Raw genomic sequence first — 53442 nt, 5'->3', positions numbered from 1 at the left:
GGCTTCCATCTAAAGTATAATTCATGTTCTGCAGGCAGGCTGTTTCAAGCTTTGTTTACACTATACACAATTCATACATATATGCTGCTACGAAACTACATTGTATTGTGTATTGATGCACATTGACAATACATAATATATCTATCTAAAATCAGCTTTGCAGCATTGCAAAAATACTATATTACAGGTCAGGGTTAGACCCTTTTTTGAATCCCATTTAAATTAAGTTGTTCAGCAAAATATATCAAATTAAAAATAAGGAACTTTCTGTATCAAAGTAAAAGTAAATGTTCTGCAGAATAGATATTTACCTTCATGTGTGAAGCAGTGAAGCATATCATGAAAAGAATACCTCCAAATTATACTCAAGCACAGCACTGGAATAAATGTGACTGGACATGAAGCCAAAGTAAAGCCTCCATAATAATTATTATAAATTCGACACAGGCTAATCTGAATAATTCAATTCAACATAAAAATAAAAGGATCTCTTAGAAATTACTCTGAAAGTTTTTCAATCTAAAGTAGAAAATTCAATTGAGTGTTTTTAAAAAAAATATTTTTTTAAACTCACTGCTAATCTTTTATAGTTATTAGATGAAGTAGGCCACAGATTTGGGTCACTGTGGATTGGGCGATGCTACTACTCATGACTGATGGTCAAACAAGCAGAATACTCTCCTGCTGTTTACCTGTTTATTTCATTAACCTCATTACATCCACTGTGTGGTCTGAGCCACCGTCCTCCTGGCTCTCCTTGAGGACTTCCTGTTATGCTCGGATTCAATCAGTGTATGCTGCACTGTTTGATCTCATCACCGGAGGGAGAGATCGGATGAAGCAGGAAAGGCAGATACCCAGTCAAAACAACAGATAGCCTTCATTTTTAAGAAGGCAGATTGTACACTTGCTCCTGATCAGATAAGTCAACACTCAAAAGCCAATTAGTTTATGAATTAAAATGACATGCTACAGTAGTAACCTCTTCCCTGTGAAGCACAACCTATCTCCTTGTGCTGCATTCACACCAAATATTATTAGCTGTGAAGAATAGAATTCCAGATTTGTAGTTTGATGCTTCCCTGGTCTATTGTTCTTCAGCTCCATCATATTGAGCTTTTCCAGCAAGCTGTAAAGACATTGACAAAGGTTGTAGTTAACACACTAACCAGACACAACAGGCTCATGGTGGCACCTATGAAATAATTGTGGAGGAAAATTCAACTGACTAGGTGTCTCACTGCTGTGGCCTTGGCAAACAGGGAGTTTGCTACAGCGGACGGACAGAGCAGATAGACACAGAGGAGGATTTCATATCTTTTTTTTATAATACGTTTTATGAAGCACCTCTTTGTATTAGTTCTGGCATGTCTTATTTTTTTCATATTGTCTTGTGAAACGCCTCTTTGTTTAAGTCCTTGCTTTTTTGAACTTGCAGCCAGTGGTTCCATTTTGAGCACCCATGCTTTGCAGAGCTTATTATTATAAAGACTCAAAAGCAACTCCGGTTTGAGAATTTCATTATTTCAAATCTCAAGATGAATTTCCATCACACAATGTCAATCAGTTCCTAGAGACTGGAGGCTGACGAGCTAAACACAGGAGGTATCAATCTGAACTAATAACAACAGTATAGACTAGGAAACCTATTTAAATTACACTGCTCAAAAAACTTGATATCAATCTGTCCATTTAGAGTGTGAATACATTTCAATCAAAATCAAGACAACCCCCCAAGAAGGTGATGGTTTTTACATGTGCTGGCCACAGCTCTCTCCTCCTCCTTCCTGACTGATTCTTCCATAGTTTTGTATTCTGCTAGTGTCCTTGTCACTTCTAGTAGCATGAGGCGGTACCTGCAGCCCAATCAGGTTGCACAGGTAGTCCAGCTCCTGCAGGATGCACATCCACACGTGCGGTCACAACAAGGTTTGCTGTGTCTCCCAGCACAGTCTCAAGAGAATGGAGGAGATACCAGGAGACAGGCAGTTACACAAGGAGACAGGGCTGTAGAAGGGCATCAACCCAGCAGCAGGACCGATATCTGGAACAGGAGGAACGCTGCCAGAGCCTTACAAACTGACCTCCAGCAGGCTACTGGTGTGCATGTTTCTGTCCAAACTGTCAGAAACAGACTCCATGAGGGCCAGATGAGAGCAGGCTCCCACAGAGCACATGTGACAGGCGTGAAAGGGATGTTGCACAGTCCTTCATGTCATAGCCACGGTGCCCTGATTGCTGTAAGGTACCGGGATGAAATCCTCAGAGCGAATGCCAGACCTCACACTGCTGCAGTGGGCCCCGGGTTCCTCCTGGTGCAGGACAATGCCTGGCCTCATGTGGCCACAGTGTTTAGGCAGTTCCTGGATGATGAATTTAGCACCTATGGGTTAGTGTGTTTTGTATTCGACGATTCCAAGTACCACCACAGACTGTCCAGGTGACCTTCATTTTGTTGAGCAGTGTAAGTCCTCTAAGTCAGTGGTCCCCAACCCCCGGCCCGTGGACCGGTACTGGGCCGTGGGTCATTTGGTACCGGGCTGCACAGAAAGAATAAATAACTTACATTATATCTGTTTTATTTATTATCTGATTCTTAACAGTTCTTTATTTTGAAAAATTACCGGATCCTCTTTGTTATGACTAATGCTTTACGCATGTCAAGACGTATTTGGTATTTGTCGAACCCATTTGTCAACAAACCAGGTGAATCCAGCATGTCTGTGCAAGAAGAAGTTCAGTTGCTGGAGATCCCAAATGATGGCGGCCTTAAAAGTATGTTCGAGAAAACAACTCTGCCAGTGTTGTGGATTTAAGTCACAGCAGAATACCCTGAAATCGCCACAAAAGCACTAACAACTCTGTTGCCATTTCCGACATCATATCTGTGCGAAGCTAGGTTTTCTGCTGTGACGGCAACCAAAACGAAATTACGGAGTAGACTGGACATCAGAAACACACTTCGGGCTTCATTGTCACTATAAGCCCTAGATGGGACTGCCTTGTTGCAGAGAAACAGGCTCAGGGCTCCCACTGATTCAGGGTTGTGGTTAGTTATATGTTTTATGCACTTATTTGTGATTTATTCATTGTTACTCACTGATGTGTTGTTGGTGCCATGTTACGAGGACGCTGCTAAGTAAGTTGCATAAGAATACACATCAGTTTCACATTTATTATTATTATATTTAGAAAATACCCCAGTTTTTATGCTAGTTGTATATCATTTAATTTTGTCATATTTATCCGCCACATACGGAGCCCCTCTAGTGACATCGGTGGAATTTTTTTAATTAACGAATACATTTTTAACTTTAAATGTGCGTAATGGAGCTTTGGTATCTGTCCTTCTCCCTCTTACTGGTAACTTACCACGCAACAATTAATTTGAGGCTGCGTATTAACAATTCGTAAATTTCGTTATATAAAAAAATATCTACCGATGTCACCAGAGGCCTACCAGAGGGCCTCCGTAGTGAGGCTCCGTAGCCACATCTTAAAGACCGGTCCGTGGAAATATTGTCTGACATCCAACCGGTCCGTAGCGCAAAGAAGGTTGGAGACCGCTGCTCTAAATAATCCTGACTGTTTTCATCAGTCTCACAATTTTAAAGACAGTGATATAAACAGGCTCCTGGCTCCGCCCCTTTATCAGGATTCATGCCAAAATTTGATGAGTTTGTGGAAAAATCTGTTTTTAGTTTTCTGGTGTAATTCTGCTGAAAAACAAAAAACAATAAGATAAGGAGTAAAAACAATAGACCAAAAACATTTTATTTAAGAAAAATTCAAAACATCACGATACATAATAATTCATTATCTATGTAATAACCACATTAATATCATGTATAAGACACGAGTCACGTGGTGTTACCACAGCCTCAAAGGCTCATTACCAAGACGTCCAACAAAGTTCAGAGGGTAACAGCAAAAAGAAAATATATTTATCGCAGAAAAGACAACAACTTCAACAACAGGCCGGCAAAATGGACAAAAGAAGGAAAATCCAAGACACCAACCCACAAAGGGTCGTAGGATCTGAGAATCTTCCTTCAACCTCAACCCACATCAGAACTAAAGCTCACAGAAATCTAGCTGAGAAAATTGGACGACTGGACCCATCAGAAAAGAAAAAGAAAATAAACAACACAACAATACTCTTGCTCAAAAGGTCATGCTGTACAAACTGATGCTGCTGCAACCAGGAATGGAAAGAGAGAGACTTCCTGTTCCCTCCTAAATACTTTCAACACAATCACAGTGCACCTGAGGAGAAAAGAAAACAGGAAACCATGAGTAGAAAGGAAATACGGGTGTTTTCCTCTTTGTTCAAAAGCGTGGTCTTTTAGTTTGAGAGCTGGACTTGCACGTTCAGATCTCGTGGTGATTTTACTCAAAACCCTGCGCTTGCACTCACACAGCTCCTGCTGGTGCTTAGATTTGCACTGCTTGTGCTCAAACTCTGCGCTTGCACTCAGATTCCCTGTATTTAACACACTATGGTTTCTGTAAAACTCGCTTGTACGGATGTGCTCTGAAGTCGTCCATCTTGGTTCTGTTTGTCCCAGTGGCTCTGACCTGATGCTTCACACCAGGTCTTCCTGCTCCTCTGTGTCTTCTGTCTGTGCTGCAGCAGCGACATTCTCATAATCAGGACAGTTGTGTGACTGATGGGGGAGAGATGAGAAAATATTAATCCTCACTGGACTTTATTCATGAAACCTGCATATAATCACAGTTCATTCAAAACAGTCTGAACGTAGTTGCGCCCCCTGTCCATTCGTTTGTTTGTTCATAAGCAGGAGTACATAAAAACTGATGTCCACAAAACTTGGTGGGAGGACGGGACATGGGCCAAGACAGAAGTGTCAACGTGACGTCACCCATTGGTTTGTGAGCTGCCATTTTGAAGCCTCCATTTTTGACATGTTGTCCAGCGCCATCTTGGTTTTTTCAAACCATAAGTAACCATATTTGTAGGAAAGTGGGTGGAGCCTGACTCAGGGCCCAAGGACACTTCCCGCCCACATTAACCTGTGACCTGCACCCAGTACTAGCTGTCAATCACACGGTATCCATGACCCAATGCCTGCAATGCTTTATGGTCTATTTGACTCTTAATGAATCGTTCACTTCACTTTCTAGACCCAGAGTCTACGTCCATTTTAATATATGGTCAATGGAAATAACCTTTCACATTTTGGGGCAGATTCAGACAAAGTAGCTGATCCGAGAAATGTTTTCCCTCTTTCTATAACATGTTGAGATGAAAACAGTGACATGGAGTCTTTCTTTTGGCCTCACTGTCTCTCACCTCTATCATCTCCACAGCTTCATTCACTTCAGATTTCAGGCTCAGAGTTTTCTTCATCCTGGATCGAAAACAACAAACACAACATTTGACAAAATAAACTTCAAAACACTGAAACATGTGTTTGAAGACAGTAAAAGAGCAGAGGGTGAACTGCTGGATTTGCATTATTTTACCTCGTCCACAGAGTCCAGACAAGCACTGGAACCAGCACGGCCACCAGAGTGTACCTGACGGTATTTATGATTATCACTGACTTCCCTAGACAACAGACAGGAGACATTAGCAGTGTGGTTAGACGAATGATTCAGTTTGCCAGGTGATGCTGTTGTTCGGTAAGTGTTGTTCATGTGCAATATGATGGGCTTGATATATAGCTGTGACACATCTGAAAATCCTGAGAATTGATGGTTTAAGGTTCTGGTGCAATGAAAAGGAGAAGGGGGATGTAGGCTGTAAAAGTCAGAGTGCTAAAATCACCTGCTCCAACAGTCAGATGTAAGGTGGTGTAACTACGTCCTTGTGTGTTCTGGGCCTCACACTGATACTTTCCACCGTGTGGAAGCTATGATATCAATGATGGTCAAAGCTTTATGGATGTTTCAACTGATGCTGGGTCGATTCCTCTTTGTGCTGCTGATGGTCTGACTGTTAATACTTATGGGGAAGAAGTCAAACGACTCATATCTGCACATTTAAAATGTAAAGGACAAAGAATGTGACAGATTAAATATCTCTTCACTTAATAACCTGTGTTTCACTCACATGTCACAGTAATAAAGATGTTTGCTGAACTCCTTCCCAGCTCATTCTCAGCTGTGCAGTAATACTCTCCAGAGTCTGACCACCGGATGGAGCTGAGGACAAATTGTGTCTCTTCACTGAGAGGTTGAACTTGTTTATTTCTACTTCTCTTGTACCAGGTGTATTTAGCTGCTGGGTTAGCATCACTGCTGCAGGTCAGAGTCACCGAGCTGCCCTCCATGATCTCACCAGAGGGACTCACTGACACAGTGGGAGGCTTTGGAGCATCTGAAGGATAGTCTATATTAACACACAGAAGGAAAATACAAAACACTGTCTGTATTATTTGTTTATAAGTATAATTTAAATTATTTCCACATTATTGTAGCTTCATGAGGAGACGTAAACTCACACAATGTAGGAGAAGGGAAACGCTCCTGTCCTTCTATAGAACAGTGATAGCTGTCTTCAGCATCAAAGTGTCGGAGGTGAAAGTATTTTTTTCGTCCAACAGGTTTATTGTTATTGTACCAAACGTAGGAAAGATGATCAGGGATCCAACACCTGCTGTGACAGGTCAGCTCTGTCCAGGTAGAAGATGGATTGGCTGTTGATCTCCTCACATGTACCTGGAGCTGAGGGTCTGTGAACAAACATGTGATTTTATTTCAACATACACACTAACATTTCAAACAGACTCTAATTTAAATGTTACCTGTGACAGACAGAGTGACTCCAGGTGAACCAGTTAAACTCCTATTACGTTGGTTTGTTGTGAACCTGAACTTGTACACAGCTGAGTCGCTCTCTCTCAGGTTAGAGATTCTCAGAGTGCCCGTGTTGTTTTCAAAGAGATACTCCACACGACCTGAATACTCCGGATCAGTCCTTAGATCAACGTAAATCCCATTACTCTCTTGAATGAACCAGAAAGTTTCCTGAACTGTAGTATCAAGGTTATTAAATGTGGATGGGTATGTGTAGGTACAGGTAATGTCCACTGTTGATCCTCTGAAGTCACAGATCTCAGTAGAAGTGTAATTCACACTCCAGCCATTATGTCTCAATACCCCTGTAACACAGAGCACATCAGAAAATCTGATGATGAAGTTATACATTTATAAAACTAACTCCATGTATTTTCTCTCGTGAAGCACCAGTCGGCAGGTTTTCGTTTTAAGATGATGACGATGCCAAGATGAGGAAAATTTCAGATCACATAAAACACAGTGAAGTTCCCTTTAGACTTCAGAGTGAGGGAGAAACACACTGTTGGAGGTGAGGATCATGAGGGACCTTGTATGAGTTGCTCTTATAATGGAGCAAACTGGCCAATGTGGAGGAAATGATCTGTATCTTTTATGCAGAGTCGACCAAAGATTGACGACACGTCTCCATTTCCTCTCACTCTCCAGAAATTAAGCCAAAATATCCTGGATACCAACGCTGCCATCTTTCACATTTGGAACCACAGTCTGCACAGTTGTGATCTGGTGATGGAGCCACACAGTATCAAGGTCCCGCCCATACATGAGCTCGACACATCCTGAGTCAACCTCAGCTGTCAATCATGAAGTTTGATCTAATTTTCATTTCATCAAATAACAAATTAAAACCAAACTCATGAGAAACATGAACAATAGAGTGTGATAAGAACAACCTAAAATGACACAAACCATCTTTGAGAAAAATGAATTTGACGTTTTAGATTGGTCCATGTCCTTCCCAATATTTACATAAGCAAAATACTAGTACTAGTACTACACTAGTTTCTCAGTACTGACAGTAGTATCTCAAGAGTTCAATGTGCCCATGCAGAGAAAAAAGTATTTAAAGACACATGCAGTTATGATACAATGCATTATCTCAAATACTCCAGCAGATGGTGCTGTTAGTGAAATACTGTAGATTAAACTCACAGATTGACGGAGAGCGGAAATCCTCGTGTCCTTCAACAGCACAGGAAACTCTGTCTCTATAATGAAAATGACGTGAATAAGATGCTCCTTCCTCCTCCTTCCGTTGATTATTGTACCAGATGTAGTTCAGGGGCCGGTTTTTCAAAAGAAATCTGATCGGATTACAGCTATCGGATTGGATCAAATCTTGAAAAGGGGTATTTCAAAAGGAAAAAAGGATTCAGAAATTGGATTGGATCACGTAATCCAATCTTCTTTTTGATCCGGATCAAACCTTGAGTTTGGGTTTTTCAAAACTTTTTGGTAGGATTGGGATCATTGTGATCCAAAAAAACAGGATTAAACTGATCCCAGCAGGAGGGTGGATTCATGGTGGATATCAGTAATAAAACTAGGTAACTAAAATTGGTTAGTTAAATAATACAACATTTATATCATGCCTATAAGGTACTTCTGCAAAAAGAGACAGAAAGGGCAGAAGTACAGATCCATCTAGCAGAGGAACAGCTCATTCTTGCCCGACTGCACCAAACCAAGGCCAGACTTGAGATCCGCCTCCTTAAGGCCAAGCTTGGACAAGCTGGTCTCTCCACAGCAGATGATGATGATGAAGAAGAAGGAGAACTCATAAGAAGAACTACTTATAACAAGAAATAAAAAGTAATTTATTTTACTTACTAAAAATTTTTATTTTTAGTAAGTAAGCCCCTTTTTATCCAGTTCAATTCAATAAATCTTTGTTTGAAACCTGTTCGAAACATCCATAATGTATTTGTGAGTAAAGTATGTATTTATTTATTTATTTGTTGTAGGTCTCAGATGAGTGGACTGCCTGTTTCCAAGAAATGGACAATGGAGGGGGGATGTTTATATTGTTTGTTTGCTGTTCCGTTCAGTCCTATTTTCTGTTCAAATAAAGCATTATTGGAGTGACCCCAAACTATTCTACCTGTTGTTCTTTTCATAGCTACATTGTGATAGTCCCATTTAGACCACAGGTAATCCAGATTTGGTAATCCTGAAAAGTTTGAATCCGGATCAGAGTAATCCAATCCCACATAGCTTTGAAAAACCAGCATACAAATAGAATGGATTACGTGATCCTGGATAGCAGAAAAAGGGATTTCCAAATCTGGATCAGTTTGATCCAGATTAAAACTTTTGAAAAACCGGCCCCAGATGATCAGGAAGACGACAACTGCTCAGACACGTGAGCTCTGCCTGGTTATAACGGAATAACTTCTCTGATCTGCTCACCTGCACATGCAAATCTGTGTGTGAGAATAAGGAATTCATTTTAGTCCAAACTGACAACACACACTTGAATATAAAAGTGCACAGACACACCCAAGTGAACCAAACAAGAAGTAGGAAAAAAATGAATGAGTCTTCAAATGTAAATGATACCTGTGACAGACAGAGTGACTCCAGCTGAACCAGTTAAACTCCAATTAGGTTGGTTTGTTGTGAACCTGACCTTGTACACAGCTGAGTCGCTCTCTCTCAGGTTAGAGATTCTCAGAGTGCCCGTGTTGTTTCCACAGAGATACTCCACACGACCTGAATACTAAAGATCAGTCCTTAGATCGACCTGAATCCCATTGCTCTCTTGAATGAACCAGAAAGTTTCCTGAACTGTAGTATCAAGGTTATTAAATGTGGATGGGTTTGTGTAGGTACAGGTAATGTCCACTGTTGATCCTCTGATGGCACAGATCTCAGTAGAAGTGTAACTCACATCCCAGCCATTCTCACACTGTACCACTGTAACACAGAGAATCAGATTCATAACGACACCAGATAACACTTAGTTTACTTTTTACTTCCTGTAGAAAAGAAACACATTTCCATGAGTAGCATTCCATAGCATTTCAACTATTGACACACACTGATGACAATTCTTATATATTAATATTAATAACATGTTTCAGCCTCTGTAATATTTTGAGCTCTAGATGATAGAAACTTCTAAGCAAAGAGACAAAATAATACTGGTAATAATTCCTTCATCTATTTTCTTTCTGCATCACTTTACAGGTGGTGATCTGAAAATGAATGAATGGTTCATTTATATTTTTACTTTCTTTCTCAAACTCACTTCAGGTGAATCAGAAGTCCGAGTGTAAAATAGCGTGACAACATGAATGTAGACGTACAGTACCTGTCACAGTGAGAAGAAGGACAACAAATCCACTCACTGCTGCAGTTACTCTCATAGTAGCTGCTGCTCTGGTCTGTGACTTCATACAAGAAAAACGTGTACAAGATAAAACTCAGTCACATCACAGACACGTCTACCTACAACAAAGAAGAGTCTGAGAATAAAGACCGATTCTGTAAGAGAAAGATAAATTTAAACTGTTAAACACAACCACCTTCCTTCCTCTTTACATGTACATGCATACTGAGCCCGATGGTGTAAGATTCAACCTAAAACAAAGAAGTAACATGTGGTTTGTTCTTCATTTTACAGAGTGTGAGAAAGGACTTTAGTGTCTCTTCACACTAAACCTGAATCCTCCAGTTGAGGATTGAGGAGGACAGCCAGTGTGGACGCAAGATTTTTTTTTCCCGTGATGAATAACAGCTTACGATTGTCCAAATGGTAATTGGCTCGGACTCAAACATAGAAGAGTGGCTGGGAGTAGACAGAAAGTATCAGATGTCTGTAGCCCCCTCTCTTGGTCCAGCTGCTGATCACACTGCTCTACTGGGGCCGGTTTTTCAAAAGTTTTAATCTGGATCAAACTGATCCAGATTTGGAAATCTCTTTTTCTGCTATCCAGGATCACGTAATCCATTTTATTTTTATGCTGGTTTTTCAAAGCAATGTGGGATTGGATTACTCTGATCCGGATTCAAACTTTTCAGGATTACCAAATCTGGATTACCTGTGGTCTAAATGGGACTATCACAATGTAGCTATGTAAAGAACAACAGGTAGAATAGTATGGGGTCACTCCAATATGCTTTATTTGAACAGAAAATAGGACTGAACGGAACAGCAAACAAACAATATAAACATCCCCCTCCATTGTCCATTTCTTGGAAACAGGCAGTCCACTCATCTGAGACCTACAACAAATAAATAAATAAATACATACTTTACTCACAAATACATTATGGATGTTTCGAACAGGTTTCAAACAAAGATTTATTGAATTGAAATGGATAAAAAAAGGCTTAAATGTCCAATACTTAACAAAATAAATTACTTCTTAGTTCTTGTTATGAGTAGTTCTTCTTATGAGTTCTCCTTCTTCTTTATCATCATCATCTGCTTCGTCGGGCAAGAATAAGCTGTTCCTCTGCTAGATGGATCTGTACTTCTGCCCTTTCAGTCTCTTTTTGCAGAAGTACCTTATAGGCGTCATCTTTCTTTGGGTGCTTTGAGCCTCTCTCTGGGGGTCCTGTGGGAACTAGGCCTTCTGGCTCCACCTGTGATTGACCTTCTCCCTCGATTACAGGGCTGAGATTAAGAATAAATGTTTCTGAAGAAGGCTCACTTTCTGCTGTCATCACAGGCTCACCATCCTCTGCAACATATTGGATCCCATGCAGAGCTTCCGACTTTTCACCTCCAATAATATCAAGGACTATGTCTGTGTATTCACCCCTCTTATATGGGTTGTTGCCTGTTTGGCTGTTCTTGGCTTCAGCTTGGTCTTTTGTTGCCCTACATAGCCTACCTACTTTATGTACTTCCTGTTGAACAATTCAAGTGAAATTGATGAATAAATATAAATACTGTAAAATGCATGATATAAATGTTGTATTATTTAACTAACCAATTTTAGTTACCTAGTTTTATTACTGATATCCACCATGAATCCACCCTCCTGCTGGGATCAGTTTAATCCTGATTTTTGGGATCACAATGATCCTATCAGATTACTTTTGAAAAACCGGCCCCAGGACACAGCGTGCAATCCCCTTTTTTCAGTCCGTCATCATCATCCCTCAAGTCATGCTAGCAGATCATATCAGGGGCCGGTTTTTCAAAAGTAATCTGATCGGATTACAGCTATCGGATTGGATCAAATCTTGAAAATGGGTATTTCAAATGAAAAAAAGGATTCAGAAATTGGATTGGATCACGTAATCTAATCTTGTTGTTGATCCGGATCAAGCCTTGAGTTTGGGTTTTTCAAAACTTTTTGGTAGGATTGGGATCATTGTGATCCCAAAAATCAGGATTAAACTGATTCCAGCATGAGGGTGGATTCATGGTGGATGTTAATAATAAAACTAGGTAACTAAAATTGGTAAATTAAATAATACAACATTTATATCATGCATTTTACAGTATATATATATTCATTCATCAATTTCACTTGAATTGTTCAACAGGAAGTACATAAAGTAGGTAGGCTATATAGGGCAACAAAAGACCACGCTGAAGCCAAGAACAGCCAAACAGGCAACAACCCATATAAGAGGGGTGAATACACATTCAATACATACAATACAAATGTTGGAGGAAGTGAAAATAGAGTTGAATGATATGTTTTCTTCCTCTTTACTCAAGAGCAGGGTCTAGATAAACTCAGTGCTGCTGTCCATTCTCTGCCAGGTGGTCAGTTCACCACAGTGCTACACACACTAAGGCCGACTTGTCTGTATTCTTTGATTCTTGGAGTCCTGCTGAGTAATTGTGTGGTTTTACTTTGTTCCTCTGTGTTTTCAAGTTCTACTCACCTGCAGCCACTACTGCCTGCCCCAAAACTCACCTGCCTCAAGAAACTCCCCTTTCTTTGCTCACCTCTCCACCTTCACTCTGTTGGACTCTCGAGATTCTCTTTGGTCAATTATAGTAAATCTGTTTAACATTCAATGTGGTCTGTGCCTGGGTCCAAATTCAAACACCATGACAGATATTACTTGGACAGATGTCCTGTGTTTCAGCTTCAGCTCTTCTCGTGCTCAAGCTGCTTCTGTGTACGCATGAAACGTCTGCTCTCCGAGATGTAAATCTACAGCACTCACAACAATGAGGGCAACATTTATTTTGCCAACATGACAGCTGAGATTCTGTTGTTTTGAGAATTTGTCAGACTTGTAGCACAAAAACTCCAAAATAATCTGTGGAGGAATCTGAAAGCAGATGTTTTGTGTGCACACAACAGCAGCGTGAAGATAAATATAGGATGAATATAGCTCAAGCGTTTTTTCTCTGATGACCAGGTGAGTTTCTAATGGGGTTTAGCCCTCCCAGTTTTTCTGTTAATCTTTTAGAATAATTATTGGCCACGATGACGGGACAGTCTTTACATTTTTAATGGCCCTATTTACTTTTAATGGCCCCATTTAAAGGTGTATAGCAATTCTCCCGCAGTCATTACTGGTGTTATTTCCCTTCAGTACATTTCTCCCTGTCCCAGCTGTGCCACAAGATTAAGAGATATGCGTCAAACATGTCAGATATTAAATGTCACTGTGCAACAACACACTTTGAGTCTGGCCAAGGGTGAAGGGTGTGGGGGTGTTTGTGAAAACATCTCAGGAGAAATCAGCAGGGACATCAATCCGGCCCGATATCACAACACACAGGGACTTTGTTGATTTTGTTGCTGTGACATAGATATAAATCCAGCCACAAGCGGCCTATCAGGAGAAGCTTTCAAATAATCAGCGTCATTATCAAGTCCTCCACTCTGCCTCAGGCTTTAACTGCCTCCTGCGACGTGAGCTCAAAGAGTGGAAGCTCACTGCCGATGCAAGGCTATCATCGGCAGAGGAAGCATACGTACAAAGTTCCACTAGCCAGCCACCCAGCAGGGGCTGTCTTTTTAGCCACCACAGCAGCTCTCTGGACAATGTAACACTGCTTTCACATGATAATGTCTCATTTGGGGGTAAACAACCTTTCATGAGAAAGAAACCCATGAATGACAATGTTGTTCATATTTTACAACATTGAATTTACGGAATTTCCTACATGTAACACTCCCCATGGCAGACATTAGCTATGAAATAGTTCTTGGAAGCTACTGAAGATTGCTTCTAAAAATAAGACTTGCTTTCACAGGAAGAAATATCACACAAACAGAAACGACTGAATCAGCATTTGTGGTTTATTGTGCAGAGGCAAAAAATACTCACGTTTAACTTATTTATTTTTCAATTGCTAAAACGAATGACGTTATTATGTGTAACTTCACCTCTAAATAACCACTGTTCTATGACCAGTTATATAACTGTTCTTTTGATCAAACTTGGCTGTAGCACAGGAAATACCAATCCTCAGTTGTAACCCTATATGCACAAAAGACATACATACATACAGGGACGCACACAAAGTAGGCTCGACAATGAGAAAGTCCCTCACATACACACTAATGAGCAGTTACAGGAAATGTGGCATTCATTCGCACACGTCAGAACTTGCAGCGTTATTGATTATCAAATAGTATAAAAGCTGTAGCACGTTCTAATAAACAAATCCTTCAGAATACGTGTTTTTCATTAAAACTCCCTTCAACATATGGTGCCCAACGTGGGTCTGGTAAAGGGACGCCTGCAGACTGCATCCTGGGCTGGGTCAACACTGGAAAGCGACCGGAAAAAGGTTAGATAATTGATTATTACATTTACAGTCTCCCCCAGACCCAGGAGCAGTGAGTTGCGTCTAAACCTTTCCAGAAAATAACCTAAATATTTTGTTTAATAAATAATAAATAAATATTTGATAACGAATCGATGATAGTTGAGAGAGGCTTGCACTCACACAAAATGGTCCCCAAACAGTGAAAATAATAAACATAAAAAAACAGGCGAATCTATTTTGCGTGTTTTAGCATATTTGAGGCAGGAGTCAAAATAAAAAATAAAAAGGTTAGCACGTAGGAGAAAATGTTAGAAACCCTACAAATAATTAAGGGTAAAATAATGATCAAGGTTTTTTGGGGGGGACTTTCTCTACCTCTAGTTTGTTCAACATTTTATTTAAGTCCAATATACCAGGGAGAGGAGGTGTCAACGTTATCCCCATCACATTTGATGGTCTGTCACCTCATATGCCATAATTAAAAGTAATAATTAGCAGCCAGCCTCTTGATTTATTTTGGGTCGAAAAGATAGCAGTTTCTTCTGCTGGCTAACTTTAGTTTTATACAAGTTTATAGTCAAGTTTATATAGGGAAAGGCAACATGTTAACATGCAGAAAGTCACTGTACATTGCAGATATCATTTATTGAATCCCTTTTTTTACTCGTAACCCAGTCCATGTCGACTGAAGCGGCAAAAGACAGGGATGGTGATACACAGACAGATAAACTGTGAATAAAGAAAAATATAGTTTAGTGTCAAACAGCAAAAATACTAAAGACAACAATATATTAAAGATAATAAGACAAACAGAGAAAGAATATAATGTACATTTTTCTAGGGGTAGAGTACAAGTAATCAAACAGTTATACTAATTTACAGAACAGAATTAGTCACTGGGCAAAGAAAAAACTCTTCAGTTGTACTGTTGTAACTTTGATGAACTCAGTCTTGAGGGTTTTTCTGGATCTAGATTAAATATGTGCCTAGAAACATTGCTCCAAATTAATTCTAATTTCTCAAATGTTAACAAGTTGCCACAGTGTTTATAAATATGGATGAAGTGTGAAGAGGCCAAAGGCTTAATCAATACTTTTACTTTGAAAACCGCATGGTCAAACTAAAACACTGTGTCAACACTGGGCATTCACATGCATGACCGCATGTCACAGGTTGCTCAAATAAAAGCTTGTCTCCTACACATGTAATCAGTTGTGTCATTGTAAAATGCAGAATTGAACAGAAGAACAGCTGGACAGTACCTTCTGGGACAGCTTGTACTGGGATGTATGAAATATAAAGTGCAGTACGTCTCAAAGTTTAAATCAGGTCTTATAATGAGGAGAAGAATGTATGGCTGAATGAACTGTACCTGTATGATAAACAAAGTGACAACACCAGCGGCTGTGTTCAGATAGGTTCTTGCAAACCAGTCCTTCAATTTGTGGAGACAACCCTGAAAGACAAAATTCGCACAGTTCTTCTTTATTTATATAGCTTTAAAAAAGGTTTGCCATTCGGCTGGAATCCCTTGGTTCAGAAAAGATGCACAGTCCGTGGATGTCAATGTGAGAGTGAATATTTGTTTGTCTCTATATGTTGGCCCTGTAGTACAATGGTGACCCGTCCAGGGTGTACCTTGCCTCTGGAGGACAACTTAGAGACCGGAGTCAGAAAAATCCAACTTCGTGTTGTGGAAGTGACCACATGAGGTAATGCCAAAGAATAGAATATGCAATATTCAGTATACTATAGAGAGATATGCGGTATATTTCATGCTCTGCAAAGTCTGGTGTGGGTCTCCTGTATCTATGGCCTACAGCACCACAAGAACATCTATGGGGAGTTAATGGCTAGAGAACAGGAAGCTGGAGGGGGCTTCATGCACACACCCTCAGTGATCATTCTCAAACAGATAGCACTAGCAGCAAATAGTGTGTTGAAGGCTGAACATATGTTATTTTGGCTAAGTTAGAAGCAGCCACCAGAAGGAAAAGGTGTTTTTTTCTCTCTTTTCTAATAGCAGTTGTAAATGTATTTCTCAAATAACTTAGTATAGCCTGGCTCAAAGCTCATACTCAAAGAGCTCATACTCAAGTTTGTCGGTCCTGGCGTTAGACAGGGTGTGGGTTACCTCTTGCCAGTTGGTTTGGATGGGGCTGCTGCAGGGGTCCTTGACACAACACGAGGATGGGATATTCCCCTTCCAGTCAGACACACCATGAACTCCACAGCAACTAAACTGTACATACAACACACCTCAATGTAATGAAGATATTTTATTTTGACAGGGCAAAGTGAATGACTAAAACTCCTAATGACTAAAAGACCATGACAGAGATGTGGTGCATCATTTACCAGGTCCTGCAAAGCGTCAAAATCCTCTTTAATGGTCATGTTTGCCTCTGGACTGGACTCTCTGTAGATCTCCAGGCTTTGCATCAGGTCTTTCTCAAAGTATGAGTCAATCTGCAGAACAGAGACAGGATATACGTTATTACCTGTGATGTGCTGCTGCCTGATGGACTTCTGAGACAATGGCCTCCGGGTTTGACAGCAGCATGTGCTGGCAGAGAGGCCAGCGGCAGTGTGTGCGTAGGCCTCTGTCATGAAGCTGAAGATATATCCTTTGAGATCTAGCACTGACTGATCGGGATAAAACAGGAAGTGCAGGGAAGGCATCGCCACTCTGATGCTATTCACTGATTGAATGTACAGAGTCATTGATGAAAAATTAACAGCCATGATTGTCAGTAGAAGCCTTTCTGGAAATTACTCCAGTGGTTTTGTCAGGTTGTGTCAATGAATCCCATCCCCAGAGCCATGTCGCTGGCTGGTTACCAACTCTCATGTGACGATATACAGTCGACCACACTGTTTTAGGTCGTATTTTTGACATTATATATGTCTATATAAACCTATATAAATGTATTTTTCTATAGGCTGTATGTACATGACATGCCTCCTACCTCTCTGCTATAGACGAAGAACACACAGGCCATGGCCAGCTCCACCAGCAGCAGAAGAAACAGCAGGAAGAAAAACTGAAATCAAATCAGGTTCAAACGTGAGTGAGTTTGAATAATCTGTGCTGTCGTTTAGTATTTAAACTTGAGTTTGGCAACGCAGACGTTATATCTCTATTTTCATGTTTAATCCTTATTTCTTTTGCCATTGCAGGACTAGCTGAGTTTTCATGCCTTCTTTTACTCTGCATATGACAAGAACCTGGAGTCTTAAGTAACATTAAGTCTTATTTATAATAATCAGGCAATCATCCTTTTGATGCAATAAAGTAAAAAGCTTACTTATAGACACATTGATGAGCTAATGACTTGTTTCATACTCACACTGATGAGCATGCAGCGGTTCTCCTTCATGCCTCCCAGCACGCCTAAATAACACACACAGGTAACGATGGTGCCAGTGACCACCAGAGTGTTGGCGGGGTAGATGGGCCAGAAGGTGGTGATAAGGGAGGCGAACCTGGAGTTCATCATCTGGTATTCTCCGAAAGCCACCACGAAGGCACCGCACAGCTCCAGCACAGAGGAGAGAGAAGTAACCTCACACCATCATTCTGGATTTACATACACACACTATGATCCTACACTAGAGGCCAGGATGACCACGAATCCTTACCATTGAGGGTTTCAATTCTCATCCGGATTCATTTAATTTCCACAAGACAACATCTTTTAACCATTCAGCCAGGATATCATGCCCGTTGCTGCTTTTACTCAAGAGTCCCCAATTTAAAGGAGGCAATATACTTAATTGCAGAAATCTCCTTTCAAAGTGTGCAAGATCTTTACCTGTGACACCAAAGTTCTCTTCAACATTAAAGGTAATTGAGTAATTAAGTTTATAATAGCAGAAGAGAAATCAGAATATAATATTTTATAGATAATACACAAGTATCCTTATTGGGATATTATAAAAAAACCTGAAAAAAATATCCGATTTGACACCTCACATTAAGGACTTTACATCCTTTGCTTTAAGGAGGCATGACAGCAGTCAGTGTTCTGGCTCCTCACCCACCTACCCAGCAGAGAAAGTGGAGAGTGACCAACAGAGTTTTCAGGCAGTTTACACAGGAGCGATTCATCTTCCCTGATGATCCTCCACTGTCAGAGGAGATTTGGAATCTGAAAGAGAAGAGAAGTGGACGTGATGTTTATTAAAACACAGTGTAGAGCACGTGGCAGTGAGGCTGATAGACTTGTTAAAGACCAGGGGGACTGCTGCTCCTCTTGGTGGCAGTGTTTACAGGACACCACTGTTTGATATGAAAACACTCAGCCATGAGGCACAATGGACACTGGTGACCTATTCCGACTCCAGTTAATCATTATTACCCTGCTCTTATCTCCACATGGACCATTTTACAAGTTTGGACCTGAATATCCAAGAATGTTTCATTTAAGCAGCTTGTCATTAACAGTTTACATATTCTGCAGTCATCTTAAATATTCAATTCATTTTCTAGTTTGATTTAATGTCAGTTGTTAGTTTGAGAATCTATATTTCTATAATTTTATAATAAACTCATACAGCTCATTTAAAACATAAAGAAGCCTGAATGCATTATTGATATTGCATAACACATTTGAAGTCAAGCCGAACTGATTTCTTTTTCTTTGTTTTTCTGTGTTGATCTTCACAAATACAGCCGGTGTTTACACTTTTATACAGACATTTATAAATTCTTACTGTCTTTACAGTGAGGAACTCCTGAAACCCATTTACCCATGATATAGAAAAAATGTTTGGAATAGCCTGAGGACTTACCTTAACCACACCGGATCTTGCAATACTTCAGTGACAGATGCTGTGCGCAGTATATTGGTGCTGTCCCCACCATTCCCAATGTTCAGTGACGACAGACAGGTATGAGGAGGAAGAGAAATAAAAGGGAGGAGGAAAGACAACTGAGAGCTCCGTCTATCAACAGTGAAGAGGAGGGGCGTCCACTCCTGGCAATAGCCGAGTCAGTGTCAGGAACCAAATATCAACATGAACTTCTCACATCAGTTCGTCCAACTCCTTCCCTTCCTCTGGTTGAACACTCAAGCATGTTTAACACATTACTCAACTAAAAGTTCCAAAAACACATGTTGAGCATGAGTGAATGAGTGTAGACTGATGGAGAAAATAGCCATTCGAAGCATTTACAATTAAATCTGCAACTGAATGAAGTGAGGGCTCTAAATCTGACTCCGCTGTACACATACAGTACAAAATCAGTCTACAGCTTTTGAAACAAATCTAGTCCTGCTGTAAATCCTCCTTTATGAAGGTTATAATGTTCAGTTTGTGTTTAAACAGTTTTACATTCAACTGTATGGCCTTTTGAAGAATGCATAGCTTTCTCTGCTGTTGTGTAGCTGCACTGCAGCGCACACACACAGGTTTAAAAGCTTTATTTTACCCTTATACCTGAACCATGACGAGGGCCTAATCCTAACCTTAACCAGGACCTCAGGAATGACGTTTTGCCTCATTAGGACCAGGCTTTGGTCCCAATGTGGTCAACTGGTCCTGAGAATATCAATGTTTAAGTTGCATGTACGTGCACACACTCTTTGTGAGGACACTGATTGACATCCCCTTTCTCCTTAGCCTAAGCATCATAACTAAATACCTACACCCCATTTAACAAAGTAAAACTTTATCTTAAGTCTAACCTAGACTTAATTCTGGCTTAAACACTGGAAACAACTCAAGATGTTCCGACAGGGAACTGGCAACAATGTCCTCAGATTCAAAGTGATCACATCTGAGACACATCAAGATGATGTGTCTGTACTTGTTAACATCTAAAGCATGTATAAATACATGAGATATTTTCTGCGGAAAAAGAAAAATAAGGAAACATTACAACATGAGATAAATCCCAGAAACTTTTACTGAAAAACATTCAAACACAGGAGCAAAAACAACAAATGATCTTCACTTACAGTTTGTCTAAAACAAGTGTTTTGATTTTACAAATTAGGATTTGCTGAACATTACTATATAAATAATTAGAGCCGTTTGCCACAATGTTGGCTCATGAATTAAATCATTGCGACAAACAGCTTGACTTTCATAAGACAATTAAAAAAACCTACACAGACAATTTGAGGAAACGTGAAATAACAGTCTGAAGAGCTTCAAGAGGCAGGTAGTGGAGCTTTAACTCCGAGCATGAACATGACATTAGCTACTGATTGATATGCTTTCAAACAGCAGGAACCAAAATGACATATGCAAGAACAAATAATACAACAAACAAGATCCCAGAGGTGTTGCTGGATGTTGAATAAAGCAAAATGTCACAGAGGAAAAAAAGGCTCTGCATTCTTCAAGCACATAGACTGTCAGACCAGCATGTATCAATTCTTCATCAGGGTCCCTGAAGAATGAATAATCATTTTAATAGAAAAAATAGATTAATAACAAAAAATTCACCTGAAGATGGAGTGCCTTCATTTCTTTCCACACGATTATCTACAATATTCATTAATCAGCCGGACCTGAGGGATCTTGTTTTTTGTGCTTCTACCTGCCTCAATAAAGATAAGCTGTTCGCTCAGCTGGAGTTCTGCAGCACCTCCTCCCTTCTTTTCTACACAAGCACATGGAAATCTCCCTACATGTTAACACTCTTACAAACATGTTGCTGTAAATAAGAAGCAGCGCTATTCATCTGCCTCCTTGTATCTGCATCATGTGCTAATGTCAGTCAGTGACATTAGTGACTGTTGTGCTGGTGCTGTTTTAACCTGTTGAGTGAACTTTAGATTTATAAGTGCATTTGCAATTCCAGGGAGATTTTCACACGCGACAGTAGTTTTGCACTTTCTTCTTCAGTTTTTTTTTATCCTCCTCTAAGTGAACATGATCATTTTGTTTAGAAGAATCGCACAAAACGGATGGAGAAGTGTTGATGTATCTTTAAGCTTAAAACACAGGAGCTGTTACCGGACTCGGTTTGCCTTAAAGTAAAGTCTGCATCATCCTGTGACTCAGCCATGACTAACACCACAACTACTCATATACAAAAATGAAAACCACTAAAGCTGATGTTCAAGTCATTCTGCAGCAGGGAGGAAATTTGAAATATGCAGATGTAAAGGAGACATATTGTTCTCATGTTCAGGTTCATGATTTTGATTTGAAAAGGTTTACATGCTCTAAAGTTCACTTTACTCCTACTGTCAGTTACTGCAGGTCCTCTTTTCAGATTCTGTTTGGGGTTAGCACCTGACTCCTAAGGCCCCCCCCCCCCAGGTAAACACACAAAATGTCTCCTTTAACACATTACAATGAATTGCCTCAAGCGATTTAAGTGACAGTTGAGCTTGAAGGCTCCAGGTCTGTAAATTAATCGAAGTTTGTGGAGTCAGACAGAAGTGAGCTAAGACCTTTGCAGCCCACACGTCATCTCTGACTGAGGCTCCAGGTCTGAAGTGACTCCAGGCTCCGACTGTACACAGGCTGTTTTCATGACAGACACTTCGACATGTCATAGCAAGAAAGCTAAATGAATGATGCCTGAATTCCATTTAGCTGCTTCAGTGTCAGGGCCCTGGTATTGTGCATGTTGCCTCAGTGTCACACTGTCATGCTTTTAACAGAGCCGCTGTCTGTTCAGTAACTGCTCACCTTTACCTGCTGTCAGTTAAAATGGCTGCTGTGAAAAAGGCCTGTTTGGAACCTGACCAGTGGATGTGGCTCTGTCACCTCTCTGCATGTCCACACACAACGTTACAAGTGCTGGTTTGGGCTTTTGTTCAAATCAACACATTGCTGCCTGTTAATGACACAAATATTTATAATTATTTTGCCTTTACTTCACTAATTGTGATGACTTTAGGTAGCACCCTGTCCCTTCTCTAGATCTCCAGGGAAACTTCCAGATGATATTGTCCAATAGTTTGACTTCAGTCGGATTTTCAATGGATGTATAAATGTGTGGACACGCTGATCTGTAAATATGTGTCCTCTTACGTGGCTGCTCCACTGTCACTTTGCCTGTCTGCAGTTGACCTGATGCTCCGCCCTGATTACAGAAACAAAGCTCCTCATTTACACAGCAGTGAAGAAACAGATCACAGTAACCAGTTCCCTTATTTGCCTGTACAGCAGTGGTGAGGGAGCTCCAGCCACTGGACACCAAGTGTAAGGCACGAGCTTGTATTGCATAATTTGAACAAATAAATCACAGGTTACACTCCTAAACAATAAACAGCATTCATATATACTTTACTCTAACGCAACAACATAATCCTGCATATGGCTATCAAATTCACAGTGCATTCCAGATTTAAATTCTAAAGCAACATAATGAATGAATTAGTTCATAACATATTGAAATAGTTAGATGAGACGTTGATACAATTCAGTGCCACAGAGAATGTTAGGGATTTTTTAAAAGACAGTGGTGACAAGTATTTCTTAGCGCAAGCTACAACAGCAGCTAAGAAGTGTAAGTAACTTTAGAGAGTGACTGAAGCCAAATCCTCTGAGATGAAATTAAGGGGGAACTAAAAACTCCAGAAAGAGCTGGAATATAAAGTAAGACCTTGTGTTTATTGGTCCGAGCTAGGCACTTAAACAGCACTGGTAACTCCGATAGCTCTATTAATGTACAACATATTATGAGGTGTCATTGGTCGTACATTTAAAAAACAGCCGGGTTAAACCCAATTGTCACACGAGCTGATCATAGTGCTTCGCTGGCTTTTATAAGGTGCTCTCTATGCATGGAGGAGCTTCTATGGTGCAGCAAGAATCTGCAGTGATCCACTGGTTGACTGGTCTGCACAGCAGCTAAGAGTCAGATCAAAGCTGCACGCTGGCAGCACCAAGTGGCAGTAAGAGGTAACTAGACTTCTGTACCAAAAAAACCTGTGAAATGGTGACAGTAAACACAGCATCTGATTTTGTAGAGGATTTACACATTTTTGTTCGGCTGAAATCTACAGTATGTCAGGAAGTGCGATGGGATTCTTCAACCCACTGTGCTTTAAGTTGAGATGAACATATTTGAACTTGTTTTTACAAGGGCAGCTTTATCTTGTCCGTCTCCCACTACATTAAAGTTGTTTTCAGACATGATTTCAGGGAGAACTCCGGAGTATTGGGTGTGGACATTCTCCAGAGGATACCTTTCAATTGCACAACACAGCAAGAGATTCTCTGCTCAGAAACTTTCGCAGCAGCAACAAATTTATGCAGGATTCAGGTGAGGGGTGGAGCAGCAGACAGAGGCAGGAAGTTTTTGTTAACAGCACGTAAACATCGGCTATGATCACAAAATCTCTCTTGACATGTGTCTTCTACGACTACGACGGACAATCGCCTTCACACATTCACCTCCTCCGGAGAAATTTCAGAGAATCTCCAGAGTTCACTACACGTCTGAAAGCAGCTTTAAAGAATATTCTACAGCTGGCTTACCTGTTCATGATCTCTTCACCTGTACATCTCGGCTAATTTCTGTTTCTGTTTCTGGGCTTCAGACCCACGAGGTTTTTCACTCATTGTTCATTTGATTGTATAGTTTCAGTAAAGCTGTGGCAAGTCTTGTCATTGTTGTCATGTCTGTTGATAAAGCAACAAACATTCTGAAAACCTACACGGATCATTGCTTCCTGATCAGTAGAAGCGTTTACGCCTCTTTTCTGTCCAGCGTCCGTAAAGCACCAGCCCTATCACTGCCAGCACACCCAGGCCCATGATGGAGAAGAGGAGGGTGAAGAAGATCTGGACTTTGCTCATCCCTTCCTCCTGGATAACAACTGCAAAGACAGAGGATGACAGACTGATTATCAAACAGACCGCACCAGGTGTCATGCTCAGCTCGTACAACCACTTCATGATGAGGAGTTTCTAACAGTTTGCAGGTTTGTTTTGTCACTTTAGTTTTTTTTCAATATTGACTGTTTAACATTTACCGCTGCAAGTTTTATATCATTGAAAAATACCTTTATACAAGGTTGTCCAAAATATTTTTATATATTTGAGAGTTATGACTTTTTTTCTTGTTATTACCAGTTTTGTTATAAGAAACCTCTCTTGTCATATTAAACTATATTTATTTATGTACCTTTTCACAAAATCCACATACCTCATTAAAACAAATTTGCCTTGTTATAACCCAAGTTGCTATGTTTTCTAAAAACAAATTAAAAATTTGCTATAATGAGAAAAATAACCAATCAGTGCCGAAAACAGAAATATTGTAATCAACAACAGCAAGGAAATGTTATACCTGATCATCAAAATGATCCTGTCATTATTGGGACGAGACATCAAAATCCCAATCCCTAAACTGTAGTAGCCCATCAGCTGCTGTTTTCTAGGTCTAAAGTGAACATTGAAATACAAAGCTCCTTAAAGAGCATCGAAAAGACATGGAAACTGAAATATCTTTAATTCTGTGGCTAAACTCCATCTGCTGATGATTGTGTTACATATAGTGAAGAAATTGTTAGTATTTTTTTTTTTTATTCAAGGTATAGTCGGACGACCTGCTCGCTTATCAGTCTCTTCTCTCCTCTTTTTCTGCCTCTATTTCTGCAGCCAAAAGCACTTTTTACCAAACTGCAATTCAATCCTCATTTTCGAACCCCAAAAACCTCTTCTCTATCTTTTCCAACCTCCTTGACCCCCCCAGTCCCACTCCTCCTTCCTCACTTCTACCAAGCCACTTTGTCAACTACTTTACAAAAAAAATAAATGACATACGCTCTTCATTTTCTGATCCTCCTTCTATAACTACATTTCCATCATCTTCATCCCCTTCGCTTTCCTCTTTCACCTCCCTGTCTCCCATCAAGTTCTTACCTTGGTAACCTCCGCCCGCCCGACCACCTGCCCCCTTGACCCCATCCTCTCTCACATTCTCCAGTCTATCGCTCTTCACCTTCTTCCTTTTCTCACCCATCTTATCAACACTTCCCTGTCAACTGGCTGTTTCGCTAATTCTGAAGGAGGCAGGAGTAAATCCTCTCCTGAAGAAACCCACCCTTGACCCGTCTGCAGTAAATAACTACAGACCTGTCTCTCTTCTTCCCTTTGTTTCCAAAACACTCGAGCGAGCTATCTTTAATCAACTCTCCTCCTATCTGAACCACAATAACCTTCTTGACCCTCATCAGTCTGGTTTCAAGGCAGGTCACTCAACTGAGACTGCCCTCCTTGCTGTCTCTGAGCAACTTCACACTGCTAGAGCAGCCTCTCTCTCCTCTGTCCTTATCCTTCTAGACCTCTCTGCTGCACTTGACACAGTGAACCACCAGATCCTTATTTCCTCCCTTCAGGACCTGGATGTCTCAGGCTCTTTTTACCAGGGTAAAAAGTGCTTTTGGCTTCAGAAATAGAGGCAGAAAAAGAGGAGAGAACAGAATGATAAGCAAGCAGGTTGTCCGACTATGCCTTGAATAAAAAATTAAAAAAATTAAAAACATAAAAAAAACTAAAAAATACTAACAATTTAGTAGCACTTAAATGGCACACATTTATAGTACTTTGTAGTTTTGCGTTATTTTTGAAGAAATTGTACTTTCTTGATTCTTGTTGTTCTTGGTTTGTACCCTCGGGGTTGAATGCACTTATCGTAAGTCGCTTTGGATAAAAGTGTAAGACATACAGAGCCCAAAACACTCATCTTTCCAGTATGTGGATTATCACTAAACAAATATAAAATAACCAACCATCAAGTCACCCATAATATGTGAGAGCTGAGGCAAGGTAGTGTGTCTACCTTGAAACTGTTCCATGTTGTCAACTCTGGGAATGATGACCTCCTCCTCCAGCTCCTTCTCCTCCTCTGGAGTCCTCTCTACTGTCAGCTGGTACAGCTTCATGGAGATGAGGTCATGGTTATCTACAGCAACACAGGTCAGCACAGTTTCAGTTATAAACACTTGAAGAAAGCCTTCACACAAAAGTGCAGGTGTGTGTGTGTGTGTGTGTGTGTGTGCCCGTCTCTATAGCTCACAAAAACTGACAATCACATGTATATAGTTATTAATCAATGATGTTGGATCACAAATTCGAATCTATCAGCTCACAAAATAATTTGTATAGTCTGGGTAACTTAACTGTGCAACATCTTATAATGTGCAAGGAAGTATAGCGTCTGAAGTCACAAGATGCCGAAGGCAGCTTGTTACAGTTTCAGATTATATTATTGACTATATCTATTAGAAAGTTAAAAAAACAAACATTTCTCTACACAGAAGACTCATTTAACACAATGACTGACGTTAACTTTATGTACATTTCAAATGTTGCCCCTTTTTTCACAGTGATCTTCTTTCTGCATGTTCTGCAGACACGGTGAACATTTTGGTTCTGAGCTCTTATAAAACCATAATATGACCACACTTACTCAAAGTGGTCTTATCAGAAGACTGAAAAACCTCAGTTACACAATCTGCTTTACGCTGCTTTCCATCATGTTTTCACTGACACAAAACAAACCCAAGTTGTATACTGCATCTGGGAGACTGTTGCTAATGCTGATTAATGCTGGAGTTTTTCAAAGCACAGTTTTAATAATAAATCCAATTTGAACTGTTGGGAAATTTATTGTGGTAATTGTTTCATCCCTACTTGCGATGAATCTTCATACCTGATAAGTCTCCAGTGGCAGAGGAGGCTCCAAAGAAGTATCCTGTAGGTAGCCGCAATCCTGTGATGTCAGCACAGTTTGTCCATTCCTGCTTACCTTCTGCATCCACCATGAGCTGGAGGGACAAGGAAGAGTCAGCATGAAACACTGATGAACACTGATGCTAGGAATGGTCTTTAGTGACTTTCATAGATTTTTCTTCATTATCAGTGTTACTGTTGTAGATTATAACATGACTACGTAATATTTAACGACAAATACCCCGTAGCTCAGACTGTTTAAAACCCCACAGAACATTTGTATAGAGCCTGAGGATACAACTCACAGACACTTTGCATACAATCTGAGAGTTTGAGATATAAAAGGAGGACTGAAGCTGCCTTCAGACACTTCACCAGAGGAGGTGTATGTGTTAAAGCTAATGTCAGAGTGAGAGCCTCCAGAGTTACATTGGACTTTCTCCGCCTGGCACCCACTAATAAAGTCCGTAGAAAGTCCTGAGGAGCCGATGTGAGAACACAGTAGGAGATCCTCTGCAGGATTTCCAATGAGCAAGTGGGGGGTCAATAAAGTTTCGAACACGTGACAGACAAAAGAAAACTCTTTCTCAAGATGAAGAAGCAGTGCCATACATGAAGAAGAAACAGACAAAGATGCCAAGATAGTTTGTGGTGGTAACAGCTGATGCCGTTGTTGATGTGCTGTAAACACAGCAGAATAAATAGGTTACATCCTGCCTCTGCACCAACGCTCATCGGAAATCTGCAGAGAACTTGAGGATGTTGTAAACTGAGCTGAGAATCTCCTGCTGCGTTGTGCATGTGTGAAAGAACTGCAGAGAAAATCCAGACCTAACTCCCTGGAGTTGGTCTGAAGGACAGGTCTGAAAACAGCTGGAGATAAACTGCACAAGTCCAGCTGTATAAAGCTTGTAGGGTCTCAACCAAGGAGACTCAAAGCTGTAACTGTTCCCACAGGGACTTTACACAGTTTAAGAGATTGAACATTTTTCTTAATGAGACATTTTGGTTAAAAAATAAAAAAAATATTTTCACTCTGTCGATGTGAGGTATTAAGTGTAGACTGTTGGATAACTGGTATTGTGATGGAAATCTGAAAATAAAAGAGGGTGAACACCAAATTTGTCTAGTTTAATAGGGCCTTTATGCAGAAATGATCAACACAGAGAGGGATCTCACAGGGATCTCAGAGTGAAGATGGAGAACAGGCAAATGCAAGGATCTTATATGAGAACTAAGGCTGTTTGTCTGAGCCGGTTCAGACTGGCTCTGTAGGCGCAGTTTGAGACAGGAATTAAGACACAGGAAACTGATTTGCATACGTTGCCTTTGAAGATAAAGCAGACGGAAATGAAGTTCTTTGACAGTCAATAAGTAATAGAAAGGTCATAAAGGTTTCAGGTCACAAGCAGTTCAGGTCATAAAAGCCTAAGACAGGTATGCAGGTATGGTTTTGAACTACAAAATAGTTTTTTTCCACTACAGTATCCATTAAATATTACATCTTCAACACAATAAGGTGTGCAAATAGTGGATTCTGACTGAAGCCAAGGTAAACTGTGTAATTTACACTTTAAAGTTTCGTACCGTCAGTCTGTTTTTGGAGTATCTGATGAGGACGAATGTGTCGAAGATCGCATTGCGCACCAAGGATGTGCACCCTCCAAGTTCAGTGCGGCGTCCATCTTGTTCGTGTTGATATGACAAGGTCCCATTCCCCAGCATCACTGATACATATGGGAAAGTCCTCTGAGAGGAAGAAAGGGGAGACAGTCGTCTTTATATGAAGATTCAGAAACGCACACAATCAATCTGTTATTTCGGTTATAATAACACAACAACACCAACAGCATAGACGAATCAAAGCAGATGGATGGAATGAAACGGTGAAGATGGATGGACATTCAGCAGCTCAGAATAAACAGCGGTGTCTGATGCTACCTGAGTTCCAGGTTGTGTCTTCCTCACATTCAAAAAGGGAAGCAGGGAAAGAAATATGACACATTTCTGACATCAGCATAAATAATCTAAATAAAGAGGCAGAGCAAGACTGGCAGGCTGTTGACTGGTATTGTTTAAAACTGTGTTACCCAAGTCAGATTAGGCTGGATGACTCCAGCTGTCACTTACATCGTGGGTCTTGTCCGCATTGAGGTAAGTGTCCATAAATATACCAAGTCCAGTGAACTGGTTCATGTTACCAAATACAGGACCTGCAAAGAAACAGAAATGTACATTAGAGGTCTGAAATACAAAGCAAGTTCAACATACCCATGACATGTAATTATCATCCAGCTTCACTGAGCCCAACAACAGTCGTCTGTATCAGCTCGATAAATCAACCCAGGGTTTACAGAGCATGGTCACATTAAAGTGGGGCCATTTGCAGCATACGACCAATCACAACCCGGAGTCTACAGGCAGCAGAGCAGCACAAACTATAATGTGAAATAAATAGGAGGAACTTAGACGGGAAGTCTTTGCTGCAGATGCAAAATGACAAGCGGGGACTGGGGAAACACTGTGAATGTGTAAGTTTATAAGTTAATAACATCACTGCAAGATCATTACAGCACCAGTAAATATGACTGTAATTACATTTGTGTATTCCATTAAATTATAGCCTTTATTTACAGCCCTGGCAGGGTCAACATGTTCATTGACGGTACTATGACGATTTACCCCAAACCACCATCGTAACGTCAAAAGATCAGAGTTAAACCTAGTGTTACGACGCTAATCACATATTCTGCTTCAAAGTACAGGCCTCAGAGCTCTTCTCACAAAGGTCTGAGCTCATTTTAAGCTCAGCTTAAATTTGACAGCTGAGGCTGATCATAGAGCCAACTGTCGATCAGTCGATTAATTTGTCAACATTGAATAATGCCTCAACACTTTCAATAGCATATTAATCATTGAAATAACTGTGAGTAAAACTTGCCGTTGGTGGTAATACTGGAATCCCTCCACATGGGGCATTAGATAAAAAGCTTTACTGTATGAGATTCACAGAATTTGTAGTTCCGGAGGCTGTCTTATGAACACAAGTTATGTGTACAGAAAATTTAGATATTGTGGTTTTACAAGCTGTTAATGTTAAAGCTGAGAGTGCACAAATGGAGCCATGGCTTGATATCCTACATATGTCTGTACAGGAGATACTGAGATGAAATGAGGAATATAGTATATCTGACTGTGACTGTATAAGGAACCGGCACTGTCTCTTCATACCATTCTGCATGCGATCTCTTGTTAACCAGATGGCCATTCCGTCCCCATTCATATTCTTCCTTCCCAGGCCGTGGATTTTAAAGTGCACCTTTAGCTCCCAATCCCGCAAGAGCAAAGGCTAGAAAGCAAAAGACATAAAGACAAACTGGTTAGTTTTGATGTATGCTATGTGTGATATGCATCCGCCAACATACTAGTAATTTATATAGGCTGAATTAGTCTTATTATATTCTTAGTAAATGAAGACTGCATTATTTTTGTAAAATGCTTACATAATGAGCAATCTTCATTTTAAAGTCATGGTACTAACTGCTGACAATTTTACATTAACAGTGAGGTAGGATATGAGAAGTGTTAACAGCAGGTAGACTGAGCATGTGTGTGAGTTTAGTAGACCTCAGGAGTTGTACACGTGTACACAGGCAACTGGATTGGTTGTGTTTCTTGAAGACGTTTAACCTCTAATCAAAGAGGCTTCTTCAGTTTCATCAGCGGAGCCCAGACCCACTAGCTGATGAAGGTTCAACGACCTGCCTATTTAACATAGCAACTCTCAAATAAGTTGCATTTAGACATGCACATGAACATAATCTCTGCACATTTTCCAGAGGGCTGGATGTAGGGCTGCAACTCACGACTATTCTGATAGTCGATTAGTCACCGATTATTGAAACGATTAATCGACTAATCGGATTATGAATGACACAAATTCTCAATTGCTCTTATTTAGCAAACAGCTTTGAAATTTTGCTTGAGGTTGTTCGAGGCATGTGATGACTGAAAAAACAGGCAATAAAGATTGTTACTTCATTAAAAAAAATGTCTTTTAATAAACTTTGCTGCATATAAGGGTACTGTGACACAAAAGCAAAGACAAATCAAGTTTTTGACCATTTAAAACCAAGGACAGGCAAAGTTCTAATAAAAAAGATAAATTAAAAATCAAGTATCCATTTTTCCTGTTAACAAAAATAACAGGGAAAGTAACAGCAATAAAAACATCAACAAACGAAACTACAGTCTTCTTCTGACCAAATAATTGTGATTAAAAAAAGACGTTTGTCAGGCAATAGGATAACTTTTCGCTTTTAAACTCGTTAATAAAAAGTTTAAACCATATTTTTGTAATGGATGCTAGAATCCTGCGCGCAGGTATATACGTTTATATATAACATCTGACAGAGGCGAGTCCGCATCGTCTCCGTTACGACGTCACACGTGCCTCCTCCTAACATGCGCGTGACCTGCTTCCATGGAGAACAGGTCCGCTGTGCAGATACTGCAGGTAGTTTTTTTCGGGCTGTTACGGGTGAAGTTCTCCCGAACTTTTTACTTTCTGGTGCGCGATGCTGCTCCAGCGGAAGCCGGCAATGCTCCGTGTTTTGACGCTATTGCACATGCGCGACTTTCAGAGATAGGAAGGAAGCGAGATGGCTCACTCCTCAGCTGCTGTCATCAGCACCTCCGGTAAAACGCCGTTTAGTTCCGCTGCGCGGCACGAAAAACACGTGCTGTGACGTAACCAACGAATCATCGACGAGTAAATTCGTCAGCGACTATTCTTGTCATCGATTTTTGTCGACGACGTCGACTAATCGTTGCACCCCTAGCTGGATGTGAGAACGCAAATGTCCAAGTGAGAGGCTTCAGATGATCTCAGGAGTTTCTGCAGCCATTCCAGCCTGCCTCTGTGTGCTGTGCCACCCCTCACCTGAGAGCTCCAGAGATTTCTGTGTTGTGAATGTGTTCCAAGTGAGTGGAAAATCTCCCGTTGCATGTGTGGAAGGAAAACTCCAGAGAAAGTCTGGATCCAGTTGTGAGGACATTCTCCACAGTTCATGTCTGAAAATAGCTATAGAAGATTAGTTACTGAAGAAGCATGTTGGATGAGAGGTGAAAGGACGTCAAGCAATGCAAGCACGTCCAGTTGCCTACCTACATTACTATTGAAGATATGATGACCTGCATGAATTAGAATCTTCACAGGTGGATTTAGTAGACTTACAATTCGACTCCACACGGCTCCCTGCCTGCTCTGCAGGTCGGGGGTCAGCCTCACATGGTCAGGCGTCACCATGGCAGTGCCCATCAGATCCCACTGTGCGGAACTAGAGAAGCCCAACCCTGCAAAACAGTAAAACACTTGTAAACGGTTGAATAGTTCACAGGAAAACCCTCCACACCCACTCGTCTCTGACGGATGACAAAGCAACAGAACAGGTTTCTTCTTCTTGATGTCATAACTGCCTTCATAAATCTCTCTATTTAACTGTATTTTGACATATCAACCATTAATATGAACATTAACAACAATTCCAACTGCAGTTATTATGGTAAAGTCTAGCATTGAACTGCTTGGTGGTGGTAAAGAATCAGAGTTATTACAGTAACTACTATTGTCTGGTGAACAGGGTGTGATCCATGAAACCAGCTGATCTACAACACTTTCAACACAATGATGAGAGAAGTCTCCCACACTGAAGAAAACACTTTGTTCTAGGTACGAGGACAGACCTCATTTAACCGGTTAATGTTAACGAGTTCTTTAATAATATTACTCACTGTGTAATTATAGCTGCTATCCGTTCCTGTATTGTGACATTATGACAGCTCCTTTTAGTTGATGAGTACCTTCAGCAGTTTTAAGAGTACTGATCTAAAGTGAACAGGGATTAGCAGCTAGCCTTGGCTAATGTCCCTGGGTGTAGCGGTGTTACAGCAGCTAATGTGTAGCTGACATTTGGACCTACCACGGTAAGGTTTGGTCAGAGAATACTCCCGCTTCAGAAAGTCCTCCATGAACTCCTGCTCGTCCGCCAGCGACGGGCTCGTCCACACACACACGGCAACAAACAAACATGTTAGTGCTCGGATATTTTTTAAATTAAACATTGGAAATAAAAACCAGCAGCTTCTCATTCGAGTCGGACTGGACTTCTTTAAAGCCGCGACCATCTTTACACACTTCTTCTTCTTCGTCTATTGCTCAATCACTGCTTGTTCCTCTGGGGCTAGTTGGCGGTTAGGTGCATTACCGCCACCTTCTGGACTGGAGTGTGGAGCAGCAGATTGGCAACAAACTGAACAAACCAAAATATAATTATTTTCATTTGGTCATTTGTTACACTATATCCAGAGATGGGCAAAAATACATCAAAATGTATTTTACATCAAAATGTATTTTGATACAAAATACAAAATACCCCTCAAATAAACGTATCAAAATAAAATACAAAATACTGGTGCCAGAAAATCTAACAAAATACAATACATGTATTTTGTATTTAAAATATAAGAAATACTTTTTCTGGATTTTCCATTTTTCTCACAATTTGGTATAGCAGAGCATTCAGGTTTGGGCTATATATAACACAAAGCTCTGGTGAACCCCACAAAAAGGAACAACAGTCACAGAATGTCAGTGTAACTAAGCAAAGCTAAAGACAACAACTTGATTGATTATGTATATACACTACCGTTCAAAAGTTTGGGGTCACCCAGATAATTTCGTGTTTTCCATGAAAACTCACACTTTTTTTTTATCAAATGAGTTGCAAAATGAATAGAAAATATAGTCAAGACATTGAAGGTTAGAAATAATGATTTTAATATGAAATATTAATTTTGTTCTTCAAACTTTTCTTTCGTCCAAGAATGCTCCATTTGCAGCAATTACAGCATTGCAGACCTTTGGCACTGTAGCTATATCGATACATGAGTGATAGTTTCCGGTTGTTTGCTGAGTCCAGTTGGTGCTTGCCTATTTTATGAAGTGTATAATTTAATCCTGTGTGACCTATTCTCAGACGGGTGATGACATGTTTTTTAATTCTGTACAAATGTCTTCCTGTGTCAATTGAATCCCAGTATTCTGTCTATGTTTTGTGAGGGTATTTGTTAAAGATAGATTTGATTCCTGCTTTGCTAAATGGTTCTCGTATCTCCACTGACAATCGTTTTAATGACTGTTTTGCTCATATATCTGCCTTCTCGTTGCCTTCTACTCCCATGTGAGCAGGAACCCGTAGGAAAGAGATATTCAACCCTCTCTGATGTAATCTGAGGAACACATGAAAAATTCTTTAGACAATATCTTGTCTGCATGAGGATTTGATTGATTTAATACTGGTAATTGCTGTCAGATTCAATGAGAATCTCTTTGGCCCGGCCACCTTCCTCCGTCCACTGCAATGCATACAGAATACCCAGTATTCCATCTGTATAACCTGACAGGTGGTCGGAGACTCGTCTTTTTACTGCTGTGTCAAACTGCAGAATGAAGAATGAAGCACACGTCGCCTTTTATTTGAATATTAATAAAAACAAAGAGGATCATCCCAAACTGGCATAAAGACACCCTTTTCCCAATTTTCTTTGTTTGTTTGTGTTTTTAGTGCCCTCAGTGAACATATTTATACAAGTACACAAGCTCCATAACTCTCATATTAAACAGGGTTCAAATAATCCTGCAAATTGATCTCTCTTTCTGGTTTAATGTGATAAATAAAAATTGATTAATGGTTGCGGCAGCAACAATGGTGGGACAGCTAACTATAAATCAGCTTTAAATGTTGTTCTAATTATTGATTCCTAATTCCTTAGTGATATCTGAACTGACAACATAAAAACAGTCCTTTCTTTTACTGTATTACTTTCCCAACACTTACTGTATTTATGGCCGGTTTCACAAGATGTGAATCATTCTGGCTCTGCAGATTTGCCCAATAATTGGCCATTAGTTTAATTGTTTCCTTTTTAGGTGAAGGGGCATTTCTCCACTTTCTACTCTAAGTGCTGACAGTAGCTTTGACTTCACAGCCTCACAACATGTCAATGCTTAAGCCTGACTGTCTGTCTATGACCAGTTAAATTTGTTTATTGCAAGACCAGTGTAAAATAAAAATAGAAGTACCAAAAATGAATTATCATAATTATCGAGTTATAGTAAAAGGTATTTACTTTATAGTTTTATATGTATTATTGTAAATTACATTACTAGCTAATTATAACTTGGGCCAAATCAATAAATTCAAGTCATTATAACACTGTTGCTGTTGGAAGTGGAGCTAAATTTAACTATGGTTGTACAACTTGTAGTTTATTCTCAGGCAAAATATAAATTATGCTATACCTATGTTGTAGAGTAAATTACTTTGTTCAAATTTTAAAACTTTCACTCTTTCTTAAAACATGCTGTAGAGTCATCAATGTTGAGTGGATTCTGTACCATCAATTTAAATACCATATCATTGGCTGAAAATATGTCAAATATGTGTAGTACTGTTGTTCTGGTGTGCTAGCTGATATGGAAAGTGTTTGGACTTTTGTTAAAACATATTATACTTACAGAGATCAGATTAGACATTTTAAACTGGATTAATGGACAGAGCAAATCAGGGTGACCGACCTCTGTTAAAATTTGTGATGTGTCCTTCAGGGTTGAGGGTTCGAAGCATGTGTCGAGTAATCCAGGAAGATTTTTGTGAAGCGCGTATCGAGGTTTGTGTTGATGACGTATGTGGTGACTTTCAAAGCCAAACTACGTTCATGATGATCATTGATTCTCAGAGAAGGTGTTTTGGATTTTTTGTAAATCAAACTGACCACTCACTTAAATATGAAGAAATAGATAGTGCACATGTAGTAAAATTAAAGTGTGCCATGTCCTCAAGAAATCAGCAACTGTTACACACACCACCACCAGCTGTGCTGTTGTCTGCAGATATGTGGAGCATTCGGGGGCAGCGGTCCCCAGCCGGTGTCATACTATGTTCTGCTTATGTCTGCATGGGTTTTCTGTGGGTACTCCAGCTTCCTCCCACAGCCCAAAGACATAGAGATTGGGTTAGTTTAATAGGAGACTCTAAATTCACCATGTGTGTGAATGTGAATGGTTTTTTGTCCCAGTGATCTGGTGGCGGTCTGTCTGGGGTGTACCCCGCCTCTCGCACAATGTCAACTGGGATTAGCTCTTGCTCCCCCTGGATAATCTCCCTCACCCTTCTTCCTCTGGATGGCTGGATGGATGGAGCCTCTGGATTAAACTGCTTTATTGTAAAAAACTGAATCCTCATATTAGAAAAAAGAGTAGAGTATGGTCTGATTGGAAATCTAACAGAAGAAATTAAACTGAAAATGTTCTTCAAAAGGAACACTGATGATACTAATGATGTTCCAAGTGGTTGATGAATCGTCAAACCTGGAATTTATGTATATTTTTCTCTCTTGTGAGCAGTAGTTCCCAAACTAGGGTTCCTCATGAGACACGGTGGGTGTATATCTAGTTCTAAAAATATCCAAAAAAGAATAATCATCAGCCTTCAGATTCTCTTTTCTCCACATGGCCCCTACAGGTGATCATGTCAGATTGGTGACAGTATCCGTTGCAACAAAGTTTGGGAACCACTGTATTAGAATAGCACACATATGTAATTAAAGTGTCACAGAGAACCATCACAATATCTCCAGTTCACCTATGATATTATTATATACTGTATAACTGCATCTGAATAGATTTGTGCTTTCACTGCCATGTTTGAAGAAGTTCTATTTAACTTTGGCATTTAAATAGAAAAAAATACAAACTAAAAATATGTTTAAGAGTTTGTCAAGCACCATATACTTCAAACTTGTTCTCAGCCGATACAATGTAACACTTCTTTTGCAATTTCATGCTAATTGATTTATTATTATTAATGTATTTAACAGTATTAATGTAACATTTGTACATCTTAATTGTATCAGTGCATGTTTTTATAATCTAATTGCTTTGCTATATGTGATTATTATTGGTATATATTTTTTTCCTACGGTGTGACATGATGAATCTTATGTTATTTGACTAATTGTGGTGGGAAAAGTATTCAGATCTTTTATTTGAGTAAAAGTTTTAGCATCAAACTATTCTTTAAGTGCAAAAAGTGACTAAGCTCAACATTCATAGAATATTTTTATTTAAAAATATTACTGCGGGAATTTAATCATTGATATATGCTATGTTATTCATTGGACTAACCACTAACTCCAACTGTCTGTCTGAAATAACATCCTCTTATGACCATCGGTGGTTAACGAATAATTTACTAATGTTTCATAGATCAGTTAAAGGCAATTAATTAAGGGCCATTTGTGTCCCCATGGTTGAGGAAAATCCTACTCCAGCAGGACACTTTAATTCATTATAATGATGAGACCTCTCCAAATGGACTTTTCGACCACTCATCATCTGGACATAGGTAGGTTTCCATCAGACTGTAGGGGAACATTTCGCAGAAAAGAAAGTGTGTGTCAATGAACATTTCCATCCATTGTCATTGTTAGCACAAAGAGTCCTGAGCTTTCAAACTAAACAAGAAAAACCCCTCTAATACTCTTTAACAAGAGGTTTTTGACTCCAATGTGAAAGGATACAATCCAAATTCATCGTACGTCAAATGACTCTGGGGTAGTCATGCTAATTGTAACCCCTTTTCCAGATCAACCAGTCAGAGAGCTATTCATGGAAGAATTATGGATGGTAATGGAGGTATAGACTTGTTCCTTCCATCCATCGCAGCCACAAACTCCATCCGTCTAATTTCAAGCAGCTCTTGGGCATCGTCTAGTCTGCATTGAAGAGACTGCAGAAAAGATATCAAACATATTCACTGGCCCCCATGCTGTTTAATACCGTTCACACATAAAGGATAACTTGTCGCTTGGCAACAATTAGTCAATTATCTTTTTTTGTAGACTTACTCATATTCAAATATCTTATCCTATCTCATCTCATATTTTCACAGTGAGAGTAACGATTGAGTTCTATGTTTGTAATAAATTAGCTGATACTTTGTGCTGCTCGTGGCTGGTTCAGTGAAGTATATTGAAAGCATTGGTAATTACTCTAGTCTACAGATATTTGAAACTTACCCATTATCTGATGATTATTTCATCTAACAGTCTGTTCTCTAGTAAATCATTGTTTTTTACTTATACAGTCTTGGATTAAGGAACTAATCATTCAGTAATACTCAGGTCTACTCTCATCTTCCAGTACCCTATTGTAAGGGGAAACCATACAAACATATGATAAGAGCAGCTTAAAGGTCTATGGATTAACATTTCATAGTTGGCTACAAGCACAGTGTGGGAGTAAATTATCTGATGTATTCAAACACCAGATACCAGCAGCATTGTGAGAGTGAGGGGCAGGTAGATAATCACTTATTTATGGCTAGAACTCATCAACCCTGCATTTTATTATTTTATTTGCCTCAACACAGAAAACATCTAGAACCAGCAGTGATTTATATGAGACTCAGCTGTTTGTAGAATCTTCTGCATTATCGTGCCCCATAAAAGAACGGTGCTCAGTTCGAGTAATGGACGGAGCCTTTACTGACATGTGATTGTGGTGGACGTAAATGCGATAAAGTTTTGGATGATCTTATTGCTCCTCGGAGACAAACAAAGACAAAGAGTGGGAATAAGAGAGGAAACATGAAGGTGTTTATGATCCAGCAGTGACTTGGGGCCCTCAGTATTTCCTGTATGTATCCCCCGGGAGGGTATTATTCACTTAGAGTAAGCTGCCGAATTCCAGCTGAACCTTGAAACCTGAAACATCAGTGTCTAGCACCTCTCCTGACACCCACACATCATCATTTGTGTAGCCCGTAATCCGCAGCGGAGACCGACACATGCAGCACAGGGCTGTCTGCGGGGCCATAAATTCTGCCCCAGCTTACTGAGTGGAGAGGACCTGCAGGGCATGCTGCTTGCAGTCATCTCCCGCTGGGGCAGACTTGCACTGTAATCCCTGTTTGCAAGGTCAAGTGATATTTTAATAACCAGTCAAATTCAGCGCCCATCTTTATAAAATCCGTCCACACCTGTTGGAGTGTGAATAATTGGGAGTGGATGTTGCGTAGCTTTAGAGAGAAGCCATCGCTTACATACAACTACATGGGGTATCATTTCAGCAATGCAGCCAATGTGTGAGGGCACAATGAGGTACAGCTACAATATAGTTCACTATAAAACGGTATCACTGTTCCTCTATCCTGAATGAAAATAGAACGGATGCTCAGGTTGAGCAGGGAACAGCCCCAGAGATCTCCCTGAAGGACACCCAGGAACACCGGAGCTGTCTTGTTTAAGGCCGACGCATGCTTCTGCGTTTTCACGGGAACGGAGACGCAAGAGCCCTTCCGGGCCCCTCACGGCCCTTCCTACGTCCTTACGTGAGTCGGCCAATTTTTCTAACTAGACGGCAAAGCCCCGCAAGCGTCACCCGGCCGCGAGGGCTGTGATTGGTCTGCTGACTACATCATTTCCGGAGTCGCATTTCCGGTTCATGCCCGGAAACCACGGAAGATTTAGAAGAACGAATATGGACCAGATAGAAGAGCACTTGGCAGAAGAGATCCGGCACTATGTCCACTAGTATAACCCGTCCCTAACCGGCGGATTTTTCCGCCAGAAAAAGGCTCGGCGGAGCCGCCGTGGCGATGCAAATAAATCGCTCTTCTTCGTGCAACACACGAAGAAGAGCCGACTTCGACAAAAAACATTACTGCGCCTAGTGTTCTGGCGGGGAATTGCACGGCAACATGCGCAACGGTTGGAGAACCATGAATGACAACGAGTCCTGCGTTACAGCTGCGTGCCTGCGGGCCCCTGACGACGCAGAAGCATGCGCCGGCCTTTAGCCTACATGTTGTGTCTCTTTGCTGGTTTGCCAAAATTTTCAACTGGTGGTTGGTAAAAAGCAGAACCAATGATTGCAGTCCAACTTTATCTGTCTGCATTGTATTTCTACATATATTAAAATTTAAAAAAGAACACAGTTTGTGATGTATGGTTGTTAAGTTGTTAAATGTCACCTTTAATAGAGCCAGGCTGATAAACAAAAGTTAAGTGATAAGTTGACATAGAACAATTACTCATGTAATTTAACAAGTAATCTGTGATGAGTAATTCAATACATGTTATTTACAAATTACAGCATACATTTCAAGGCACTTTACCTAGTAAGGTTGAGACTTTATATGATTATTGAGAAACCCCACAGTTCTCACCAGTCACTTGGGGACTGATTGCACTGTTGAAACAACTTGTCCCACTTTTGCTTACATTTGTTAATAATGGATGAGACTGTGCTTACAGGGGAGGTGAAGCTGGTGAAGGTTTCACGTCATGTTTGGGTTTATTTGATGGATGTAAAATCATCGTGCAACATTTGCATTTTGACCAATGCGGAGGTGTGACGTAATGTTTTCTGGCAAACCATGAATTGCTGGACAATCTCCAAGGGCAGTCTTGTGCCGGCTGGTTCAAATGATAAGCTAATATAACTAATTTGTTAATGCATTAATAATTGAATAATAATTATTCGTTATTTATCTTTTAATACATTCTATTTGCTTCGGATTGAAATATATTGCCTTGTCATACAGAGAATGGTGTCTCTTGCATTTCCACTGCATGCCCCAAGTTATAGTCAGCAGCTGAAGCTGCTGGAAACAGGTTCAGCAAACTCAAGTGCAATGCTGATCTGTAGATCAGATAAAGTTCTGAAAAGTCATTATCAACCACTGTTTGTGTTTCCTCTTTCACTGTTTTTTCCGTTTGCCTGGCACCATACTCTCCTTTTGATAGGAGATGTTCTTTAGACACTTAACCTCACACTACTGTATAAGAGCAGGAGCAGGGGGGATATATACAGTGATATTGAATTAAATTTCGGCAAGGTAAGGCAAGGCAGTTTGATGTAAAAAGCACATTTCACACACAGAGGTAGATTCAAGGGGCAAATAAAATAGGCGCATAAAAAAATAACATACAGGGCCAAGATTAAAATAAGAAAGCACAGTTAAAACATTCCTCAGGTAAAACTAAAATAAAGTAAAAAGAAATAGAAGAGGTAAAGCTAATAAAAGAGGTAAAAGAAATTAAAATATGTACATTCATACAAATATAAGTTGAAGGAGTAAAATAATACAAATAAAATAGATAGCAATGTGTTAAATAATAAGATCAAAAGAGAATACATTAATAGATGCTATGACCCTGGATTAAAAAGCTGCACTAGAAGGAACATTTATAAGAACACAGGCAGTTGGTTGCAGTAGTTCCATTCGGATTTAGAATTAGTCACAAACCCTATTCATTAAAAATCTTTATAAATGTTTTGCTATAATGGTACACACTTACTTCAAATTGATTTTTATTTTAAAGGCGAGAAGGTCTATTAATGAGTGTCTTGATGTTTAGTTACCATGACATCACCTAAGTGTGATCTATTAACATTGATCATACAGCAGTTTCAGTGAGTTACATACAGTATACAGTTAACCCAGTGACAGACCCTCAGTGTGGAGCAGGGAATGAATCAACAATGAGCCGATGTTAATGCATCTTCTGGCAGCACATATCGCCTCTGTTAATACACCATCACCACAGCCGGCAGACAGTTACTGTCCTCTTTGTGTGCTTACAGAGCACAGACATTAAGAGCAGGCAAACACCTCCTGACATAAATATTCACACTATTCAAATCAGCAGACCTGGGAGAATATTGTCAAAGCAGTCAGCAGGGTGAAATATAGTCTCCGCACATTTCAGACACACTTTAATGGACTTTTCATTCGCCCGGGTCTTTGTGCTGACCAGGGGGAAAACACATCTTCTTAATTGAAACGCTCATTTCCTCGCTATTTGGTCTTAAGCATTTGTTGCCCTGATGTGCTGTCCGTCAGTGTTTCATGCCAAGGGGGTCCCATCACATTGTTTCATATATGACACACTGATTTATGATACATAGTGCTTTTTAGAATAAAATATAAAATAAGGAAGTTATGTTCTATTTTTTGTGACACAGTTTATATGCAGGTTTCTCAGCTTTGACTCAGTTGCCGGACTGGTGAGAAGCAGAACGGCTCATTGTCTGCAGGGTTTCTCAGTAATTTTGTAAATGCAGAGAGATTGACTCCCTCACACAAGAAAAAGGCTACTTCGGGAAATTAGCGCCAGTCTGCCAGCTTCTGTAAATTACCCTGTAAAGTGCACTGGTGTTCAGTTTAAGGACGGGAAGACAGGTGGGAGAATTGATATGGGAGGTGAAGTGCTGAGAGGTGTCCATCGATCCAAGATGGCTGAATCAAATTTCTTATGAAGACTCTTATATAAGTCACACTGTTCCATGTCCCAATGACAAATTCAACAACATTTGATAATTATTTTGCCACTGATAGCTTTTTAAACCATCATTTGTTATCTGTAGACATGTCATCTAGTCATCTACAATTTGGGTTTCAACTATCACCCAATATTTCATATTTATATATAGTAACATTTATTCAAAATCAAATAACCCTTGTTTTGTCTTTCCTTACCATTGTTCTAATGGGATACTAAGGGAAAACACCCTAGTGCACCCTCGAAAAAAGTCACAGCAATGTTTTAAAGCTTTACTTCCTTGGTGTATAATGTACAAAATACATAACATGTACATGCATTGCACCTTATATGCACCATATTGGTGATGTTTTACAGTATCTGAAACTAACAAACAAACATAAAATGGTTCAATATGTAGGAATTAACTTGACGTCTCAAACATTATCTTCATTTGATAAGTCAATTGTTTACTTTTCTCATTCTTGACTAAGAAATCACAAATCATTTTGCGTGGTCAAACCTTTCAGAGGGTAAGGGATTACGTTTTCAGAGATTATGTTGTTTCCCCTTGTTGCCGTGTCCTTGTCTCTTTCTCTCTACCTCTGCTTTAACCATCAAAATAAATGGAAAACTTTTTTTGTAATTATCAAGAGTCAAAATCCAAAACACGAGTTGTGCATTTCAGCATTTCTCATTTGATAATTGCTCTCAGGAAAAAATACATTTTGAATGGCGATGTAGGCTAAACTTTTCCCAGTGCTCAGGTAGTAAATCATGCAGTTCACAGAGAGAATCAGTGTTGGGGAGTAACGGAATACATGTAACGGCGTTACGTATTTAGAATACAAATTATGAGTAACTGTATTCCGTTACAGTTACAAATTAAATAGATGGTATTCAGAATACAGTTACATTGTTGAAATCAGTGGATTACATGACGGTACTTCTCTGTTTCACGAGTTTAATCACTGTCTCGTAAATCCACCGGAGGCAAAGCCCCCAGGAAGCAGCTGGAGACCAGGGCTGCCGTATGAGCGCCCGGACCCCGGCGGCGTGAAGAAGCCTCACCGCGACCGGCTCGGGACCGTTACAGGCCCGGGACCGTGGCTCTTAGAGAGTTCCGTCGCTACCAGAATTCTACGGAGCTGCTGATCCGCAAGCTGCCCTTCCAGCGCCTGGTGAGAGAAGAACGACCTGCGCTTCCAGAGCTCCGCTGTCATGGCTCTGCAGGAGGCCAGCGATGCACGCCGGGTATTGCACCGGACGCTGAAGCGAAGCTAAAATAATATCAACCGTTGACCCAGTAGTATAAAAGCATATAGTCACTTGTTGCTCCAACATTAACTGCAACAGCGTCCCAATTTAATTTCATCCATCTTCAAGAACTTCTCCGCTGTTTGCTACGTTCAATGTCGGGTGTCGAGGGTAAATTACGTATTCTCCGCCCTCCCCTCCTCTCTTTTTATCTTTATGACTGCTTGTGTGTCTGTATGGATGTGCAGAGGGGGGCATTTAATGATGTGATCGGTCAAATTGGTAAATTTAAAACTCCAGGACAACAGAAGGGGAAAACAAACTATGGGATGCATGCTTTATCATTTATATCATATAAAATATGTCATCAATATCGTTTAAAATAATTTTTCAGTGTGTTTCCTGGCGCGATACGCTCGCGTCAAGCGCAAAAAATAGACACGACGCCGAAACGATCGCTGCACGGCGCGAGGCAGCCTTGGCGCAGGGGGGGTTCAGCCTCCGGTGGGACCGGCACAGAGGATTAACATGAGAGTGGATGGGAGCCGGACATCCAGCTGGCCCGCCGCATCGGTGGAGAGAGAGTTTAAACTGCTGCTGCTCCACTGACTATAACAACGCCGCAATCATACACTTAAAAAATGCAATACAAACCGGAAGTATTCCAAGTATTCAGAATACGTTACTCAGATTAGTTAATGTAATGGAATACGTTAAGGCTCTTATATACTACTACGTGTCCGTTTCTCGGAGAGGTCTCAGCGGGAGACAAAGAGTCTTTTTGATTTTTACTTCTCCGTCAGTCTACGTCCGGAAAAAATTCACCGCCAAACCCATAGGTGGCGCAACGGAAGACGAGCTCAGAGAAGCCTACCCCATTTGGGAAGAAGAAGTCCACGTGTCTCTGTTGACATGTTAGCTTGCGTCCCACACACTGAACCATGGCAACTAACAGAACTAAATAAAGTGACACCCAGCGGGTCAAAATGCTGATGTAATCGTTTCTTAGCGCAGCGGTTCCCCGGTCTTGTTCCCGAACTGTGTTGCTGATTCCACAGCTTGAATCTGCTTGAGGCTACATGTAGCTAGAAGCTCAGGGACCTAGCTCCCCCCAGCTTCCACACACAGTCAGCAAGGACTCCCGACACTAACTACTACTATCCAGTGTTTGCTTCTAACCTGACGGTATTATAGAAACAGTGTCATGATAGAAGTTGAATTAAAGTCGTGACGGCGGGTTCTTGCACTGTTACCACCGCAGTTAGCATGGTGGCTAGCCTAGCCCGCTAGCCTAGCCTGCTAGCGCCGTTTTGAAAGCTCGTTATAACCGTCTGTGACCGTGCACACATGCCCTCAGTGCTCTCACGAGCCACCGTCAGCCGGACAACTCCGCTGGCTTAACACACACGTCACATTAATCGTAGAATCATAGTTGTGTTCGTGTTTGTTGCTACATGTAAACAGGAAGTTTGAGGTCCGGAAATACGGAAATGACGTCATACGGAAATGATGTCGTTCGCGGACCAATCACAGCCAAGAGCGGTCCGTCGGGTCTCCAACATGAAGACGGATAGTTAGAAAAATCAGACGTGTACGAAAAGCTGTCCGAAGCCCTCGGAGAGGACGTTTCACGACGGATAGGGCGGTCTTATCTGTCCGTAATAGAAAAAACGGAGAGGCATAAATAAATCCTTCCCAACACTGGAGAGAATGAACAATTTCCTGAGGGTTATTTGACATCTAACATTTTTATAATAAACATAGACTGATTGATTTCAGAGCTGCAAACTCTAAAGAGAGCCTGGTGTATCTGGAGGGAAAGAGACATTCATAAATCATGGAGTACCTGAGAACTTTAATCATATTAAGAAAAAATTAGATTTGCTAAGTTCCGATCGCTTATCGATTATAATGTTTAATTACAGCAAAGTGTCTCATAGTGGCCTGAAATCCAAATGTTAGCGATTATTGTGCATTGGACTTCTCTTCTATATGCTGGTGGGCGTGGAGCAACAATGGCGGGATATCTGAGTGAAGCATCACTTCCCAGAGAGCTCATCAGTGGAGAGGCTGCTTTACAGTTCCAGCTCTCTTTAACGTCCAGCCCTCAATCCATCTCTCTCCGTGTCAATAAGCTAATAGTTCTAATGTGTCAAAATTGATTTCTGCAGACCCTCTCACAGCTCTCTCTCATCCCCTTTCCTCAGACACCTTCCAATACAACTGATTTAAGTGTGGTGGGTGCTAGAAAAAACAATATTAATTTTTTTTTGCATAAAACCTTTCTTTTCTGATTTTACATCTAAACAAAACTCTGTGTACGGTGTATTGTACTTTATTCAAAGGTACTTTTTATGGGCTAGGTATATACTGTCACAGTGTAGCGCTGGCATCAGGACTGGACACTCCTTAGCTAGTAGCCTGACACCAGTCTTTATGATTTGCATCAACATAACACTGTCTACTAGAAATTGTGAGTGTAAAAGATTAAACAGTAACAGAAAATCCCTTTTGCAGTCTACCAGTTTTCTACATTTTATATTAACATTTTATGAATAAGTTTGTTGATTTTGTATTTTGCAAGTCACAAATGGTAATTGGGCTTTATATCTATACAGCACTTTTCTAGTGTTATTGACCACTCAAAGGGCTTTACAGTACATTGATACAACACTTCTAATCATAGCAACAGTCACAACCTGCCAGCACAGGCAGGGGCAGTTTGGGGTTCAATGTCTTGCTCACCGACCCTCTGGTTGGTTGGTGATTTGCTTGACCATCTTAGCCACAGCCAACCTAATAATAATAATATTAATCATAATAATAAATAGAATTGCAATCAGGGAGCACATATATCCACACATAGCAATCCGCTCATGAAACCTAATTTATATTCTTTAGATCTGGAATTTATTTTGATCTGCACCAAATTGCATAAGTCTCGACATTTTTCATTTAAATATATATATATAAATTTTTTCTCTATTTTGTTTCCTCAAAAAAACTTAAAGGTTCATTGTGTAGAATTTAATGATATCTAATGGTGAAGTTGCATGCTGCAGCTGAATACCCCTCACCTCCCTCTCCCCCTCCAAACATGAAAGAGAACCTGTGGTAGCCTTCAGTTATCATAAAAACTCAAAAGGTGTTAGTTTGTCCAGTCTGGGCTCCTCTAGAGAGGACACACTCCTGATGTAAATATAATAGATGAGACAAAGTACACAGTTCATTACATTTCATTTAGCTGACGCTTTTATCCAAAGCGACTTACAATAAGTGCATTTAACCATGAGGGTAACAACAAGAATCAAGAAAATGCAAAAATGCCTCACTACTTATTGCTGTTACTACCTAGGCATGATCAAAATGTGTCTTAACTATGTCTGACTTTTCCCCAAGGGGTTCTGAGGAGCTGGGAAATGTGAGGAATGCTTTACATGCCATTGTGAATCCTTTGCTTCAAACACCTCACTCATGCCACCAGCTCAGAGGTTATCTACCGCTGCACTGGTCTGCACACACAGTGTAATTCTGACACACACTTCTGGCTACACTGGCGTGCATCATGTTCAACACAAGCATCTGAAATATACTGAGGTCTGTGGCTATGGTGTCCACATCCCTGACCACTGGCTGCTTGTAGTGGTGGCAATAAAGGAATACAACTTATTCTGCTGCAGAAAATATATGATCTGCCTCTGAAAGAGAATCAGTTGATTATACAGCTTCAAATACCACTGCAAGATTATCAGTTTCCCTGGTTTTACTATGTATTCAAATAAAATGCATTGTTTCATTATTTATTGCACTGACAACATGTTTCCAAACCTCCCAATTAAACAACCACTGGAATTAAATGGCTGCCACATGTAGAAATGCAGATGTGAGACCAATCAGGAGTGGTTCTTGGTTTTCTCTGGAGCTGCATACTGTATATTAAATAATTCAGTCAGAGAAATTAATATATACATAATATTAGCATGATCATATAAGTGCGGTATTGAATAGGTCTAAAAATACAGCAAATAAATAATAATAATAATAATGAATACTGAATAATTGAACAAATTGGTCAGACCTTGTGTTATAAATAATATTTTTAAATGATTGTTCTAAAAGTCAAAAAAAAATATATATAACAACAATGGTTTGGATAATACACAATCATACAAGTGTGTGTCCAATGGATATTGGCAGTAAAGAAATAAAGAGAAGAAATGGGGAACATCCTCAACTTTACTTTTGAAATAGAATATTGAAAGTAGTCTTCTTCACTGTGTTTTGAGAGGTTGATTACTGCTTAGTTTAGGCAAATATAGTATTGAAGTTTTTAACTTTAATGCAGCCAGAGACCGAACTGTTGCTTTTCAGCATACTTTATTAACTCACCACCCACACGTGGACAAACACAAATAAACGGACCCAAAGGGGCTCACTTTGCAGCTTTGCAGCTCAGTGTCTCTGAGTGTTCTCTGAGTGACTTGAGAGTGTCTTCTTGAGGGAGCTCTGCTGCTGCCTTTTAAACCTGAGGATCAATCAACTAACAGCTCTTACCTGCGCTGATGGATCCTCCGGTGTTTTTGCATAGTTAGCCATCTTCACCATCAGCCTGTCCACTTCTCTATACATGAAAAATAGACTTAACATAATCGAAGAGTTAGATGTGTTTTCATCGAGACAGGGTTTAGTGTAAATGTGCCATGTAGAGCCTGACAGCAATACAGCACATAATTCTGATACAGCAAGTGAGTATTTCCCTATTGTAATTCATATTTTCCTCTGATCCTCACATGACTGAAAAAAGGAGTTGGGGAACATATTCCTACAAAATAAATCTAGATTATAAATAAAAGTTTAATATTTTATGTATTGAACTTGACATGAGCAGAGTAATTGTACAACACACTGTATTCTAATGGTGGTTGCCTTCACTTGACTTTCTCATGGCTCCTCTTCCAGTCTGCCCCACCTCGAGACGTGTGTGTGTGTGTGTGTGTGTGTGTGTGTGTGTGTGTGTGTGTGTGTGTGTGTGTGTGTGTGTGTGTGTGTGTGTGTGTGTGTGTGTGTGTGTTTGATATCAACCCAGGCCTCTTCTCTTTTAGCACCTCTGCTCTGCTGTTAAACTACATTCCTCCCACCTCTGAAGCCCAAATATGTTCACTCGCACTAACCTGTTACCACTGGGCCATTCATCAACGTTCAACTGTCCAAACACGAGAGGTGTTAGGGAGACACCGCGGCCAGGGGAGGTTTGGAAGCTTTCCAGTGACCTCGGCTGCCGAGACGATTTCCAGTCAGAGGACCGTAGTCGGCTGGAAAATCTGATCTGAGATGTTACGGAGTTTAACATTCTTGTCAGAGATATGATCACTATTGCTGCGGCTTAGTTCAGATGCAGTGACTCACAGCAGTAGAGGTACAGTAAAAGCTTCGTAGGCTTCTGCACCTGCTTTCCCAAATACTCACAAGAACAATAAAATGTGGATTAATCCAGGGCTGAAAATAGTCCCATACCCAATGCACATTATTATTGAAGTACAACGTTTGCTGAAAACCTCAAATTTTAACATGTATTAGAGCCTTTAAAAATAAAAGATTTGAAGGATTCTGTCTTTAATAAGAGCTTGAGGCCATAAGTGTCAAATATGTGGGAATTTGTCAGGAACTTGGACCTCTGTAGGTTTTTACTTATAGTGGTTTCAAATGAATGCAGGGACAGCTTGTTAAACCAAGCACTTTTTCCATTTGAGGCCATGGCAGTGACACACATTGTATCTCCGGCCCTCACTGATTTTACACAGTGTCAGAAGTTGAAGTGAAGTTTCAGGCAGTCATTTCACACCTGCAGCCCAGGTGAGGAGATATCTGTGGTGAATGAGCTCATGATGGTGTCTGTGCCTTGGATGTGGTTGGAAATTGACTGCCACTTGTTTGTGTGTATACAGTGGGTGTGTTTAGTGAAAGTGGGTCTGCTTGTGTGTGTAGCCTGGTGTAATTGTGCACTGGTGTGTGTTTGGTAAAATCCTGTAAATCTAGATGCCCTTTTTTTGGTGTTGTCCAACTTGATTGAATAATATTATGTGCTCATGTTATAAACAGTGTAAATTTATTGGCTTCTAATATAGAGGCATATATTTCATGTGCACCCCTGGATATCAAAAATACATCTGGTAGCTGTTGCACCTTTCTCTTCATGGGCCCTTTGTTGTCTCAGAATATTCTATTACTTCTCAAGTTCAAGCGATGTTCCAGTAGCGTGTGAAAAGAGACAACACAGGCTTGTGTTAAGTTCTTTATTCTGGGAAGTCCAATGAAAACTGCAGGTTCCACTTTTGTCTGACGAGCGAATCAGCTTCCGTCCTCAGTGAGGCTGTGGTAAACAAATAGCTGGCTGACATGTGCATGGCACAACATCTGTAATGTAAAATGTATTTAAATAGCTCATGGGTTCATGAATTCTGCAACTGACTTTAGTTTGTCATGTGAATCATGTTTGAAAAATTACTTAATTACAGTCTACAATTCACAATGTAGTCATATTTAATGAATCAAGTTACTGTTAAGTCCTTTGCAGAGCTGGACCCAAATGTAGGAAAGCAAAGTGCAGAGATAATATTTAATCAAAAACAAAAAGGCTTGGTATAAAACTGATAATAAAAACAGAACAGGAGACACAAGCTGTGTCTCAATTCAGGATTTGCATTCTTCAGAGGCTGCATTTGAAAACCAACACTTGTTTTACAGGGGTGCGACTAGATTATCCTATTTCATAGACCCTTTAAATGCGGCCGACAAATGAGGCCGTTACAAAACACCAAGGAGCATTAAAGTAGACCCTCATTTCATTTTGGTCCTGTCTACGCAGTCTAAGAAAGCCGTCTTCGTGGTCTGGGTAGACCATGTCTTCCAAAGGATACAGTACCTGAATTGAGACACAGATATAGAAACAAACAATTTGAATGATTCAGGACTATGCAACTGAAATGTGTGACACAGTCAACCATGATTCTATCTTAATTCTGCAGAACAAGCCATCGCATTGGACTACAGAAAGATCAATAGGTCTCCACCAGCGAGAGTGACAAATTCTTTGTGACTCATTCTTATACACAAACATGAGACTGTAATGGAGGTGCTGTTACAACCAGACAAACACCATGGGGATGGACCTATTGACATAATCTTGCAGACAGTTGCAAGAGGATATGATGTGCTACCGAAACATTTGTGGTTTAGCAACTTCTCTGCATCTATATCATAACTCTCATGTGACCTCAGAGGACTAGACTTCCTCTTGTCTGCTTCTCTGCAGCTGTTTGCAGTTATGAAACTGTGCTTATCACTAAGACTAGTAGAAAAACTGAAAGATTTGCTGTTTTTTCCATCACTTGTTGCAGCATTCTGAGTGCTGATAACATGGAGATGATGTTTTCTATTTTCCACTTTCTGCACTCCTTCTGTTGGCCTCTGTTAAATCTCTGCATTCAGCTTTCATATATAACTTACAAATGTTTCATCTCAATATGGTAAATCCTTTAAAAGTTAATTTTTTTTTAAACTGAAAAAACCTGTTCAGCCAAACCAATGGAGTTGGTGTGACTCTGTGATCACTCACCATGCTGTTTAATATCATGGAGAGATCTTTTGCGTCTTCCAAATAAAAAGGATAATTTTAAACGTATCACTTTTTCTTTTCCCAGTAAAGACCTACCAATCAGCAGGTGGCAGGAACAGGGATGGATACTGGGGTAAAACTAACATGATACAGGTTCCTCTCTCTGAGCTGCTCCCGCCTCGTGGACCACATCACCACTCCCTAAAGCTTTTACAACGGAGAGTGTGTTGCTGGGCAGTGACCCAGGGGAGATCTACGGGTTTATCCTCAGTGACAGGTTTCACACGCAGCTTGTGGGCCAAGCCCACAAATAACAGCCAGGCGTCTTGTTTGCCATGATTCTGGGGCCTGTTTCAGATTACTCACTGTCTCTTTGAAGTCATCTGACGGACAAGCAGGGTTTTCCCCTGCATCTCTGCCAGAAAAAGATTGGGTCATCCATAGCTCTGCCACCCACCCGCATATCGTGAATGACCTCTGTATAAGACGTGTGCTTACTTAGGCATCTGATCAGAGGGGCTGTAACAAAAGGTCCAGTGTGAGGTATTTCCTGATTTCACAGCGAAGTGCCTGCTGAAACACAAGCCACAGTGTGTTGCTTTTAGGAAAACTGCTGTCATCCTGCGCCATTGTTTCATCAAAGGCCACAACTCAGACACTGTAACAGGCTATAAATATCTGAACTTTAAGCACAGTGGTGAAAACCTTCATACTTTCTCAGGAAAACTGAAACTCGATTGGATAAAGCCTTTGTTAGAAAATTTTACTTTTTGTAGAAGGTCAAACATTTTCAACGGATTTGAGAAAAAAAAAACACATTAAAGGAATGAATGAACTTTATTTTTAGACCCAGACAGCACAATTATTCTGCTGAATACTTGGTTAACATATTTCTTGTTATTCAATCGTATGCCCTGTAAATGTAACTTCCCCCTCTGGACAGATTCTGGTAGACACACAAGATCCTCCACCAAGAGTGGAAAGCTTACAGCTGGAATCAGCCCAGATGTGGAGGTAGAGTGTAAAAAACAGTAAAGACCCAGATTTTCAGTTTTTAACTTGCTATCTGTGGGATTTTGTAGAAACAAGGCCCACTTCCTGTCTGTTGCTCATAAACAGATAATATCTGTAATTTAGTAGCTTTCCCCTGCACTTTCCTCCACTTGTCCTCTCACCTTCCACTCTGATGTTTCCATTTCCCTTATTCTCTGATTCTTCTACTTTCTTCCATCACCCCTCTGAACGTTGTCCTGCTGTGTATGATGTTGTGCTAATGCTAAAGGGCTGCCAGTCTTGTTTTCTCTTTGATATAACCATTGATGCAAGTGGGATATTTAATTCAGTCTTATAAAAAATTCTTCTCATAAATGACCAACCATACACTTTGGAATGTTATTATTACTGATCATTAAAAGCAGTCTCTGACTTGTGATTTTGTTCGTAATTTGTTAACTTAAATATATATCATATACTTATGTAAATTCAATGATAATATGTATATTTACAAATGTGACACTAGTTTAAACATGTTTTTTTGATTAAACACATATGTCCATATTTTTTACAATATAATTCATTGTGACTATGGAGCTTTATGGTGACACATTGAGCGCCAGTGTGGCACATTACGCGTGGCACACATGTATCCTGAACCTGCCGCCCTCACTCACAGAAAGCTTTTGCTGGAACGTTACGGCGCTGTCATGGACCATTGAGAAACAAAAAGCGAGTAACCGAACCCAGACTCTAATCCGACCGGGACAATCGCTGGCAGAGGCTGCACCTCCAAAGAACTGGATCCAGGCGCACTGTGTCCCCAGGCGGCTTTGCATGGGAGGAGATACCACATCAGTGGAGCTCCTCCAACAACGGGGCACTGGACCGATGTGTGAAACACATCAGGATATATGTTGTCGGATGTCACTGATGTGAATTGATTTAAGTGTGTAATTGGTTCAGGTTTTTGTGGGTTGCTTTGGGAGTACTAAAGCTGGATTTTCACCCCCTCAAA

At 40.3% G+C, this 53442-nt stretch overlaps 3 protein-coding genes and 1 long non-coding RNA gene across 4 annotated transcripts; all 4 read right to left on the bottom strand.

Moving 5' to 3' along the window:
• Nucleotides 1–4586: 4586 nt before the first annotated feature.
• On the bottom strand, nucleotides 4587–9723 carry LOC133002200 (B-cell receptor CD22-like). Its single transcript, XM_061071967.1, has 8 exons — nucleotides 9713–9723; nucleotides 8493–8611; nucleotides 6771–7127; nucleotides 6468–6698; nucleotides 6077–6343; nucleotides 5488–5572; nucleotides 5315–5372; nucleotides 4587–4667 (listed from the first exon to the last, which is right to left on the bottom strand). The coding sequence occupies exons 1-8, from the start codon at nucleotides 9721–9723 to the stop codon at nucleotides 4587–4589; spliced, it is 1209 nt and encodes a 402-aa protein (XP_060927950.1).
• Nucleotides 9724–10925: 1202 nt separating this feature from the next.
• LOC133002357 (uncharacterized) lies at nucleotides 10926–11473 on the bottom strand. Its single transcript, XR_009678247.1, has 2 exons — nucleotides 11190–11473; nucleotides 10926–11049 (listed from the first exon to the last, which is right to left on the bottom strand). It is a non-coding gene; the product is annotated as an uncharacterized LOC133002357 (long non-coding RNA).
• A 2554-nt stretch (nucleotides 11474–14027) lies between these two features.
• LOC133001968 (leukocyte surface antigen CD53-like) lies at nucleotides 14028–19394 on the bottom strand. The gene is made up of 8 exons (XM_061071694.1): nucleotides 19316–19394; nucleotides 18570–18672; nucleotides 17872–18060; nucleotides 17491–17565; nucleotides 16880–16990; nucleotides 16656–16763; nucleotides 15894–15977; nucleotides 14028–15250 (listed from the first exon to the last, which is right to left on the bottom strand). The coding sequence occupies exons 2-8, from the start codon at nucleotides 18630–18632 to the stop codon at nucleotides 15182–15184; spliced, it is 699 nt and encodes a 232-aa protein (XP_060927677.1). The 5' UTR covers nucleotides 18633–18672; nucleotides 19316–19394; the 3' UTR covers nucleotides 14028–15181.
• Nucleotides 19395–20409: 1015 nt separating this feature from the next.
• lman2lb (lectin, mannose-binding 2-like b) lies at nucleotides 20410–33366 on the bottom strand. The gene is made up of 8 exons (XM_061071199.1): nucleotides 33154–33366; nucleotides 32409–32527; nucleotides 30404–30521; nucleotides 29303–29385; nucleotides 28760–28921; nucleotides 27153–27267; nucleotides 26280–26402; nucleotides 20410–24312 (listed from the first exon to the last, which is right to left on the bottom strand). The coding sequence occupies exons 1-8, from the start codon at nucleotides 33356–33358 to the stop codon at nucleotides 24170–24172; spliced, it is 1068 nt and encodes a 355-aa protein (XP_060927182.1). The 5' UTR covers nucleotides 33359–33366; the 3' UTR covers nucleotides 20410–24169.
• Nucleotides 33367–53442: the final 20076 nt, after the last annotated feature.

This window comes from Limanda limanda, chromosome 5, assembly GCF_963576545.1.
Source record: "Limanda limanda chromosome 5, fLimLim1.1, whole genome shotgun sequence".
NCBI classification, from domain to species: Eukaryota; Metazoa; Chordata; class Actinopteri; order Pleuronectiformes; family Pleuronectidae; genus Limanda; species Limanda limanda.
Note: the sequence above shows the minus strand (reverse complement) of the source record. Positions and strands in the feature narration are given on the sequence as shown.

Excerpts from the sequence above, each read along its gene's own strand:
- LOC133002200 (XM_061071967.1), bottom strand. Across the intron at positions 6,699-6,770 it reads AGTCACTCTGTCTGTCACAG|ACCCTCAGCTCCAGGTACAT; the intron begins GTAACATTTAAA and ends GTTTGTTCACAG. Across the intron at positions 4,668-5,314 it reads AAGCTGTGGAGATGATAGAG|TCACACAACTGTCCTGATTA; the intron begins GTGAGAGACAGT and ends CTCCCCCATCAG.
- LOC133001968 (XM_061071694.1), bottom strand. The coding sequence starts at position 18,632 with ATGAATCGCTCCTGTGTAAACTGCCTGAAAACTCTGTTGGTCACTCTC. Across the intron at positions 17,566-17,871 it reads ACCGCTGCATGCTCATCAGT|TTTTTCTTCCTGCTGTTTCT; the intron begins GTGAGTATGAAA and ends ATTTGATTTCAG. Across the intron at positions 16,991-17,490 it reads TCTTCGTCTATAGCAGAGAG|ATTGACTCATACTTTGAGAA; the intron begins GTAGGAGGCATG and ends TCTGTTCTGCAG.
- lman2lb (XM_061071199.1), bottom strand. The coding sequence starts at position 33,358 with ATGGTCGCGGCTTTAAAGAAGTCCAGTCCGACTCGAATGAGAAGCTGC. Across the intron at positions 29,386-30,403 it reads AAGAGATCGCATGCAGAATG|GTCCTGTATTTGGTAACATG; the intron begins GTATGAAGAGAC and ends GTTTCTTTGCAG. Across the intron at positions 24,313-26,279 it reads CAACATGGAACAGTTTCAAG|TTGTTATCCAGGAGGAAGGG; the intron begins GTAGACACACTA and ends CTGTCTTTGCAG.